The sequence below is a fragment of the Phocoena sinus genome, chromosome 5 (genome assembly GCF_008692025.1).
Source record: "Phocoena sinus isolate mPhoSin1 chromosome 5, mPhoSin1.pri, whole genome shotgun sequence".
NCBI lineage: Eukaryota > Metazoa > Chordata > Mammalia > Artiodactyla > Phocoenidae > Phocoena > Phocoena sinus.
Window position 1 is genome coordinate 194,381 of NC_045767.1, and position 70,239 is coordinate 264,619.

Consider the following 70,239-nt stretch of genomic DNA (forward strand, 5'->3'; position numbering starts at 1 on the left):
CTTCATGGAAGCCACATGGATTTCTAACACAGGCAGGTACGTGCAACGCATAGTAGTAACCCCGCATTTTGGGTAGGCGGTGGCAGAGGCTGAATACCCTTTTCTCCATCTTGCCCATCTTAGTGGTGTGCCCTGGACACCGTCCTGGAGGCGACCCCATGACGGCATGTACAGGCGTCTGGCCCTCCTTTTACAGCTGCAAGCCCCTGTGTAGAGGGCCAATGGTTTATTAAGGACTTGCACCTGATGCCATGTGGACCGTTCCAGTTTTTTCTATTACAAATTATGTTGCAATCAGTAGCCTTGTTCATGAATCTTTTGCCTTTTTGCCAGTGTATCTTTGGGATAAATTCCTACTTGGTGATTGCTGGGCCAAAGGATAAATGCCCACATCATTTTGCTGGATATGGTCCATCTCCCCTCTGTTCCCACCAACAATACTTGAGATGAGAGTCTCGCCAACAAGGTAGGTGGTCAAGCGCTGGGGTTTGTTGCCAGATTGGTCAAGAGAGGCCTCAGGAGATAGCTGAGCACAGGCCTGAGTGCGGGAGGAGCCATGTGGGCGGCCAGGGAGCGCCACCCAGGCCTGGGAGCAGCTCAGCCGTGGCCGTGAGGTGCGAGGGCCCGGCATGTCCGGGAGGGCCGTGGACGCCAGGCCAGAGCGGGGGCAGGGCCCAGGCCCGAGGCAGGACCTCAGGACGTGGAGCAGCTGCTGGGCTGCTGCACAGAGGCGTGCTGCACGCTGACCCAGGCGTTGAGGGGGTGGCCCACTGGCTGCCCTGTCCGCGAGAGACCGGGGGTCGGGGGCGGAGGCTGTGACACCAACCCAGACGGAACAGGTGGGCTCGGGCCGGGGCAGCAGCCGCTGCAGAGGCTGAGCGCCACGGTTGCATTAGGCAGGTTTGAAGATAGAGCTGAGAGGACTTCCCCATGAACTGGCTGTGGGAAAACAGAAAGAGAAGAATCAGGCATGAGTCCAAACGTCTGTGGCCCAGTAGCAGAAAAGATGGCACGCCGTGGGCTGAGACGGGCAAGTTCACCATCTGCAGTTCAGAGGGACACAGCGGTGCACAGACGCCAGTGAGAGCGCTGGCCAGGAGCGGCTGCAGGGAGAGGAGGGGAGGTCGGCTCGGGGGCAGAACACGGGGCAGTGGGCCAAGGGGAAAGTGTTTCCAGGAGAAGAGAGCAGCGCGGAGGGGCAGAGATGACGATGGATGCAGTCCACAAAACCTGGGGAGACCTGGACCAGAGCATTTTCCTGGGGGAAGGCAGAAGGCTGCAGGGTTAAGAGATGAAACAGGGAGGGAAATTGGGGCGGGCGAGTGTAGACAGCACTTCTGAGGAGTCGTGCTATATGCAAAGACGAGCAGAGCAGCTCTAGGTCAAGAGAGATCCTGTTTGTTCTGTTCTGTTGTTCAGATGGGCAGCCTCACCGGAATGGCCCACCAGAGGGGAAGGGGACACAGGTCCATCGGAGAGGGGCAGGGACGAGGCCCCCGGGGGTGGCTAGGAGGCAGAGGAGAGAGGACCGCTCGCCCTCTGGGGAAAGGGGAGGCGTGGGCGTGGTGGGGTGGGGTCACCTCTCACTGCTTCTGTCCTGGTTTCTGGCTCCTTCTTTTTGTTCCGCCCTATGGGGTATATCCACACAAGGTCACCTGTAGACTTCCGTGAGTTCTGACGCATATACACAGTCAGGAGCTTGTCACCACCATCAACACAACACACATTTCCATCATCCCAGGTGTCCTTGGGCCCCCGTCACCTCCACTCTTACGCTTTTGCTCTGAGCGAGGCCCCTGGACGGTTTCGGGCAGAGGAGGGACATTCCTTGGCTAATGTGTTATGAGAGTTACTCTTTCACGTTAAGAATAGATTTGGGGCCCAAGGACAGAAGCAGAAGGCCGGTGCTGAGCTGATTCTCCAGCTGGGGGAGGTGCTTGGCCTTGGGCCTGGGGGGTGGGGGTGGGGGTGCCGTGGCAGATTCTGAGGGGTCTACTGACAGCCCACGTCAGTAGAGCTTGGAGGCAAGGACCCCGGTGCCTCGGCTCAGCAGGCAGGAAGGAGCCCTGCCATGGGGCTGTGGGAAGGCCAGGGGTTGACCTTCTGACATCAGAGCCTGAGTTCCCTAAAGATATCCCAGCAGAGATGTGGCCAGGCAGCTGGACACCGGAGCCCAGAGTTCAGGGTCAAGGTCTGGGGTGTTGTCACCGATGAGGTCACCTAGGGAAACAGGCGGGCAGCGCAGATGTCTGGTGTGCATCCCCAGCAAGAGGCCCTAGGCCTGGAACGAATCTGGAACCGTTGCCACGCCTCACACACTTGCTCCTGGCTCTGCCCCATCTGCAGACAGGTGGCCACGGTGTCACAGGGTTGTCAGGTGACTTCCTGGGGCCACTTTGCCCTCAGCGTAGGGCTGCTCCCACTCTGCTGTCCCCTGGGCCTCCACTTCCGACCTGGGTCACCTGAGCTCCCATTGTACTGGAAAACAGAAGCAGCTAGAGGAGACCATGCATCAGGGTCTTCCCCTCCCCCCCAACGTGAAGGGCTACCAACTGCCCCCTGCATCCAGTCCCCAGTCCTAGGTGGGGACCTCAGCTCATGCAGCGTGGTCATTCTCCCCCTGTACCCAGTCAGCACCACTGAGGTCACCAGGGCTCCAGTCCAAATATCAAACTGTCTTCTCCTCCTGGCCTCCAAGCCCCATTTGTGGCTTCCATCTACAACCTTGAAAAGTTGTCTTATATTTGCCCTCCTCCTTTGAGCAATCTGTTTTCACCCCAACAATGCATCCACACTGCACTGGCCATGGCCCCGGAGGGGCCTCGCTACCCTCATCCCTCCAGCAGCCAAATGTACATCACTCACCCCTGGGGTCCTCTTCCCCAGTCTGCTCCATCTGGGTCTTTCTCACTGGCTCCTCCTGGACTCCTGGGTTTCTCCACTGGGAGGGCTGCAGGGGGCTTGGTCCCCCATCCCTCACTCGCTCCCTTGACCATCTCATCATCTCCAGACACTGCAAGCTCACACTGCACTCCTGCAGCCCCCAGCCTCACGGCAGTCCCAGCTGGGGGTCTAGCGACATCACCTCCCCAGGTGGTCAGCAGCTGCCCACCCCTGCCTCCTCTCAGCAGTCCCACCCTTCCCGCCCTCCAGGACACCACCAGGTGTAGCGCCCTGGCACCCCTGCGCTGCCTTCTGCTCCAGCCTCGCCCCCGCAGACACAAGGCAGCGGGACGCCAGTCCCGTGCCCACAGCCCTCTGCTCAGACAGCCCAGGCACCTCGCATCTGACCTCATCTCCAGCCTCTCTGTGCCCTCTAGCTTTGGGGCTGGTCTCTGGAAAGCATCCTCCACAACCCCCTCCTACTTCGGGGCCTGAGGCTGGCTGGACTTCCTGCCTGTGAACCGGCCCCATCCCCAGACACTTGCAGGGCTCGCTCCCTGCGGCCCTTCCGTGCCCATTCACTCTATGTAACCAACTCCGGACACCCACTGCCTACCCCACCCGGCTTGTTTCCCACAGGACACCGCATTCACGTTCTCCTCTGTTCTTCCCGCCCCTCCTCGCAGTGCGGACCCCACGAGGGCGTGGACATCACGGTCACTGCTTACAGCTCCAGGGCGGGGCCTGCGGAAAGCCGGAAACAGGGACGAGTTGTGGGGTCTGCCTTGTTGTCTACTGTCCGGGAGCCCGGGAGGCAGGTTCTCTGTCTGAGGCGCCCCCGCTCTTGCCTGGTGCTAGTTCCCAGGAAGAACAGGAATGCAAGAGCAAGACCGCCTCCCTCGGAGGAAACCCCTGGTCCCGGAGCGCCAGCTGCCTGCAGGTTCCAGGGTTCCGCAAGCCGCTCCCCCTCCTGGCGCAGCGCCAGCCGACCACGCCCCGTCCCCGCCTCGGCCCCGCCCCCAGGCCAGGGATCGCCCTACACCTCCTCGAGGCCCCGCCCCACCTCTGGCCCCGCCTCCCCGACCCCTCACGGGTGTCCGCGCAGAGCCCGGCCCCGGGGCTCTCTAGGTCCCTCTCCCTCTGACCCCGCCCCCTGTCCCCACCCACACCTTCTGACCACGCCCCCTCCTAGGTCCCGCCGCGGGCCCCCTCGCCTCTCCAGGTCCCAGGGCCCGGCCCAGCCCGGACGCGCCTGCGCCCTCTGACCACGCCCTGGGCCCCGCCCCGGGACCCACCGACTCCAGGCCCCGCCCCTGCCCCGGCGGCCGGGTGGGAGCCGGTCCGCGCAACGCGCATGCTCCAAGAGCGGCGCCCCCGACTCTGCGCTCGGCTCTGCTCGGGCATTTCCGCCTCTTTGTTTTAAACTCCGGACGGATTTTTTTCTCCTGCTCTTGGGGGGGACCCGGAGGGAGCGGCGCCCCCTCCCTCTCCCGGCGCGGCCCCCGCGTGCGCCCCGCTCGCCCGCAGCTGAGACGGCAGGTCAGTGAGTCCGCGCCCCGCCCGGCCTGGCCCGCGGCGCTCGCTACACAGGCCGCGGCCTCGGTCCGTGTCCGGGCCCGGAAGGCTCCGAACCCTGGTCCGCGCCCCTGCGCCCTCGTCGGCCCGGCCTGCGGATCCCCGACTCCGTTCGGCGGGGCCGGGACCCCGGGCAGGGCCCGACCCCGGGACCGGTCTTCGGGGAGGGACCAGGGAGGACTGGACCCCAGGACGGGTCACCGGGGAGGGACCAGAGAGGACCGGACCCCAGGACGGGGAGGGACCAGGGAGGACCGGACCTCAGGACGGGTCACCGCGGAGGGGCCAGGGAGGACCGGACCCCAGGACGGGCCACCGCGGAGTGACCAGGGAGGACCGGACCCCAGGAATGGCCACCGCGGAGGGACCATGGACCAGACCCCAGGACGGGTCACCGGGGAGGGCTGGACCTCGGGACCCAACAAGAAAAGGACTAGGAAGCACTCACTGTACACTGAGACAGATCACCTAGGAGAGTCCAACCCTGATACGGGTCATGGAGGAGGGTCCAGCCTCACTATGGGTCACGGAGGAGGGCTGGAACCTTAAGACTCAGCAGGAATCAGAGAGAGCTGGACCCGAGACAGGTCACCGAGCAGGGCCAGAACCCAGGAACAGCTGGGACACTGGGACAAGTCACTGAGGAGGCCTGGACGTTAGGATGGGTCACCTGGGGAGGTCTGGACCCCTGGACTGGCCCCCAGTGGGACCAGAATTCTGGAACCATCCTGTGAGCACCTCTGGGACCCTGGGACAGCCTCTCTTTCCCAGGAGGCCATGACCCTGGGACTGTGCCATGTGGAGGGCTCTTGCCTTGTGACAGGCTCCAGGGATGACCCAGGTAGGTCATGTAGGAGAGTCGGATGTTGGGGCAGCCGTGAAGAAGGCTGGCGGTCAGAGAGGGCCACGACCGTGATAAGAGCTGGAACTTGGAGTCAGGTCCCCAGGGAGGCCAAGGCTCTTGAATGAGTCCCTGAGAAGCACTCAGACCCCAAGGGTGGTATGTAAGGGGCGCCGGGACCTCAGGCTGGACCCCCAGGGGATTGGGCCCTGGGGCAGGTTCCAGAGGTGCCCAGAATCTACCCAGCCCACTCAGCTGGACCTGGCTTCTGTAAAGGCTCTGAAGCATCAGGGATCCTGGTCACCTGAGCCCCACAGGTGCAAACCAGCCCTCTCCGTGAGGCCCCTGAGCACCTGGGCCTCACAAACCTTCTGACCTTCAGCAGATGCTGCCTGGGCTGGGCCCTGGGGGTAGGCAGGGTTGAGGCCCATCCTCCCATCTCTGGGGACTCAAGCGGGGGTGGGGGTGGGGGCTCCTAGTCCCCACTGGCTCCATGCCCCAGGCCAGTGCTTTGCCCCTCCCCAGACCCAGAAAGCTGTCCCCTACCCTGTTCTCCCAGTCCCTGCTCCAGGGCTGCCATCCTTTCCTTACCTGGGCCCTGTGGTCAGTGTCAGGCACCTTCAACCACTCCTGTCCTCCCCTCCCTCCAGTGGTGTCACCAAAAGAGCCCCATTCTCAAGGTCTGGAGGTGTTTTCTGTGTCCAGGAATTTCCAGGAGGGGTGGGGTCCAAGCTGGGAGTGTGGGCTGCGGGAAGGGTTTGGAGCCAGACGGCCCAGTGCGTGTCAGGTGAGCCATCAGGCACCTCCTCCACTCCAGGAAAGGACCTTGGGATGGGAGCTTTGCTTCTCTGAAACCTTCGAAGCAGACTTCACTTAGATCTTGCCCGCGTTGTCCTTTAATTTGGAAGTGGGGATGGAGAAGTGCTGCCCTTCGGCTGGGGAAGGGCTCCAGAGTGTGTCCAGTAGGATAATGTTGGAGGAGTTTGAGAGGATGGAAAGCCCAGGCAGGCACTGGCTCCCTGGCATGGGGTGGGCGTGCAGCACATTCATTGCGTGGACGAAAGGCGGGAGTGCTTTCAGAAAGGTCGCCCTGTGTTAGGGTGAGGCACAAGTCTAAAATTCCCAAGGGAGATGCTTGAAGTGGTCAGTTCGGTATTTCATTTCGTGCCATAACTTCACTTCTTGATTACTTAGGAGAAAACCCCTTTGCGTTTTCAGTGTAACATTTCACTGTAACTAAGCTTAAGCGCATGGAAGCCCTGAATAGTCCAGCCTATTTTGATTTGTCAAATGTAACCACACTTGCGACCTTGTTACTCAGTGCTTGCTTTTTCTGTGTGTGTGTGTTTTTTGTTTGTTTGTTTTTTAAATTTACTTGGCTGCGTCGGGTCTTAGTTGCGGCACGCGGGATCTTTCGTTGCGGTGCGCGGGCTTCTGCCTAGTTGTGGCCCGCGGGCTCTTGGGCTCGCGTGGGCTTAGTTGCCCCGTGGCATGTGGGATCTTAGTTCCCCAACAGGGATCGAACCAGCGTCCCCTGCATTGGAAGGCAGATTCTTAACTACTGGACCACCAGGGAAGTCCCTGTGGGTTTTTTTTTTTAACATGTACTTTGCTTTTTAAAAAACTTAATTTGCTTTGTGAAGCTTTGGAAAAGACTTGTAAAACTGGGCATTCAGGTTTGGTTAGGCTCTTTATTTTCCCATTTTTGGATTTCTGAAGGTGTGCTAGTGCTGGATGGTTGTATTATTTATATATTACTGTCCCGCAAATTACCCCAAAATGTAGTGCCTTAAAACGATACCAATTATTATCTCACAGTGTCTGTGGGTCAGGAGTCCAGTCACAGCTTAGCTGGGCCCAGGGTCTCACAAGGCTGCCGTCAGGGTGCCCACCGGCGCTGTGGTCTTGTCTGGAGGTTCATCTGGGGAGGAGTTGCTTCCAGGCTGCTGGCTGGAGACATCTGTGGGGCAGCTCGAGGGCCAGCGACAGGACAAGGGAGCAAGCAGGAGGCCAGTCTTCATGACCTCATCTTGGCAGTGATATCCCATGCCTTTTGCCCTATCCTTTGTTAGAACCTAGTCATCAGGCCCAGCCCACGCTTAAGGAGGAGGAACTCCACAGGGGTGTGCTTCCTGGGCGGGGTGGGCCTGGGCCATCCTAATGCCTGGCATTGATCAGGTGGTGGTAGCTCCTGCAGGGCCTGTGCCTGAGAAGTGCCCTGCAGGTGAATGAACAGAATTGTGCAGAGCTGTGTGCTCAGCCCAAGGTTGCAGCAGCTCCGCTGTCTCTGTAGTTGCTCTGATGTCACCATTGTGATGATGGGATGACGCCGGGGCTTACGCATGACAGGAGAGAAATTACAAATAAGAAAGCTTTTTAGGAATTAACTTAGAACAGCTGTAGCAAGCCATAAGCTCCCCCGCTTCCCACATACAATTAAATTGTAGGTGTGTATGTGTCGGCGACACAGAGTTCTTGGAAGCTTCAAGTACAGCGATTTTAGTTGTTTCTAGAGCTTCATTTTATTCCTGCTAATTATTTTCCTCCAGAAATGATCAACTGACATTTGTAAGACGTTTTTAAGATGTGAGATCCCCAAATGTTTTTATTTGACCTTTGTAGGGAAGGATGCTCCAGGAACCTGTGTGCAAGGGCCTCTTGTGCTCAGCCCGGTGGCTTCTCCTCCCCGGTGCTTGGACTTTGTGGCGCTTGGGCTGGCGCTGCAGCACAGGGCTGTGAAGGGCACCCGTGCAGGGCCCGCACGGGAGGCTCCCTCGAGAGCTTGTCACCACGTGGAGGGAGGTGTCCCCTCTGCCACCCTGCTCTGTGGACCTGCCAGGTTTCCACCCTGCTGGGGTGAGGCAGGGCCCTTTGCCAGTGACTGGAATTATTTATTTGGGTTGTTTGCTTTGGATTATAAAGCGAGGTTTGTTTTGGTCTGTACTGTTACTCTTTAATCTATTAAGTGGCAGGATTTGTTACTTCATTGGAGCTTTATTTGGTTAATGGTCAGAATCGAATTTGAAAATGTAATCTTCTTCTCTATTGAAATATGTTGAGGTTTGGGGACAGTTTCTTACTACCTTTCTGATATTTGCCGTCACTATTGCAAAAACGCTGCACAGTTCATTGTGTGTCAAAAAATGGAACTGTTCTTCAGCTCTACAAGTTGATAGTTTTTCATTGAATTTTAAAAAGTGACGTTTTTAAAAATAACTAGAGGGACTCCCCTGGTGGCACAGTGGTTAAGAATCTGCCTGCCCATGCAGGGGATACGGGTTCGAGCCCTGGCCCGGAAAGATCCCACATGCTGTGGAGCAGCTAAGCCTGTGTGCCACAACTACTGAGACTGTGCTCTAGAGCCCGCGAGCCACAACTACTGAGCCCGCAGGCCACAACTACTGAAGCCCGCGTGCCTAGAGCCCGTGCTCTGCAACAAGAGAAACCATCGCAACGAGAAGCCCACGCACATCAATGAAGAGTAACCCCTGCTCGCCGCAACTAGAGAAAGCCTGCGTGCAGCAACAGAGACCCAACACAGCCAAAAATAAATAAATAAATTTATTTGTTTATTTAAAAAATAAAAATAGACTGTCTTTTCTAATCTGCATGTTTCTCCCTACAGCACTGAATTATATGAAGGCCCAGACGACAATAATGAAACACTTAACATGTGATGAGAGGGTTAAGGCGGGAGCATTGCTTCAGAATTGTCCATTAAATTAAGCAAAACCCTTCATTGAGAAGAACTAAAACTCACTAGAAAATATTGTCCTTAAAAACCAATTGTTAGGTTGACTGGGTTTTTTTTTTGAAGAGAACCTCTAATGCTTAGGTGAATTTAGAGAGTTGAGGTTAACTGGAATTTTTTTTGGGGGGGCAAATGCATCCATATTTGCTGGACTTTGCGACACTAACGGCAAATTCCAGTTGTTTAACACAAAATAAGCAAACAGTAGAAAGCTGTCCACAGACTTCTTGACCTGTGTGGGTCGTGTCAGCTGCTATATTTGCTGATTCTTAGCAGGGCCTGGCATGTAATAGGTGCTCAATGAAGAATACCTAAAAGCTGACCTTGTTGTTCCCTTTTGTGGCCCTGTTCTTAAGGTGTTCTGTGTATTAACACCTTCAGTCTTTTTTTTTTTTTTAATATTTATTCATTTATTTGGCTGTGCCGGGTCTTAATTGCGGCATGTGGGATCTTCTAGTTGTGGCATGTGGGATCTAGTTTCCTGACCAGGGGTTGAACCTGGGCCCTCTGCATTGGGAGCGCGGGGTCTTACCCACTGGGCCATCAGGGAAGTCCCAACACCTTCGACCTTAAAGTCACCCCAGGCTGCTCTCTGCTCACCCGCACGTGCGTGGCGAGGACATGCAGGCACAGGGCATGGTCACAGGTAGTGAGGAGCAGAGGAGGGTTAGCCTATTCTTTTCTTCTCAAGTAATTTACTCTTTTTTACTGAAGTGTTTGAGAAAAAAAACACAGTGGAGAAAAACCAGAAGAATTAGCCAACTCTTCTGCCCTCCCCTAGATCCAGCAGTTACTTATGTTTTGCTTATCTCTTTTTTAAATACATATTTATCCTTGAATCATCTGAAAGGAGCTGCAAACCAGCTGCCACGTTCCGTAGGTAATTCAGAGCACGGAGGTCCTTGTAAGAGGATGGTCTGCACACGACTGTAATGTCATGACCACACCTGAGAAGTAGACACTTATTCCACATACTGGCTAATTTCCTGTCTACTTTCAACTCTCCCCGGTTGTCTCAACAGTGTCTTCCAGGGCATTTTCCCTGAACCAGACGCAGTTCCCCGTGGGGCACTGGGGGTCATGCCCCCTGTAGTGTCTTTTATTTCAGGCTCCCCACTTTCCCCATACAGCATCGACTTTCCCAGGCCATCTGAGTTTTTCTGATTCTTCACTTATGGTGTCGCGCACCTTTGTCTGTTGTCCTGTTGACTCTGTGGACTACAGGGGGTGAGCCGGAGGCTGGGCCAGGCTCTGGGTTGAGCTGGCTTCTCAGGCACTGTTGTGCTTCGTGCCGTGCTGTCAGGTTGTGGCACCACTCGGCCAGCGCTACTGGTCACACTTCTCGTGCCTCGGTTCCCGGGGCCCTGTGGGCTGGGCTGAGTCTCCAGGGAGCAGAGACTGTTGGGGAGCCCAGGGGAGTCGTGCCTTCGTGCTGGAGAGCTGCCCTCGCTCTTGCAAGAGGGTGAATCCATCAGCCGCCTCCATCTGTGTCTGACGGGGAGGTGTCCTGGAGCCACTGCATCACTTCTTGCGGGCACATGGTGGTGAGTCCCACTCCAGTCAGCTTTGTTGCTTTTAGCAGACTTTATAAAAGGTTTAGGGCTTCCCTGGTGGCGCAGTGGTTAAGAATCCGCCTGCCAATGCAGAGGACATGCGTTCGAGCCCTGGTTCCGGAAAGTCCCACGTGCCGCAGAGCAACTAAGCCCGTGTGCCACAACTACAGAGCCTGCGCTCTAGAGCCCGCATGCCACAACTACTGAGCCTGTGCACCACAACTTCTGAGACTGTGTTCAAGAGCCCGCATGCCACAACTACTGAAGCCCGCGTGCCTAGAGCCCGTGCTCCGCAACAAGAGAAGCCACTGCAATGAGAAGCCTGCGCACCACAACAAAGAGTAGCCCCCGCTCACCACAACTAGAGAAAGCCCGCGCACAGCAATGAAGACCCAGCACAGCCAAACGTAAATAAATAAATTTATTTAAAAAAATATATATATATATGTAAAAGGTTTAGTGGGTAGAAATTTTTTGAACTTGTTACAGGAAATAGGGCTTCTGCTATCGCAGAGAAACTGCCTTCTGCATGCTGGAGCTGGGAGCTGCTGGAGGCAGACGGGTTTCCCTGGCGTTTCACTGAAGGGGCCCGGAGAGCATGCCTCAGCGTGGCTGCGGGACAGAGCGTTGCGGGCTGGTTTCTGTTGTTTTAATTAATTTATTTATTTATTTTTGACTGCATTGGCTCTTCGTTGCTATGCGCGGGCTTCAGTAGTTGTGGTGCATGGGCTCAGTAGTTGTGGCGCACGGGCTCTAGAGCGCAGGCTCAGTAGTTGTGGCGCACGGGCTCAGTAGTTGTGGCTCGCGGGCTCAGTAGTTGTGGCACACGGGCTCAGTAGTTGCGGCACACGGGCTCAGTAGTTGTGGCACGTGGGCTCTAGAGCGCAGGCTCAGTAGTCATGGCTCGTGGGCTCTAGAGCGCAGGCTCAGTAGTTGGCGGCGCACGGGCTTAGTTGCTCCGCGGAATGTGGGATCTTCTCAGACCAGGGCTCAAACCCATGTCCCCTGCATTGGCAGACAGATTCTTAACCACTGCGCCACCAGGGAAGCCCTTCACAGGGTGGTTTAAACAGCAGGCATTTATTTCTCACAGTCCTGGAGGCTGGGGTCCAAGCTCAGGCCACTACCAAGTGGGTTTGGTTCCTGGTGAGGACCCGCATCCTGGCCTGCAGACGCACCTTCTTGCTGTGTCCTCACAGGCACACAGGGAGCCTGCTGAGCCCTTCCTCTCAGGGCACCAATCCCATCCTGGCCCCACTGTCCTGAATCTCAACCTCCCAAAGGCCCCATGTTTGGAGATGGGGGTTAGGGCTTCAACACATGAATTTTGGGGGCACAATTCAGTCCATACCAGGGGACACAATTCAGTCCATACCAGGGGACACAATTCAGTCCATACCAGGGGACTCCCGCTGCTTCCATGTGCTTGTTAACCTGATCCTGGTCTCTAGAATTGGGAGAATACTTGCCTAGTGAGAATATTTCCAGAGTTGGTGGTGACTCTGTATTTTACATGCTTGGGACTTCTGCCAGCATCGTCCATTTCTCTAAACACTATTGTCTTCGTTTTCTATTGCTGGAAAGCAAATTGCCACAAACTTAGTGGCTTAAGAGGACACCCAGTTATTAGTCACAGTTCCACGGTCAGGAGTGCAGCCGGGTGTGGCTGACTCTTCTGCTCAGGGCCTCAGAGGCTGAAGTCAGTGTGTGGGCCAAGCTGCAGCTCTTGTCTGGGACTCACCGCTGGGGACTGCCCTCAGCTCCTAGAGGCACCCCCGTTTTTTGCCCAGGGGGCCATGGGCAGTTGACAGACCATGTTGCTTTCTGCCAGGTCAGCAGGGCTCATCCCTCTGACCTTCTTTTCTGCCACCAGCTAGAGAAAACTCTGCTTTGAAAGACCATGCAATTTGGTCAGGCCACTGGATACCCGCCCTGTGTTAAGGTCAGCTGATTTGAGACCTCAATTACATCTTCAAAAACCCCTTTACAGCAGTATGTGGGATAGTAAGGCCAGAGGTTTGTGTACACTGGGGCCCAGAATCCTGGGGCCTCTCAGAATTCTGCCTACCATAGTCTCCCCTCTGGCCCCCCTAAATTTCATATCCCCCAAATGCAAAACACACTTGCCCCTCCCTTCCAAGCTTCCGCAGAGTCTCATCCCCTGGATCACCTGTCTGGTGCAGCTATGAACCAGCGAGGTGGGCGCTGTGCCCGCCCCGTAGCACCACAGGGCAGACATGCCAGCAGGTGCAACTGTTATAGTTCAGACGCGGGAAGTGGGGGGGTGACAAGGAGTCGAGCTGCCACGCAGTTCTGAGACCCTGTGGGGATCCCGGCCCAGGTCTGTGGTTCCGCCCGTGGTTTTTTCATGAAGGGGCCCCATGTCTGCTGTGGAGTAGTGTCCGCAGCCAGCTGCCTGCCAGTGGAAACTTGGGGTCCCCCAGTCCTTTCGTGGCATTTTTCGTGGCTCTCCAAAGCTTGGATCTGAGTGGGAAATCGATGTGATTTTGCAAATACAGTCTGTTTCAGGCTACGTTCTAACTGCACCTTCCCTTTGGCCTCACTTTGTCTGACGTTACTGTCCTGGCCCAGGTTCTCAAGGGCTGGGCCTGATCCCCGCACCCTCCTTGGCCCCCTGTCTTCACCCCCGTCCTGTCTAGAGGGCTGGTGCTGGGCGTGCGGGGTCCCTCGCCCTGTCGCCCTGTCTGCACGGTGCCCTGCCCCCCAGGGTCAAAGTTGGGGCGTCCCTCCACGTGGTTGTACTCGGTCCCAGTCAGAGCGGCCCAGCCTGCTCATCACTGCACCTGTGCTGACACGTGAGCGCCTGTTGGCACGTAACACGTGCTCAAGGGCATTTTTTGTTTTGTTTTGTTTTGTTTTGTTTTTTTGTGGTACGTGGGCCTCTCACTGTTGTGGCCTCTCCCGTTGTGGAGCACAGGCTCCGGACACGCAGGCTCAGCGGTCATGGCTCACGGGCCCAGCCGCTCCGCAGCATGTGGGATCCTCCCGGACCGGGGCACGAACCCGTGTCCCCTGCATCGGCAGGCAGACTCTCAACCACTGCGCCACCAGGGAAGCCCTCAAGGGCATTTTTTGAAGCAGTGTTTGAGCGCGTTTCCTGAGACCTCTGAAAGTTCGCACTTGGTCGGTAGTTCGGCTGGATGTAGAATCTACCTTAAAGTTGTCTGTCTTTGGACCTTGGTAAGAGTCACCGCTTTGCCCCGTAGAGTTCGGTGTTGCAGGTGAAGAGTCTGGTGCTGGCTGACTCCTGCCCCGCGTGGGGCACCTCCTTTCCTCGGAACCTTTAGGATCCTTCCTGGTGCCCGTGACGGCTTCAGATGCGGGGACCTGGTTGGATATGGGTCGGCACTTGGTCCCTTGCCGTCTGATTCTTCCAGCTGGGGAAATACTTGAATCACTTTTTCCAAGTCATGAAATACTGCCTGTAAACGAGCATGGTGGATGACACAGGAATACACAGGTGCTCATTACCCAGCCTGAGAAGTAAAGCGTGAGACTGGACGTCAAGGCCCTTCTGTCTTCTTTTTCTGAAACACCTGTTAGTTGGATGTTGCATCTCCTCTCTTTCCTGTCTTTTCTACCCTTTGGAAAGATTTTCTCAACTTAAAAAAATATATTTATTTGGCTGTGCCGGCTCTTTGTTGCAGCACGTGGGATCTTTCATTGCAGCACGCAAACTCATAGTTGTGGTACGCGGGGTCTAGTTCCCTGACCAGGGATCGAACCCGGGCCCCCTGCATTGGGAGTGCGGAGTCGTACCCGCTGGACCACCAGGGAGATCCCAGGGTTTTCTCAACGTTATCATACAGTCCTTCTGTTGAATTTTCAGTGTTGCTGGTCACATGGCTGACTCTGTAGTCTAGGGAGGTGGGTGATACAGAATCAGTAAGTTACAGGTGTGGGGGTGGCAGCTCAGAGTCCTGTGCTGGTGGGCACAGACCTTAGACAGAGGGGCCTCAGAAAGCTCGCTAGGGAGGTGGCACTGGAGCAGAGGCTTGTTGGGGGTGACGGAGGGCCCACGAGGCCGTCGGAGAGAGAACGTCCCAGCAGAGAGTGCAGTAATGCGAGGACCCCGAGGAGGGACTGCACTTAGAATGTTCTAGACCCCAAGGGGGTCCACCGTGGCCGTCGTGGAGGAAGGTGGCCTTGGGGCCTCGTGGGCCACCGGAGGCCGAAGCTTTCCCTGAGCCTTTGCAGGATTTCACACTGGGGACCCCTCGAGCCGTGTTGGGGTCAGTGTGGCCCGGCGTGGACGGCCCGGGAGCGGGGCAGGTGTGAGCACAGAACCCTGCGGGGCCGTCCACCTTTCAGGCCTTGCTCAGACCCAGCGCTGCTACCAGAGTGTGAGTCCCGCAACCCACTGTGTGCCAGGCACTGTCATGGGTGTGGGCTCGCCTGGTGAGCAAGGCCGCCGGGGCCGCAGGGAGAGCAGTGAGGCCATGGGGCCGGGTCGGCCGGGCAAAGGGCCTCGGGGGGCCCGACAGAGCGGGGCTCCTCTCGTGCACCCGCCCGGGGCACCGGGGTGGCCTGTCCAGCTCGCCTGGGTGCAGTCGGGGGCGGAGCTGAGCACAGCCTCCGCGCGGAGTGGCTGGTCTTGAGAAGAGGGTGTCGGTGGGGAGCAGAGGCCGGCAGTTTGGTGAAAGGAGGAGGAGAAGGTTTCCCAGAGTGCTTGGGTGCCAGCTGACTGGACAGGTCTTACTTCCTGGGCACCGGCTCTGGGGCGGGCACCCTGCTGGACGTGGTGCCCCGTGGTGAGGACACGGCCTCGGCCCTGCCGGGGGCGCCAGCACAGACACCGAGGGTGATGACAGCGTGGGGACAGGACGGCGAGCGGGTTAGGACTGGGGCTTGGGTGGCCTCTCCGGGAGTCTTGGGGTCTCTGGTGGCCGCCCTGAGGATGCAGTGTCAGGCTGCCAGGGAGCAGCACGTACACAGCTGAGGGGTGGGCAAGGCCAAGGGGAATGGAGCCGACGTGGACGGGTGCCGTCGCGGACACTGACGTGGTCAGGGCGGAACGTGGAGGGAGGGCACCCCTTGTCAGCAGTCGGGTTCCTTCGGTTGGTTTATTCAGGGGTGTGTGTCTGGTTTGGCTGCTCAGGCTTCTCTGTGGAGAAGTGATCGGCGGTGCCGTGGTTGAGGGGGCCGTCCGGACAGGAGCCACGGCATCATCCAGGGCTGGGCCACGGGCGCAGAAGGCCGCGGAGGCTGTGGTGTTGGGGCGAGGCTGGGAGAACGGCCCTCCGGGCACAGGTGGCCTCCACAGTGGGCGTGTCCCCGGAACGGCCGCCCGCACAGAGCCGCGGCCACAGCGCCTCGCGGCAGCCTTGTCCCCACAGCCCCGAGGGATGCAGGCAGGTTGCCCGCTGTGGGCGAGGGGCCGGGCGTCAGGGCAGGCGTCGCTCAGACAGAAGGAGTGAGCCACCGTCCATGCGCCGTCCATGCGGCCGCTCGGCGAGGCTCAGGACGGCGGCCTGCCCCGTGCACACAGCTTCCAGAGTCAGGGCCCAGGCGGTCCTTTAAAGTACGTGCCGTTGTTATTTGTCAGGCGTTCCGCGGTGCAGCTGTTTAATGAGTTGACAGGCTGCTGTGAGCAATTCTTTGCCAATAAATTTGATGACCCGTTTCCTAGGAAAGTATAACTTAGCAACGCTAACCCCCAAATAAATAGAAAACGTTAAGGTTCTCATCAGATAGGTGAACGGCGGGAAGCATGACCGGGGTGGGCTTGTGTGGGGAGGCAGTTCTTTCTCCGGGGGTCCTGAGGGGAAGGGGATGGGACTGGCTGAGGCCAGCGCCTCTGGGTGGGGCCGAGGGGGCCCCCGGTCACATGTGGCCATGGCCGCGGTCGGAGACCGCGGACTGTGCCCAGTGCTGAGTGCTAGCGCATCCTCGCGTTTTGTTCGTGTGTCACAAGGGTCTGAGGATGCACTTGAGTGAGAATGCGGGTGTGCGTGTGTTCGAAGTATCGGAGGGAAGTGCACAGTTACGCTAGGAACAGCAGTAAATGTTGGGTGGTTAGGGTTGTAGGGCTTTCTCCTTAATTACGTTCAGTAAAGAATTCCAGGTTGTGATTAGTAAATGCGTTTATGCTGCAAAACAAACCCAGTGCATTTCCCTAGAGGACGAAAAGGGATAACGTAGGTGTAATACAAGGGCAGCGGTGCAGGGAAGACCCCTCAAACATGCTGTGGAGTCAGGGGCGGGGGCGGGAGCAGGGCAGACAGGGTGGGCAGTGATCCGAGGTGAGTGGACAGGAAGGCAGGGCCTCTTCTCGCAGGCGCAAATGCCCCTGGCACCCGGGGTGAGCCTGAGAGGTGTGGGGAGCGCGGCCTGGCCCTTCTGCAGTGTCGGGCTGGGGTCGGTCTCCATGACCTGCTGCTTCCCCCGTCTCAGGGGCCACATGAGAGGGGTCAGCTGGGCTGCAGAGTGGGCAGTGGCCTTGGAGATTGGGGGCGTTGGCGCGGTCCTTGTCACCGGAAACTTGTCGAGAGCAGATCTGTGGGGTAGGGGACGGAAGACGGGAGGGAGAGGTCTGAGCGGGTGGGTGGGTCCTGTCGAGGGGGTCCCGTCGGGAGGGAGGTATGGAAGTTTCTGGAATGAGAAGGGCTTGCTGGGACCGTCAGAGCCCTCGAGAAGCAGAGTGGGGACTGGATCAGCCTGGATACCAGAGAAGGGGGTGTGGAAGCTGATATTCTATCCCCAGGGAGGAGAGAGAAGGGTCCCCTTGGAAAGCGGGTGCTGCGGGGGTGCAGGGGGAGTGGGGAGGTGGGAAGAGGCCACCTGGCAGTGTCCGGGCCCCTCGGGGGAGGCCAGGCCTCCTGGAGCGTTGGTGTCCTGGAGCGTCTGGCCAGTCACGAGCCCCCCAGGGGTGCTGACTTCCTGCCGTAGACCGCGTCCAGAGGACTCGGGACGCTCAGCCGCGCTGCTCCCCGCGGCGGCTGCTGGGAAGAGAGCTGTGAACGTCAGGCATATCTAGTGGATATGTGTGTTGGTGGCCCTTAAATGGAGAGCTTTTATCAGGCGTGGACAGTCACGCTGAGGGCTGTGTGAAAATCAGGAACGGGTGATGAGTTTCGTCAGATGATTTCTGTGCGTCTTCGGGAGGACCTTATCATTTCCCTCCTTTAGCTTTTGTCATAAATTCCATGCGTTCCTTACACGAGTCCCTCGTATTCTGGGCTGGCCCTCCTGCACACCCCGGAGGAGGTGTCACGGTTGTCACTTGTCTGTCCCCCCGTTCCACTCCGGTGTAGGCCTCACGCAAGAGCCGGGAAACTGTCTCAAGGATTCTCTGGGTGGGTCTGTGTGGGAGGGGGCTCCCACAGGTTTGGTAGAACCGGCCTGGGTCAGCTTCCTTAGGACTAACTCTGCAGGTTCTGTTTCCACTTGCCTCAGTTCTGCTGAGTTGGTTTTCTAGGAATTTATCAGTTTCTCACGAACTTCCAACTCGACTGGCGTGGAGCTGTTCATAAAGTTACATTATTACTCAGACGTCACCTTCTCAGTGAAGTATTCCCGGCCACCCTGTTCTCCCGACCCCTTTCCCTGCTCTGGTTGGTCGTGTTTGTCACCTTTGACATCTAAATAATGTACCTGTTCGTGGCGTTTATTATTTATTGTCTGTCTTCCTCCGTGAGAATGTGGGCTCTAGGGATTTGTGTCTTTTTTGTTCACTGCTGTCTAAGAACTCATGTCAAGCATCTATAACTGTGAAGCTGGCCACACTGAGATTAAATCAAACTGAGTACACTGAGGCGCTGCGCTCACACTTGGCCAGAGTTCAAGGGCTCGGTGGCCGCCGTGTGGATGGCAGGTGGAGCAGTTTCCACCCTCACGGGCTCTGGTCTACACCCCACAGGGGCTCTGGTCTACACCTCCCGGGTTCTGGTCTACACCCCACAGGGGCTCTGGTCTACACCCCACAGGGACTCTGGTCTACACCCCACGGGGCTCTGGTCTACACCCCACAGGGGCTCTGGTCTACACCCCACAGGGGCTCTGGTCTACACCCCACAGGGACTCTGGTCTACACCCCACGGGGCTCTGGTCTACACCCCACAGGGGCTCTGGTCTACACCCCACAGGGACTCTGGTCTACACCCCACAGGGGCTCTGGTCTACACCTCCCGGGTTCTGGTCTACACCCCACAGGGACTCTGGTCTACACCCCACGGGGCTCTGGTCTACACCCCACAGGGGCTCTGGTCTACACCCCACAGGGACTCTGGTCTACACCCCACAGGGGCTCTGGTCTACACCTCCCGGGTTCTGGTCTACACCCCACAGGGACTCTGGTCTACACCCCACTGGTGTTCTGGTCTACACCCCACAGGGGCTCTGGTCTACACCCCACGGGGCTCTGGTCTACACCCCACAGGGGCTCTGGTCTACACCCCACAGGGGTTGTGGTCTACACCCACGTTCGGGTCTCCTCTTTGTTCTCTTGTAAGTGCCTTTTAATCTCCCTGAATAACTGACCCACTTCCTCCCTTTCTTCCTTTTTCTTGTAAAAGTTAATTGAGCTTTAAAGACTAGTTACTAAAGCATGCAGTTATGGGAAAACTTGGAGAGGAAAAGTGGTATAAGTTGGGTGTAATACGAATCACTTGAGTATCAGGCCTCTTGTCCCAGGTGCCTCTCGTGGTTTCGGGGCCCTGGTGCTTTCCACCCCTGCTTTTCAGCAGGGAGCAGCCCCCGGGCCCTGCCCCCTTCCCCCCTGATGGGTGGGGAGACCTCGGGCTTCCATGAGGAGGGGCGGCATGGGCAGACGAGGGGGGGTCCACCGAGCTTCTGGACGCCCAGCCACCCCACCCCTCAGACCTCTGAGAGCAGCTGGCGGCTCTCTGGTCCCGCAGCTCCCGTTGCCCCGAGTTGAGGCCAGGTCCTTCCGGGGGCCTTGTGCTACCGATTCAGCGCCGCCCTTCCGCTGCCCCTTGGTTGGTGCCGCCCGTCCTAGCCCCTCCCCCGTGCTTGCCTGTGCTCACCTGGCTGAGGCCTCAAGGCCCCACGCGAGCCTGCACGGGCCCGCTCCATCCCCACACGCTGCTGTATCTGTCGTCCGTGCGGCCCAGAGCCCGGCTCGAGCCTGTGGGCGTCCTCGTTCCGGGTCACTGAGTGAGCGGCCCGGGGGACACCTTCACAGGGCGTGAGATGCGAACAGCATCACAGAAGTTAAATAACACGGTTCGCTCTCCCCGGTGTCCCTGAGGCCCAGCCTCCCACTAGGTCACCCTGAAGCCCACCGTCTCCCCAGGAGCTTTCCGGGGCCCTTGTCCTGCTGTCTTGGTCCCCAGAGCACATGGTGCAGCCCCTGCATGCCCCCAGCTCCCAGCAGCCCCTGGGCCTCGGTGCCACCAGGCTGCCACCAAGACCTGCCCCTGTCTCCGTGGCCCGTGCCTTTACTGTCAGCCAGGCTTGTTTTTCTTTTGGTTGTTTTAAGCAGGTAAAGGAAGAGACCTGTTCACCTGAGCAGCCGAAGCTGCTGGTCCGGGGAGCCAGGCTCTGTGTGGACCGCACGTGTGGGTGACGCCTCGTCCCGTGTGTCTCCACAGGCTTCAAAATGTAGCGGAGGATCCGGCTGTGTGTACAGGTAAATGCGGTGTAAACTTTGATCTTCCTCTTCTTTCAGTGCATGTGAATTGATTAAATTTACCTTGAATTACACCTTATGAGTCTGTTGTAGCCATAGAAAAAGTCAGTGCCTTGTAACTCCTTTAAAATTTAACGTGTGACAGCTCCAGAGCAGATTAGGGCACAATTATTTATACATATTCAAGTTTTCTCTTGATTAACGTTTCTGATCGACTCTGTTCCACTGTTTGCTACGTGGGACTCATCTAAAACTTCTAGGGAGACTGTAATTACAGGGCTGTGTGCGTCACATAAATGACACGAAATTGAATAGCAGGTGCCGTTTCTGTGCTAGAAAATGGAAAGACAGCGAGAGACACAAGGCAGGCACAGACGTGACGAGCCAGAGCGCGGAGGGCACGGCGGACGAGGAGTGACCGCGTTGCACCCGTAGCCGGAAGCGTCCGATGCAGAGGCAGCAGGAGGGGACAGACGGCCTCGCAAGGAGGTGGGAGATGCGGCCTTCTCCAGGCGGGCCTGCTGTCCCAGGAAGTGTCCGAGCTACTGCCTGGGCCCCACAGTTGGCGGGGGAGCACGGGACCCAGAGCCTCGAGCCGCCATCCTTCTCTGTCTGGATGGGCGCCCACCTGGTGTCTGGTGTTGGGTGTCGGATGCTGTGCAGGGCGGCCTGGGGACCATACCGCGGCGGTGGTGACCGTGAGCGTTGGCCCCTCACGACGGCAGCTGCTTGTGCGCCTGAGGCCGGCATGGAGGCCCCGTGTGGGCACAGAGCTGGCTGCCCAGGCCCCTTGGCGGGCGCTGCGCCTGGACAGCCTGGCCCCCTGTCTGGCCTTAGCTTTTACGACCCTGATGGCATTGCAGAGTGACCTCTCCCCTGGGGACTCGGGGTGGGGGACCCTCTGGCAGGAGTCCTGCCAGGGGTGCTGTGTCCTTCTCCGTGTGATGGTTGGCCGGTCCTCACCTAGGTGTCACCTGGTCACCCAGTCAGGGACCTCTAGGGCTTTCTCCTCTGAGGGTCCCGCCCTCCCTTGGGGCTGATGAGTGTTTGGTGGGGAGAAGCTTGGAGCCTTTAGGAACCTTCACTTCCTTGGCGAAGTCTCGCTGCTGCTGACCACCCGCCGAGGATTCCTGAGCGAGTGGTCACTGCAGTTGTCCTGGGGTGGTGACCTTGCAGCCCTCCTTCCACTTATCAGCTCCCATTCTGTGAGGAAGGGCGTCCCTTGTCTGTCTGTCTGTCTGTGTAGCCTCATGGGCCTCTGTTATCCTGCCGTGGTAAGCAGTGATGGTAGTTGTTCCCCATCTGAGCACAGTGGGGCCCCAGGTCCTGCTATGCTCCTTGCCCAGCCCGGAGTTGGCTGCGTGTCCAGGCAGCGCTGGCCCCTTGCGGCACACGTGGTGTGGGCATGCCAGGTCCTAGGGCTGCCCAGGAGTGGTCACTTCCGGGCCCTCCCAGCAGACAGAACTGGGAGTGAGTGGGTGAGTCCACACTCGTGTGCGTACACGTGTACCTGTCTGCCTGGTTGCCACTAAACACGAATTCACACTGACCCCAAGCCCCGTCTGTGTGACTTTGGAGCTGGTTTTGGTTGTGATGTGGCTGTGGGTTGGTGACGTGTGTGAACAGCACCCAGTGAGCCGAGGGCACACTGCTGGGCTCGGTCGTGCCGGTGGTGGACGGCGCACCCTGGGCCTCGGCGTCCAGCGGGGACGTTGCCCAGTCAGTGCTCTCCCGTCTCTGCTTTGCTTCCCTTGGGAATGACTAGAGTTTCTCTCTTTTAGATTATTTCCCATTACTTCCTGCCCCACGAGGCGTGTGGGCCCTTCTTCACGGAGCCGGTCCGAGTGGGTGCGAGTGGTCAGGCCAGGCCTGGCACAGCACGTGGTGACCATGACACCAGAGCGAGTGGGCCTCGCAGACGTGGGCTCGTTTCCCGTGGGTCGGCCCGTGGGGCCCCTGTGAGAACCACCCCTTTTAGTCTCTCCTGACAGCTCAGAGCCCACTGCAGGGGCCGAGGGAGAGGTGTCTCTAGTGGGGACCACGCGTCGGCTCGCGCCTGTGATCGAGGGGAGAGGAGAGACTCGGGTGAGAACCGCGAGTGTCTGCCTCACGTCTTACTCTCTGTGAATAAAGTCGTAGGGCGTTCTTGCTGGTTTAGAGGCTCTCTCGCTTTATGGGTGAACTGAGCCCGGCAGCCTTGCTGGTTGCGTCAGTCTGCGCTGACAGTCGATTCCACTGGGTTTCAGTGCAGGTGACGATTTAGTCTCCAGGGGGCCCCGCCCGCCCAGCCTTTTCCTTCCCTCTGCCTTCGGGCAAACAGTGTTAAGCCACGGGAGCCCGTGCGCTGTGGCTGCTGGGCGAGGCGGCACTGTCCAGCCTGCCGCCCACGCGGATGCGGAGGCCCTCCATCTCCTGGAGTGTGGTCCTGTCTGTCTCTCTGCAGAGTTCTCTTGATGCTTGTCTTGAAAATTCCCTGCATCCTGCACGGCGTCAGCATCCGGCAAGTCTCCTACTTGTACTGCAGGGAATCCCCAGGAATCTAGTGGCTGCGGCCACATGGGTGTCTGACCTGCCAGCACTGCAGGCCAGAGTCCAGAACGGGTCTCACGGGGCTAAAATCCAGGTGTGGGCAGGGCTGCTCCTCTCGGAGAGGCTCCTTCCAGCTCCTAGAAGCCCCCTCCCTGTTCACAGCCCACAGGCAGCTTCTCCAGTCTCTTCCGAGCCTCGTGCCCTCGTACGGGCCCTGTGGTGACACGAGGTCCTGCTGGGGCTTCCAGGGCCGGCTCCCGCCTCAGGGGCCTTTTGCCATGTGAGGTGACACACAGGTGTTGGGTAGAACATGGTGTCTTCGGGACTGTTTCCCCTGCTGCACAGCATTGTACTGGGTCAGATGACAAGACCCTGCCCTCGTGAGCCTGCGGCCTGGCAGGAGAGCCAGTCAGAGCCACCACAGCTCTGGAGGGCACCCGCCCCTCGGCGCAGAGACGACGCGTCCACACTTCAGTGCACAGACGTTTGGACTTTTACGATGCCGTGTTGTGGGCTGTGCTTGCCAGGGTGGGGGGGCCTTAGCTGCTCCCATGTGGTCGGCTTTACGGAGGAACCAGAGCTCCAGAGAGACCACGTTTTCTTCTGCCTAGACCCAGACTCAGCTCGGCCCACCTGCTCCCTGGCCTCTCCGCCCACTGCTCCACAAACCTCCCCTGCTTTGCGCCACCTCACCAGCTGGCCTCGCGGGGTTCTGAGCAGGAAGAGAGGGCCCGGGGGCCCAGAAGGGGGAGAAGCGAGAAGCGGCAGCGTGTCTGCGGCCCAGCGCTGCCCTGGGGCCAGGATGACCCAGTCCTCCAGGGGCGGCCGGGTGGTTGCCTGTCTCATGGTGGAAGCAGGGCCGCAGGGCGGGAACCTGGCCTCAGCCCTGCTCACGCTGAGGTCCTCCTGGACACACAGACTGTAGCTTGATTTCCGCTGAACCCGAACCTTTGATGAAACATCACACCATTTCGTGTATTAGTTAATACGTGTTTTTTTCTTGCAGAAGCCAAAGATGTTGACCAGAAAGATTAAACTCTGGGACATAAACGCCCACATCACCTGCCGCCTGTGCAGCGGGTATCTCATCGACGCGACCACGGTGACCGAGTGTCTGCACACGTGTATGTGTGGAAAATTCTAGAACGTGGCCTTAGCCGGGGGTGGGGGTGGGGCGGCACGGTGACTGCACACATGTATGTGCAGAATATTCTAGAACGTGGCCTTAGACAGCCGTGGCGGGGAGCAGTGACTGAGTGCACACACGTATGTGCGGAATGTCCTGTGTGCTCTTTGATACTTTGGCTTTCTTTACCAAAAGCTTTTAGCTCAAGTACACAGCAGGACACGGCAGCAGGAATAAAGGAGATCTTGAAGATAAATGAGAAAAATTGTCTGAAGTTAAAACACTGTGGGTAATTTCAGTAGACATGTCACTTAAGAAAGCTGAATAAAAACAGGAAAATTTAGGTATTTCGATATAACAACTAAACCGTTACGTGTGGTACGACAGAATGTTCGTTTCTAGTGGGCAGAAATGCTTATTTTTGCCGTTTGCAAGTGACTTCCTTAAACTCTGTAGACAGAGGAGTCTGCTCGTCTGCCCCTCAGGCCGGTGGGTGTTTGGAGGTCTAGACTTCGAGCTGGCGCTGACCTTGGGCGCGCCTTACTTTAAGCCCTGCCGCCCCTGCCCCTGCCGAGCAGGCTGCAGCCTTCACCTGGAGGCTGGGTCCTCTTGTGAGGCCGGCCCAGGATGCCGAGGGGCAGGCACTTCCTAAAGTAAAACGAATCCTCTCACACTGACGAGTTTTGATCCTGTATTTTTCAGTTTAGAAAATAAAATATCTGCCAGTTTTGACAGAATTTTTATTTTAAAGTTAATTGTATTTTAAGATATTGGCTGGCAGTATTATATGTTATATTCAGCAAATTTTATCTCATTTTGTCCTACAAAGAAATCCGGTGATCTTTCAGGCTAACTTCTAGAATGTAACTGATCGCCCCTGTGGCGGAGCCCCTGTGGCGGAGCCCCTGTGACAGGACGTGAAGGCGCATCTGCGGCCCCCTCAGCTGCTCCTCCAGTTTCCCCTCCTGTTTCTGGGCCTCAGCTCTGTCCAGGGGCAGCTGATGCTCCTCCGTGGTGGTGGACCCGGGCGGCGGGCCTGTCACCAGTGTCCCGTTGTGGCCTCGGGGAGCCCTACCGGGAGGAGCGGAGACCCCTCCGACGCGCTCCCTGACGTGCGCGCTCCCGTTCCCTCTGATGCGCGCCCCGCCCCTCTGGCGTGCGCGCGCATCGCCCTGACGTGCGCGCTCCCTGCAGTCTGCCGGAGCTGCCTGGTGAAGTACCTGGAGGAGAACAACACGTGCCCCACGTGCAGGATCGTCATCCACCAGAGCCACCCCCTGCAGTACATCGGGTAAGCGGCCCGGGGCCTCGCCCCGAGCCTCGCGCCGCCCTGCTCGGCCGGCCGCCCGGCCATCCGCCCAGTCGGTGCAGTTTCCACCGAGGCGCTGGCCTGAGGCCCGGGGCAGATGGGGGCCGCCCTGCCAGGAGGGGCGGGGCTGAAGGAGGGGGCCGGCTGCACTTTGACCCCCGAGTTGGGGGTGTCGTGGGAGGGAGAGGCCGCTCCCAGGTCAGGACCTAGGAACCAGCCAGCCCGATGTCAAGCCGTGTGGCAGCGGTTCTGCCCAGCGTCCTGGTCTTGTGGGTCGGACGAGCTTTTTGAGAAGCTGGTGGCTTTAGTAGCAAATTCGGAGGGTGTCGTGTCTGCTGGAGGCCAGCTGTGTTTTATGCTTCTGTGTGTGCGCACGCCCCACGCGTTCAGGTACACGGGAGTGTGAAAGGTATTTCTTGGCGCGGACCCTGGTCAGGAAAGTGTGAGAAACTCCCTTTGGTCTGGCACAGCCCAGGCTGCCTGATACCTGTTAGGACTTGAGAAGCCCAGCGGGCAGAGGGAGCTGGTCACCGAAGGATCTTGCCTGTGTCCTCCTCCTTATTTGAAATGTTCACAAGCATATAGAGCCCAAATTGAACAACGGGTTCCTTCCGGCCATGTGTCACTTTTGCTAGCACAGACTTGTTCTGAAGTGCAAACTAGAAGCAAAATTCAACCAAAACTCCAAATTTGTGATTGTGGAGTTTATTATTGTTAAATGGAAAACGTTCGAGAATTAGAGAATTGACGCTTCTGGCTAACCCACCTGTTCTGTTCTTTTTGCCAGTCATGACAGAACCATGCAAGATATTGTTTACAAATTGGTCCCAGGCCTCCAAGAAGGTAAGTGTCAGAGCATCCACCTGGACTTCTGCGTCTGCAGCACGGCCTTTGAGGGGCTTTTCTCTCCGGGGTCCTGGCTTGGGACGTCTCGCTCGGCCGGCCGTCCAGTCGGTGCAGTTTCCGCCGAGCCGCTGGCCTGGGGCCCGGGGCAGGTGGGGGCCGTGTGCTGGCCGGCTTCATCCATCATCACACCTCCCACTTCGCTCAGGAGGCACAGGGTGGCCTCTCACTTGTGCCGCCTGGAGGTGAGGCCGGGAACCCTGTGTCAGTGAAGTTTAACTGTAGTTAAAGTCAAATCTATGAGAGTTGAGAAGAAATACTCTGTGGTACAAATATCCTGAAAGTGGAAACGGCTGTTCTTTTTAAAACTTTTCTGCAGTTCTGAACACTGAGACTGTCCTGCCCTTGTTGGGGGGGCGGGCGGGGACACAGGCCTCAGAAATCTGTTCAGTGTGGGCAGTGGCTGGTGAAGCAGTGCCAGCTAATAAAAGGTAGGCACAACTTTCTTTCAAAGATAAGATACGTTAGCAATTCATTTGGGCAGTGTTTTCTCACCACTGTGTTTCAGAAGAGGGTTATAATTTCAAGTACAGGCTTATTCGGTTAGGTCAGTGGATGTCACATCTGATCTTTAAGACACAACCTAGGGAGTGATATCGTTAAAGTCTTCTTTCATTGTTCGTAGAATTCATTCATAAAAAAGGAGTTCAAATTTCTTGAGTAAATGTAGATAAAAACAATCACATTCGGACATTTGAAGGGTTTTCTAGTGCTGGGGAAAGGCAAAGACTGCAGGAGAATAAAGTGCTGACACCGATCGAAATCGTTACAGGATATTTGCAGTGTGCAACACGCAAGATCCCGTAAAGAACTCGATGTATTTATGATCCAGGTCAGGAGTTGTCAGCTTGTGGTGAAACCTGTTCACCTCCTTCCCCCACCCTTCCTGTTGTTTCATCTGGAAACGTTGCCATTCATTCCCCAAAGAGAAGGATTTTTCTTAAAACTCGGAGCTACAGCACCTTTGTAAACCGAGATGACAGTACTGATTCCTTACTGCATCAGGTCCTAGTGGGTGAGGCGTTCCCGTCTCTCGGGGTTTAGTTGGTCTCAGTCAAGGTCCACGCGGGTCCCCCCCCTTGGCCCCTCCTGTCTCCACGTTCCTGTGTGTGGGTGGGATCAAGAGGCCCCGTCGGACTCTGGCGCCTTCCAGTGTCACTCTGCCCAGACGGGGCCCTCGCAGATGTGGTCCTGCCAGCCAGGCCCCTCAGAGCCCGTGAGGCCTGGAGGCAGCCAGACCGCGCCCCCTGTTCCGTCACCCGCCTCCACTGATGGCGGGGAGGCCTCCATAAAGACACGCTCCCTGGCTTGGTTTCCCGAGATCCACTCTGTACAGAACAGCAGAACAAACGTGTGAAGTTTTCCTTTATTTGTTTACAGAAAATGAGCTGGTTTCCCAGCCGCTCCAGCCCCGATCAGATGGCTTTGAGCATTTACTGTTCTCAGGTTATTGCAGTTACGTCCTTTTTGAAGTTCAAGGCCTCCTCGATCTGTGGCTGGCGGGCACTGCCCACTTGGCTCCCTGGAGCCGGTCTGCAGGGTCTCGGCTCACCCCCGGGGGCGGTGGTGTCTCAGGCCAGCAGTCGGCGCGTGGGGAGCACGGTGGCGCGTTCTCAGTGGAGCTTTGGCTTGTGAGGGAAGAGGGCGGGTGTAAGACTGCCGACTTCTGCCGAGCCTGTCCTGTGCACGCGTCCCCTCGTCGTCTCCACAGGCAGCCTGTAGCCGTGATCGCCACCCTGAAGTGGAAGAACCGGAGGGATTCCAGAATTCCCCAAGTTCACACTAATGCCCAGGGCAGCCTGAGCTCTGCCCTCAGTCCAGGGTGCTTTCTGGGTAGGCAAATAATCCATTCCTCTGTTTCCTCAAACTTTTGGTCCTTTGTTGCTCTTTAAAAGATTGCTGTAGTATCCAAGTCCGTAGCAGCGGGCTGTTTTCTGAACGTGGGCTGTCTGCAGTTTCTCTGGTTTTGGGCCAGCTTGTAAAGCTGGTTTCTGAGATGGGCCCTCTTCCGGGTCCTCCAGAGAGTCCGGAGCACATTTCACCCGAGACAGAGCAGTGACCCTGGGGGCCCGGGGTGTCTGGAGGATGCCCTCCTGCTCTGCAGCCCCTTCGAGCTGCCTACCCTGTGGCAGGGGGCTTCACTTCCGGCATGCATCCTCTCACGAATTTTGGGAAATAAAAAGTGGCTTGGCTTTCTGGATCCAGCCTGTGGCCGGTAGACTGTGTTTCTCTGTTCCCTTGTAGATGAAGCCTTTTAGGTGGAAAATGAGTTTTTTAGTTGTTTCTTGTTTCTTTTTGTTTTTATAATTTAGGAAAGCCCGTTTTCCCCGAGGCAGCATCTTTACCTGTAAACTTTATCCGTGACCTATTTTGTGTGACACACGCTCGCGCGGCTGCAGCTGCTCCTCTCCGGGGTCTCGACGGTGGCTGCTGGGGCCCCTCCCGTTCATCCAGGCTCCTCTCCTGACTGACACTTCACGTGTGTCATCTTTTGCTTTAACCTGGGGAGGGGCGCAGTGAATGTTCTGTTACAAACTTTGTGGACGTGGGTGAGTACGTCTGAGGGCTTTATTCTGGAGCAGGGCTGCTCCGCCAAGCAGCTGCACCTGCGTCTCTTTCTCTTGCCTCTTCGCGCTGGCTGAAGCAGGAGCCGGCAGACCCCTTGCCGACCAGACCTGGCCCTGCCTGTCGCGTGCAGCTCCTGAGCCAAGAGTGTTTTTCACTTTTTTCTTTTTTCTTTTTTTTCACTGTGCTGGGTCCTCGCTGTGTTTTGCTGTGCACGGGCTCTTTGTTACGGAGCGCAGGCTTAGTTTCCCTGCGGCACGTGGGATCTTAGTTCCCGGATCAGGGATCGAACCCGTGTCCCCTGCATTGGCAGGTGGATTCTTAACTACCGGACCACCAGGGAAGTCCCCACGTTTTTAAATAGTTGGAAAAAATCAAGAGAAAAAGAATATTTTGTGACGTGAAAGTTTTGTGTTGAGATGTCTCCGTCCACGGATAGTTTGCTGGAACACAGCCCCGCTCATTCAGGGACGCACGTTTGTCTCACACTCACTGGCGGCTGGAGCATCTGCAGCAGGTGGACCGGCCCCGTCGGCACAAACGCTGTGGAGGCTGTATTACCAGCACCCACCGCATCAAGACAAGGGGAGAAGCGTCCAGCTTTTCAGCCATGGTGACGGGTGGGTGGTCTTGTCCTTGGATTGTCATTGTCAGCGGGGAAGCATCTGTTTATCTTGTGGTGACACTACATCTGTGTTAAAACAGAAAGTCATAAGATGTGTTGGCATCAGACTAAGCACTCAGGAAAGCAACTTTTAGAAAGAACTGAAAATTTACAGTGGAATGTCTCATCACAGCAGGATTTCTTCACAAAAATAAGAATAACCTATAAGGCTGCACTCCGAGTAGGCTTCTGGTCGGCTCGTTTGTTGGCCACGCAAGGAAAATCACTTGCTGGTGATGAGTTGGTGAAATGTTGCTTGATTGCAGCAGCTGAGGAAGCCGGTCCAGAGGAAGCAAGCCTGTTGGAGAACAGGAGCCGTGGCAGGAACCGTCGCTCAGGGAGCTGACGGTTAGGGGCAACGCCAGCCCTCGGAAGCGAGGCGGGCAGCTTGAGTGGTTTTCCTCGGCTCCGGAGTCTCCGATCTGCGCAGTGTTTATTGGGTGCGTTTGACGTGACGGGCGAATGAGCCTCTGCGCAGAGTCCACGGGGCACAACTGCAGGAGAGAGGGTTTTCCAGGAAGTTGAGAAGATGCTAATTCAGTACAACCTGAAGTGGGTTCTGTTGAGATGTGTCACAGCCGTGTTGGTGAACGTGTGTGGGGGTCAGGGAAATACCTGGTTGAACAAATTGACTAAACTGTGAAGGCTCATCACGGTACTCATCAACCAGCAGGCACTTTGCAGAAGACACTCGGATCTTTCGTATGTCCTGAACCAGTGGTGTCCGTGGTGGAATCCATTCGCGCTTTGGGATGTGATCATTTGTGTGAATTTTTGTCAGAGTTAAAAGCTGAGTATCCCGACTTCCCTTGTCACAGCCGCACAATATTTTGATGCCTTGGCGGTGGTAGGTTTTTTGTTGTGTGTGTGTTTTTCTGTTTTTTTGAGCTAAGGGCAGATTGAAGTTTTTCTGAATGAAAAGAAACACCTTTAACAACATCACACCGAATGGCTGTGGAAATTTGCTTTTGTTAAAGACCTAATAATGTTTCTTGATGAATCCAGCCTAATGTCATAAGGAAGAGCAATACTGAAATGCAAAACCTACAACTTGGGAAGTTTTCAACAACTAACGTCTCTTGAATCGCAAGCCCCGTCCAGCTGCCGTGCGGACGCCCCGGGCTGTCGGCAGCTCAGGGGGAACGGAGACCATCCCCTAGACTCACAGCAGACCTGTTTGCTGAGCCCCAGCAAACAGCCCTGGTGGAGTCTGGGGCCTGGTGCAGGTGAAGCAGCTTCCGTGTTTCAGAATCCATTTAGCTGTGCAGTCGAGGGGCATCCACCTGACCTCCACTGGGAAGTGATCAGTCTGTGGAACAAAGGCAAATCCCAAGAGAAGAATCTAATAGAATTCCCTCAGCGCCTTCTGAGGGACGACTGATCTGGACTGAGGTCAGTATTTCTGTGTGCAAAGGCATTTTCAAGGTGAAGTATGTAAGGTCTCCTTGCAGATGGACATGGGCGGTCAGTTTTGGCGCTAAGCAGCACGCACTTTTTACCCCACTAAACAAACGTCATCCGCCACCCGACAGGCGTCCGTTCTCGTTAGTGGCCGCACTGCAAAGTTCACGCTCGGGTATTACTACTGTGTTTTTAACTTCGTGACTTCAGGTGGCTGGTGCCTCACCTAAGGAGCTTAGAAGTCTCCGCTCGTCCCGACGACAAGTAAGAGGCAGAACGCGCTGAACAATCGGCAGTTCTTAGACTGTAAGAGAGGAGGGTGCAGGGCCAGCCGCTGCCCCCGAGATGGGGCACTGACCACAGACGCGGGGGCGCACGGCTGCCTGCCGCAGACTCAGGACCAGAAACGCCCAGGAGCCAGAGCCTGGGCAGGAGAGACTGACCTGTGACTGAGGGGTCGCTGAGGCTCCTGGTAGACAAGTCCGAGAGTTGAGACCTGCCCGGGGGCTGGTCTCACAGCGAGCCCCGCGATGCTGTGAGGTTCGTCTCCAGGAACCCGACCAGGTTCCCCCAGCAGGGGAGGGGAAAGAAGTGCCCCAGGCCCCGGGTACGTCTGAAGAAGACCTGACCTCCGGGGACCCAGTTAACCACAACCTTGCCTGCTGGGCTATTATCGGAGCAAAACTGGCCTGGGGGCAGGAAAGACCCAACTTCAGCCACCTTGTCCCGCCCGAGTGGGGAGGAAAACCTGAGAAGCATGAGCGAGGTTCACAGTCCAGAGGCTCAAGCTCACCGAGGACAACCGTGGTCAAGGCTGTGGGGTGTCCTGTCCCCGCCACCCACCACCACAGCACTGAGGCCTATTCACAGCAGTGCCTTTTACCCAGTGTCATGTCCAGCTAACAAGAAAAAAACGACGAGTCATGCTAAAAGGCAAAAAACAGAATCTGAAGAGATGGAACACGCATCAGAACCAGACACGGCAGGGATGTTGGAATTATCAGACCGGGACTCAAGACAACTGTGGTCAGCGTGCTGAGGGCTCTAATGGATAAAGTAGACAGCACGCAGGACATAAGGGGAGTGTGAGCAGAGAGGTGGAAATCCTAAGGAAGAACCGAAAAGGAACACCAGAGATCGGAGCCCTGCAGCAGAAATGAAGGTTGCCTTTGATGGGCTGATTAGAGTGGACACGGCTGAGGAAGGAACCTCTGAGCGAAAGGACATCTCGACAGACTCCCTGAAAAGCCAAAAGCAAAGGGAAAAGGCTGAAAGAACAGAACATCTAAGGACTGTGGGGTGAAGGTGTGACATAATGGGAAATCCAGAAGGAAAAGACAGAGAAGAACAGAAGAAATACTGAAACATTTTAACTGAGAATTTCCCCAAATCAATGTCAGACACCAAACCACAGATCCAGGAAGCCCAGAGAACACCCAGCAGGACAAATGCCAGAGTAATTACACCTGGGCATGTCAGTTTCAATGTACAGAAAGTCAAAGATAAAGAAAAAAGTCCCGAAAGGAGCTGGAGGGGAGGGGTACACTTTACCTACAGGGGAACTGAGATAAGAATTACATCTGACCTCTCCTTAGAAACCTTGCAAGCAAAGAGTGGAGTGAGATATTTACAGTGTTGAGAGAAAAACCAGCAGCCCAGGATTCTGTACCCTGAGAAATTACCCTCCAGAAGTGAGGAGAAGTAAAGACTTTCTCAGACAAAGAGAAATTGGGGGAATTTGTTGCCAGTAAACCTGCCTTCTAGAGATGTTGTTAAAAGAAGTTCTTTAGAAAGAAGGAAAATGATAAAGGTCGGAAACTCAGACCTACTAAGGAAAGGAAGAGCATCAAAGAAGAAATAAGTGAAGGTAAAATAAAGACGCTTAATTTTCTTATTCTTCATTTATCTAATAGATAACAGTTTGTTCAAAATAATAATGGCAGCAGTGCACCCGATATGTATGCCTGTGTACATATGGTATTGAATATATATCTATTTCAGTTTCCTCAGTAAAAATTCCGTTCCCTCTTCTGTTGCGTAAGTACTGATGAAATGCCTCAGTTCTGATGTTCAGCATGCAGAGCCCCAGTTCACTGTCTGTGCTTCACAGCAGCGTCTGCCAGCCCCGGGCTAGAGCTCTGTGATGTGGGACCCGTCCTGTTCCTGACCCCGGGGAGGCGCTCAGTCTCCGACCCGCAGGCCTGAAGTCGGCTGCAGGCTCCCGCGTGCCCTTCACCAGGCGCGGCTGCTGTCTGTCAGGGGTGGGTGTTGGATTCCAGCAGACGGTGCTTCTGCATCTGTTGTGATGACCCCGAGGTTTGTGGTGCAGTGGCGTACGTGTGCCCAGGGTGGTGGTACTTTTTATAAGCCTTTCCTCCCTCCCCTGACCTCACAGCGTCCTAGTCTTACCACTATCATCACTTTCACCCCAAAATGAGGTCATACTCTGTCTGTAATGTTCTCATAACAGTTTGTTGTAGAGCTGCCCCGCATCCATAAATATGATCTGTGTCATCTTTTCTGTTGGCTGCAAAGTATCCACTGAATAAATGGCCCACTCTCTTACCCCAGCGTAGCAGATAAGTTAGATTTATCTTGCGTGTCAGCTGTCAGTAGTGGATGATAGTGGTATCTCCAGTGTGGTGTTGACAAGGGTTCTGAGGCTCTGTGGCCCTGTCTGGAAATGTCTTCTGGGACAGAATGAGTCTGGCGGGGAGTCAACTCTTCTTCTTTTTTAAAATAAATTTCATTTTATTTATTTAATTTTTGGCTGCATTGGGTCTTCATTGATGGGCGGGCTTTCTCTAGTTGTGGCGAGCGGGGGCTACTCTTCGTTGCGGTGCACGGGCTTCTCATCGCAGTGGCTTCTCTTGTTGTGGAGCACGGGCTCTAGGCGTACGGGCTTCAGTAGTTGTGGCTCGCGGGCTCAGTAGTTGTGGCTTGCGAGCTCTAGAGCACAGGCTCAGTAGTTGTGGCTTGCGAGCTCTAGAGCGCAGGCTCAGTAGTTGTGGCTTGCGAGCTCTAGAGCGCAGGCTCAGTAGTTGTGGCTTGCGAGCTCTAGAGCGCAGGCTCAGCAGTTGTGGCACTCGGGCTCCGTAGTTGTGGCTTGCGGGCTCTAGAGTGCAGGCTCAGTAGTTGTGGTGCATGGGCTTAGTTGCTCCGCGGCATGTGGGATCCTCCCGGACCAGGGCTCGAACCCAGTCCCCTGCATTAGCAGGCGGGTTCTTAACCACTGTGCCACCAGCGAAGCCCCGGGAGTCAGCTCTTCTGATTGGCCCAGCCCACGTTGTCAGACACTTAGCATTTAGGTTGTTTCTGATACTTCACTGTTGCAAATAAGGTTTTATCTTCTTATGCCCTTACCCGGTTATTTCCTTGGGATACATCACTAGCAGTAGGGACTTTTGGGTCAGCAGTTAAGTTTTAAAATATTTTTTATATATATGCTGAGGTACTTTCCTGAAAAGTTATCCCAGTTGACATTTCTACACCTGTGTATATCTGACATTGAGTATTGTTATTTTTCAATCCTTTTTCATTCTTATAGGTGAAAATTAAAGAAATGGAAATTAAAACCAGGTACAGGCAGACCTCGGAAATACCACAGGTTCGGTTTCAGACCGTCGCAGTAAAGCGAATGTTGCAATAAAGTGAATCACACAGATCATACACAAGTGCATATAAAAAAGTTACGTTTACACTATACTGCAGTCTGTTAAATGTGCGATAGCATTATGCCTAAAAAGCAGTATACATCTTTTAATTAAAACTACAAAACAAAAAAAAACAATTAAAATAGTAACATCAAAGATCACTGATCACAGAGACCATAACAAATAAAACAATAATGGAAAAGTTTGAAGTACTTCGAGAATTACCAAAACGGGACCCAAAGTGAGCAGATGCTGTTGGAAAAAGGTGCCAACAGACTCGCTTGACGCGGGGCGGCCGCAGACCCTCACTGCGCTCCAAGTGCAGTGTCTGCCCGTGTGTGAAGCGGCATCCTGTCCACCTGTCAGGTGAGGAGTCCCTCTTCGCGTTGATCAGGGGGGCTGTTACCTGCAGACCCTGCCCTCCCTGAAGGACAGATAGGAACGGGCTCCCACCACCAGCAGTGCGTTTCAGGGCTTCATTGCTCTGCCGGCATTTATGTGACTGTTTAAGGGAAACGTTTCCTTTCAAGCTGATCCCAGACTTCACAGACTCGTGGTTTCGCCGTCTTTGGTTCCAACGCCCCGGCTCTGGGCCGGCCTGCGCTCAGTGCAGTCCGGAGAGGCCTCCCTCTTTCCGTCCGGGTCCGCTGCCTCACGCTTTTATTTTTTCCTGCACAATCAGGTATTTTGGAGTGTCTGTGTGGGTCCAGGAAGCAACCAAGGCATGTTCCTGGCCCTTGCGGAGCTCGTGGTGTTTAGGCGAGACAAACGTGCAGGCGAAAAGTGCCACCGAGCTTTCCTTGGTCACCTGCACATAAATATTTTTCACAGCATGATTTATACGTTATTGCTTTGAGCAGCTTGGGTTTAAATTTCCTTTGCTACCTCCCGTGTGGCCCTGGGCGTTGACTGTTGCTTCATTACGTGCGTGTGAACTGTACATCAGTAGCCACCTTGTGTCACGGAGTCGGCCCTTCCCAGGAACGTACGAGGGTGCAGCCTGGACCAGCTGTCCTCTCGCCGCCCGGCCCAGTCCCCACTCAGCGGTTGGAGGCCGACGGCCAGGGCAGGAGGCCGCGTGGTGCCCGTCGCCCCCGTTCAGTAGGGACCCTTCCCCTGTGGTGGGCGGCTCCGTGCCTCCAGGACTCAGCGAGCTGTGACCGCCAGCCACAGACGCCAGGGAGTACTGGTTCCCCCCCGTCGGGCACGCCTAGGGGCGGCCACAGCAGCGGTGGGGACGGCAGCCCTGCCTAGGAGGGGCCTGCGGGGCTGTGAACGCACATCCAGAGAACCGGCAGCACCCCCACTTGGGGGGCTCAGGCCCCGACCCGGGACGCGCCCCACGGCCCACAGCTGGTAGCTGCTCCAAAATTTGAGGGGGCACAGTCCAAAGTTGTCATTTTCTCATGAGTAGAAGCCTTCAGACTTTTAATCCAAATCTTCAGTTTTCTTCATGTGATACTTGTGAGCAGAATTTTAATGTGATCCGTTGCCTACCTAAGATTAAGGATTATATATTAATTTTTAATAGCGGAAATGAGAAAACAGAGGGAATTCTACCACAAATTAGGCCTGGAAGTGCCTGGAGACATCAAGGGGGAGACCTGTTCTGCAAAACAGCACCTAGATTCCCATCGAAATGGTGAGTGAGCTGGGTTTTATTTGCTAGACCTTTTGCTAAGAATCCCTTGTGTCCCTCCACTCCCCACACAGGTCCTTGACAGAGGTGCGGGCAGTCGTCAGTGTCACTTAGGTGGTGCTGAGAAATGGGGTCTCCAACTGAGGGGTTACGTGGTGGGCCAGTGAGAGGAAGCCTGAGGGGGTACCCGAAGGTGCCTGGAGGTGGGGTGTGGAGGGCGCACGGGCATTCAGACGGCGGGCCTCCCAGGGCTCTTCTCCCGGCTTTGTCTGTTTTCTCACAGAATGGCCAAACTCCACTTTGGCTGTGACGTAAAATTAATGGTGCTTTAGAATCTGTACGTATCATAACAACTTATTTGAATCTTTGACGCCATGGACCACACAGATTCCGAAACCCCTTTAGTCCGCCGTGTGCTTTTCTAGCAGTGTGAGCAGCAGGGAGAGGCTTGGCTGTCGGCCTGGGAAGCGGGGGCTGCAGACTGTGCGAGCTCGGGCCCCCCGGGGAGGCGAGGCCAAGAGGCAGCTAGGGAGCCAGGAATCCCGCCTTTCCCTAAGTGGGGTCTTAACATTTAAAGCCGTGCCGGAACAGTGAGAGTTCGGGGATGGCTCGCTGCCTGGCGTAGTTGAGGCGTGAGGCGTCGGTGCTGCTGGGCTGGTGGGGCACCTCTGCCCGGACACGTGCCACTAGCCCCGAGGGCGCAGCGCGTAAAGCACCGTGGAGAGCAGCGCTTCCCCAGCTCTCACGTGTGCAAACTCTTAATACAGTGGGTTTTTATAGCGTTCAAGTGTACGGTAGAGTTAAAAAACAACGGTTTAACACTTTGGATTCATGACCCAGTATTTTCTGTTTTTGCTAAAAGGAGAAACCAAAGCAGATGACAGTTCGAACAAAGAAGCGGCAGAAGAGAAGCAGGAGGAGGACGGCGACTACCACAGGAGCGACGAGCAGGTGGGCGCTGCCTCGGCCCCCGCCCTCCCAGGGGCGCTTCTCCTTTAACAAAGAAGGAGGCCGAGGGCGACAGACAGTACAGACGCTAAAACGTCAGCAACTTTCTTAGTTTTTCCTTCCAATTCCTTCCGTTACTTACCTTTCTTTCCTTTTTTTTGGCCGTGCGGCGTGGCTTGTGGGATCTTAGTTCCCCGACCAGGCCAGAGATCGAACCAGGGCCTTCGGCAGGGAGAGCACCAAATCCTAACCACTGGACTACCAGGGAATTCCCATTCCCTTCTTTTTTTAATTGCCAAAGTAATGCATACTCACTGTGGAACATTTTAGGTATAAAAAGTTTTAAAGTTCGGCCTCCACCCGCCGTGGGTGTCTTCAGCTCCCCCCGACCCCAACCCCGGGTTGTCCTGTGGAGAATGTGGGGCAGGCATCGTCCATGCAAAATAAAGTGAGAATGTAACCTTGAGGGCGCTATTCATCTGTCACTTACTACATTATCAGATTAAAAAAGGAAAACTAAATCATCAGAGTGATGCTACAAAAGTTTGATAAAATCCCGTATCCATGTCTATGGATCTTTTTATTAGGGTACCTTGACTCGACAGCTACAGCAGTCGTCACACTTCATGATGGAACAGAGTTGTCTCATGAGTGTCAGAACAAGAAAATGTCCCTTCTCAGCTGTCACTCAGCATGAGTTGGGGGATCCAGCCCAAATAGTTAGGAGACGGGAGAAGGTGAGCTGGGCGCGCCGTGGCTCTCAGATTACACGTCTTGTGACGTGGCACCTCAGACAGCGCAGGGAAACTGCTCGTTCGGGTGATGGGACCAGTGTGTCATTGTCAGACGCTGTGGGCGGCCTTGTTCACATAACTAATAAAAACGCTGAGGCCGCCTAACGAGAAATGTGTGAGGCTGAAACAAAGACACGCTCTTCTTATGGGAGAACGTAAGAGAAAACCGAATAGTTGGATGTTTCTGGATGGAAGGTTGGTGTTGAGATGTGAGTTCTCCCCAAATTAATCTCCGTGGTTGTGACTTTAACCGTTTATTATAAATAGGAATTTAACCAGTGGCTTCTGAGCCTCATCTGGGAGAGGAAAAGCTCGGGAATAGCCACGAAAACTTAGGGGCATTGGCTGTATCAGGGTATATATGTAGCATAGCTACCCACACACATATTTACACAGACGGACACCTCGGGAGACACTGCGGTTCGGTGCCAGACCACTATGTAAAACAAGTTGTGAATTTTGGGCGTTTCCCAGCGCATGTAAGTTATGTTTCCACCGTGCGGTACTGTGTTTAGTGTGTAGTTTCGTCATGTCTAAAAATCAACGTGCATTGCTGAATTAAAAGATATTTTATTGCTAAAAATTGGTCATCATCTGGCAACACGGGCTGCCACAAATCTTCAGTTCATAAAAAACACAGTACCTGCAAAGCACAATAAAGCAAGGTCTGCTTATAGCCACCTTTCTACATATATATACGTATTCTAATCACTGCATGTATGTTTAATAAGTAAAACGTGAGGATGTGTACGCTTATATTTATTAAAGACATAATTAAATAGTGTGGTTTAGGTATAAGAATGGAAAAACGGAACCTTAATTTTCCAGTTTATATGCTTGTGTTGCTAAAACATTTCCACAAGCATCACAGGAGTAGAAGTGCATCTGTGTGGAATGCTGGGTGTGCTCAGATGCGTTTCACGTGAATGGAGAGAAGAATAAACATTGGGGTGAAGGGCGCCCCTCTGGGGCCCGCATGTCCCCTCTCCTGGGCTCTGCTGGGTTACCTCTTGTTGGACTTGGAGGCCCCGCCGGGATCTGGGGTCGGAGCTGCCGGCCCGGCCCCTCCAGGCACAGGGAGGGCCCTCTCGCTTAACCCCTGCTCCGTCAGCGTTCAATCTCCAGTGTTCGTGTTTATCGTTACCAATATTTCCCTTTTCTTTTCTACCCCAAACGTGCCGAAGATTTGTCTATTTGATCGGTTGCTTTCAAGAGCCAGCAGCCTGCCCGGGGGGTGGGCCCCGCTGCATCCCTGTGGGGCGAGAGTCAGTGCCAGGCTGAGCGCCGCGCACCTGGTCTGTCACTGCTCTGAGCCGTGTGCTCTCGCCAGATGGCTTCCAGTAACCGGGACGTTCGTTTCCTCAGACGTTCCCCTTCCTCAGGAGCGCACTGTTTCCCCCGTTCGGAACTTGGCAGGATCCCTGTCCCGGGGAGGTCAGGGCTTTGGGAGCCCGTCTCTGCTACCATCCTGTGTCTGGCGTCCCACCTTCTCCTCCCACTCGGGTGGTCTGGCGTCCCACCTTCTCCTCCCCTGCTCTCCACGCTGCCTCCTGGGACCCTGAGCCCCCGGGCTTCAACTTCAGACCCCTTCACAGCTGTTCTTCCCTTTTTCAAATAAGTTGTTCTGTTGTTACTTGAGTTCCAGGCCGCTCATCCCGAGAGCCTGCACCCTCCGTCCCGCCGGGCAGGGCCAGCTCCTTCCTCCTCAGCCTGTGCCGGGGGTGGGCGGTTTCGAGCGTGGGGTTGACCCCCCCACCTGCTGCCGTCCCCCCGCCTCCTCTCCGGCATCGGGACCCTGGCGGCCTATCTGCTCCTGGCTGTCTCGGGCCTGTTCCTTGCAGGACACTCTGTCCTTCCGGTGGCTTCGTCCACGGCAGGGCTCAAAGGGCCCGTGCTTGGGAGTCTGTTCAGCCGCCTGTTCGGCAGCGTCCCTGCCGCCCGCATCGTGGCTCCCTTGGGAATCAGGTGTCCTGCCGCTGGCAGGGGGGCGCCCGGTCGGTTGGCACCTGGCCTGCCTTTCCCCAGGATGCGCCACGTGCTGCCCGTGAGGGCCCCCGCCCTGTGGGGCTGAGGCGCCCTGGGGTCGGGGCGCTCGGAGCCACGGGGCGGGGACGCATCAGGGGCTCCAGGCGTGGGGCGCGGGAGGAGGGGAGAGGGTGGGCTGGGCCTGGAGCAGGGCCTGCCAGGCGGGGAAGGGCCCGGAGCGTGGGCAGCGCGCGGTACAGGGCGTCAAGCGCTCAGCCCAGGAAGGGTTAGAAAGCAGCCGCGGGACTTGCTGGGCTCTCCAGAGACTGTTTACCGAGCGGGTATCCCAGCTGGGTGGTATGATGTAGCCACAAACCGCAGAGCCCAGAGAACAGGTGTCTTTGTGCAGCTCCCTTTTCTCAGGTAAAATTATACTTTTGAGTTTTCTTGAGGTGCGTCCTGTAGCTGCTTCCTGTAGGTGCCGTGTGACGCGGAACAGCTGTAGGACCGGCAGTGTGTCCCGTGTCGCGTGCATAGCACACGCCGCGGGGTGAGGATTTCACTGTTTTCTGTCTGATGCTCTGATTATTCCAGCCCTCGCGGACTCCTGGGTGCTGGCCCCAGCCTCCCCGGGCACGTCCTCCACACGCTGCCCATCCCAGACTCCCTGGGTTCCGCGGGCCGTTTCCTTTCCATCTCCAGCTCCCGGGGAGGGGGGTGTGGCTCTCTCAGTTCCTTTACATGCAGATTGCTTTCTGTGTTCGTGGACCTGTGTGTTGGGTCTTTTGACATTTTCTCAGTCATTTTGCGGGAGTTGGCCTACACCTTTTTCATAGGCATTTGTTTAGTTTTGGTATCGGGGTCGTAAGTCTCAGAGCTGGGGATAGGCTCTCTTTTCCCATTTTTATTCTCTAGGAGAGTTTGTATGAGATTAAGAGCATCAGTTTTGTTGACTGTTTTGGTTAAACTTCCTGTATAAAGCCATCAGATCTTGGTTAATTCTTTTGGAGAGGAGTAGGAAGATTTTTAACTATCAATACAAATTAAATTTCCTTAATGATTTCAGTCCTACTCAAATCCTCTGTTTCTTTTTTAGTTCATTTGATCAGTTATATATTTTCTAGGGAACTTTCTGTTTGCACTTAGGTTTTCAGTGCTTGGGGCATGGAGCGGCCCCTAGAATTCTGCGCTTGTCTTCGGGCCTTGCCGCCTGTGCACCTGTTCCTCCGCCTCTCTTCCTGGTATCACAGCATGCCTCCCGCTTTCTGGTTGTCGTTGCCAGAGGCTGAACCGCTTTCTTTTCCGCCAGTCGCTCCTTCCTTCTGCTCTTTCTACGTTCCCTCTTGTACTTTCTCTTAATTTCTTGAGTTGAATTTTCATATAGTTTCCATTATACTGTTTGGTTCTAAATATTTTGAAATGTTCATTGTGATTTCTTTTTGACCCACTACTTTTTAAAGTATGCATTGAAAAATGTGAACATCAAACCTTACTAAAAAGCCACAGTAATCAAGACGTTTGTTTTAGGTGTTAAGGTAGACTTTTAAGTCAATGGAACCAGTTCTGGAGCCTAGAAATAAGCCCGTAAGATTTAGGGTCATTTGGTTTTCAGCACAGGTGCAATGGCCCTTCACTGGGGAAAGGATAGTGTCTTCTTCGAGTGGTGCTGGGACAGTTGGACGGACATCCACGTGCAGAAAGGTTCATTTGTGCCTTGCCTCACACCACATACGAAAGTTAACTCAAAATATAAGAGCTGGGGCTTCCCTGGTGGCACAGTGGTTAGGAATCTGCCTGCCAATGCAGGGCACATGGGTTCGAGCCCTAGTCCGGGAGAATCCCAGATGCCACAGAGCAGCTGGGCCCGTGCGCCACGACTGCTGAGCCTGCGCTCTAGAGCCTGCGAGCCACAGCTGCTGAGGCCCTGTGCCATGGCCGCTGAAGCCCGCGCGCCTGGAGCCCATGCTCTGCAACAGGGGAAGCTGCCGCAATGAGAAGCCCGCGCACTGCAGCAAGGACCCAATGCAGCCAAAGATGAAATAAATAAAATAAATAAATTGATTAAAATATATATATAAGAGCTAAAAGTTGAAAACCTTTATAGGAAAACATGAGAGAAACTGTTTAGGGCCTTGGGTTAGGCCTGCAGTTCTCAGATCCAAAATGAAGAACACAACTCAGGAAATAAAATTGACAAAATGACTTCATGAAATTAAGAACTGCTGCTCCTGGGACTTGCCTGGCGGTCCAGTGGTTAGGACTCCACACTTCCACTGCAGGGGGTGTGGGTTTGATCCCTGATCGGGGAGCTAACATCCTGCGTGCCGCATGGTGGGGCCAGAAAATAAGACAAATTAAACATAAAGCAAGCAGCACTTTGAGAAAAGAAAGAAAAGAACTGCTGCGCTTTGGGACCTCCCTGCTGGTCCGACGGATCGGACTCTGCTCTCTCACTGCCGAGGGCCCATGTTCAGTCCCTGGTCAGGGGCCTAACGACAGTGCAGCCCAAAAAAAAAAAAAAAAAAATTGCTGCTCTTCAAAGGACTCTATTAAGAAAATTTTAAAAGGCCACAGACTGGGAGAAAATACTGGCAAATCACATTTCTGAAAAGGACTTGTATCTATAATATATAACTCTTAAACTCAAGAAGATAAACAATCCAATTAAGAAATTGGCAAAAGATTTCAGTAGACGTTTCACCAGAGAAGAATTACAAATGGTTAATAGTCCCGTGAAATGATGTTCAACAACTTTACTCATTAGGGAAATGCCGATTAAAACCAAAATGAAGTAGCATTTTACACTCACCAGGAGGGCTACAATCAAAAAGACAGGCGCTGACGGGGATGTTGACAAGTGGGAACTGGTCAGCGGTGCAAGGTGCTGCCGTGTACCTGAGTCTCACACCGCTTTACTGTGCGAGAGAAGTCCGACGGGAAGACTGCGTCTTGTATGATCCCATCTATAGCCCGTCCAGGAGAGGCCGGTCCACAGACACAGGCCGAGGGGTGGCCGCCTGGGGTGGGGCGGGGTTGACCGCCAAGGCTCCGAGAGTCTTTATGAGCTGATGGGACTGACCTCAGACTGGATGGTGGTGATGGCTGCCCACCTCTCTAAATTTACTAAAAATTCCTGAATGGTATACTTAAAACAGATGCATGTACATTATACTGCAGTGGAGCGGTTAACAAGTTACAAACATGCTTTATCTTGGTGCGTTTAAACAGGTAATACATTCATACGGTCCAGAGGTTAACATTGTGTGAAAGGTTTAAACGTGTTACCGTCCTGAGTTCCTCCACGTAGGTCATACTCCATGGTCACCCCTGCGTTCACACAAACTGAGCCTCCTCGTCGGGTGACACGCCCGTAGTTGGGGAGCCTGTGCCCTCTCTACCTGGTCAGCACCTCTGACGGGCACGAGGCCTCTCCGGCTGGGGTACAGGAGTGCAGCCGGCGGCCCTGCCCGTGCCCGCGTGGCTACCGGTGGTGGGTTGAGGGTTCTGTGTGCGGCTGGTTCCTGCCGGGGTCTTGGGCCTGTTGCTTTGGCCCTGGACACAGACGCCCATCTGGCCCGTGTGCCTGAGGCCGGCAGAATTCAGCATCCCTGACAGAGACTCTGAAACCCCCACTGCGTTGGGGACTTCTACTTCTCATCATTCTTAAGTTTGCTACTAGGTGCATTCAGCTTTAGAAATGCTTCCCATCCTTAGGGAGATTTTTCTTATTAAGAAATCTGTTTTATGTAATAACACAACTGTCTGTTTTATTTTTGCCTGGTATTTCAGTTTTTTTAACATCTTTCTTAAATGTGACACTTTCTACAGCAGAGAGCTGGGGGTTTTTTAAAAATCGAATCAAAATTTATTTAACTGGCAAGTTATTTTACATTTACCACGATTGCTAGTAAAGTTGGGTTTATTTCTGCTTTAGTTTGTGCTTTCCATTTGTATTTTTTGTGCCCCCTCCCTTGAGTCCCTTCTGTAGAATTAATAAATTTTATTTAATCTCTTTTTTGCCTCTGATTAGCAGGCTATATGTCCTATTTTTATTATTTTAGTGCTAATGAAATTCTAAAATGAATGCATTTTTTAAAAGTCCAGAATTAACATGAGTCTCTTTCTGTCCCTCCTAAACGACACCAGAGCTTGCCTGCTGCCTGGGCACCTCCTAAACCCCAGCCAGTCCATCCACTTCAGACTTTTTCTTCCTGAGCTACATCTTCTTCTGCTTACGTTCTCTTTCCGTTTGCAGATGACTTTATTCATTTCCACCCTGAATGATAATTTTGCTCTTCCTTCCTGTCGGCTCACGGTCTGGGCTCAGTGGCCTGAGCGCCAGCCCTGCCTGTGGGCCCACCTCTGTGGCTGCCCTGGGCCTTGGCCCGCTGTGTTCTGAGGGGTCGCCATGTCTGTCTGGGTGCAGGTTTCCTCTTACTTCCTTTGTTTTGGGTTCTTTTGCTTCCTGAATTTGAGGACTTATGTCTTTGATATTTCTCAAATTTTGCCTTTCCCTTATTTTCCCTTCTTTCCTCTGGAACTCTTGTGGTGTGTTCGTTAGACTCTTTGATCTGTCTGCACGTCTCTTACCTTTCTTTTGTTTTCTTATTTTAATTGATATCTTCGTCTCTGTGCTTCTTTTGGATAATTTGCTCAAATTGATCTTTCAGAAACTTGATCTGCCTTCAGCTGAGACTAATCTGTGATTTGACCATCCATTGCATTTTTAATTTATGTGAATAGGTTTTTTATTTTTAGAAGTTACATTTGGTTATCTTTTATACCTGCCTGTTCTTTATTCTTAGTGTGTTATGTTTTTAATTCCTTCTTTCATGCCTCTAGTAGTTTTAGACATACATGTTTCAGTTAACTCCTTTGTTAATTCTTTTGTCTGAATTTTGGGGGTCTGCTTGTGCCATTTTTTGTGGCTGTTGCTAGAGAATTACTTGCCTGTGAGTGAGGAGAGGTGAGGTATCCAAGGTGGGACTTTCTCACCTGTGGCCAGGGCTCTCCCTCCTCAGCACATTCCCTTCTGCGTCTGCCAGGCACCACCTGATCCGAGAGTCACTTTTCCTTGGTTTGTTGTCTGGAAGTTCCTGCCACACACCGAGTACTCTAATCCCACTGAACGCGGTCTTCCAGGATGGAGCTGTGAGCTTCAGACTTTGTGCCTTTGCTCAGAGGGCGCTGTTCTCTAGTGAGTTCGCTGTCTTCCTCAACCTCCTCTGGAGACCTTCCTCGATGAAGGGTCCGTGCGCCTGCCGTGTGTGTGCCGCGTCGTTCCTTGTCGTTATGCCGAGCACTTAGCACAGCCTCTGGGGAGATGCGTGTGTGTCCCACCGGCCAGGAGCTTTTAGAACAGGATTCCAGTCCTTGTCGGCTTAACTCTGAGGCCAGCACACACTGCCACAATCAATAAATAATTCTCGGGTTACTTTAAAGTACTATGCTAATAAGACAGAATAAATAGTGTTAGATTTTTATTTCACAAAATGGCAAACAGTAAACAGATTTTTAAGACAGTGTAAAAAGATGAAAGTGAAATTCTTTTTCTGCGGTGTTTAGGTCAAAACAGATTTATGATTTCAAAAAAGTCAGCGTTCTTAGATTTAATGGAATCAGTAGATATCTAAGAAAGCCTCCAGTGAGTAGCCCAGTAGGGTCCCCCTTGATGAGCCTGCCCAGCTGTGTCCTTTCTCTTGAAGGTGAGCATCTGTCTGGAATGCAACAGCAGCAAACTGCGGGGCTTGAAACGGAAATGGATCCGCTGCTCAGCCCAGGCCACAGTCCTGCACCTAAAGAAGTTCATTGCCAAAAAACTCAACCTCTCGTCTTTCAACGAGGTAAATAGAAGCTATAACGAGTCGCTTCTTATTTGTAAAAGTGATACTTCTGAAGTTCTTCAGGTTTGTTTGCTTTTTACAGTCCTGTTTGGACATTTTCAATCAGAAAAAAAATCTGCATTTGTTTTGCCTACCCCCAGATAGTGTGATAGTAAATAGCGGTGAAGACAGTGGAGGCCCAGAGCCCACAAACACAGGAAGCCACTGTTGAGAGAAGAGGAAATGCCAAGGGGGCTGCAACAAGATATGTTAAATGTTTTCTTTTTTTTTTTAATTAACTAGTTTGTTTATCTTTGGCTGTGTCGGGTCTTCGTTGCGGCGCGCGGGCTTCTCACCGCGGTGACTTCTCTTGTGGCGGAACACGGGCTCTAGGCGCGTAGGCTTCAGTAGTCGTGGCGCACAGGCTTAGTTGCTCTGCGGCATGTGGGATCTTCCCGGACCAGGGCTCGAACCCGTGTTTCCTGCATTGGCAGGCGGATTCTTAATCACTGCGCCACTAGGGAAGCCCAGGATATGTTAAATATTTTCACCACAAAGAGAAGTTCTGTTCTTCAGTTTCGCAAACAGATGGATGGGTGGATGGGGATGGATAGGACGGGTGGGTAGATAGAGAAGATACTTCCCAGTTCCGATAAATGCCGAGAATAAAGTAAAACGTGTCCCCTAGTGGTGCAGAGCAGGGCGGTGCACAGAGGGGTGAGAGCACATCAGCTTAGGTGTCGTTGGGGAACCCTCCCGAGGGCGTTCACTTCTGCTCAGACATAAACTGTCAGCAGGAGCTGGCTGTGTACCAGCAAGTGTCAAGAGGAGGCACTGCGGGGCCTTAAGCCGGGGCTTGTGATGAGAACAGCCCTGAGGCTGTGAGGCAAGTGGGCTGCTGGGGTTCCGAGACGGAACCAGTTGAGGGGAGTCTGTGGCAGAAGTCCCAGGAGAGACAGGCCAGGGTAGTGCGGTAAGGATGGAGAAACGAGGCCGACTTCTGAGGTGGGCTGTAGAGAACAGTGGGTAGGACGTGGCCCCGCAAAGGCATGTGTCCACAGCCAACCCCGCAACCTGTAAGCGTGGTCTTTGCCAGGAAAAGGGTGTTTTCAGATATACTGAAGTTAAGGATCTTGAGATAATCCTGGATTATCTGGGCTGCCCCTAAATTCAGTGATGTGTGCCCTCACAAAAGTGAGGCAGAGGGAAATTTGAGACACGCACAGAGGAGAAGATGGTGTGAGGACAGAGACGAGAGGTTGGGGTGATGCGGCCACAAGCCAGTGGATGCCTGGAGCCCCCAGAAGCTGGAAGAGGCAGGAAGGATCTTCCCCTGGAGCCTCCAGACTGAGCACAGCCCAGCCGGCACCTTGATTTTGAACTTCTGGCCTCCACATCTGTGAGAAAATAAGTACCTGTTTTAGGCCACCAGGTTTGTGGTACGTTGTCATACCTGCCATGGGAAACCAAAACATTTCAATACCAGGAAGTGGAGTGCTGCTGTAACAAATACCTAAAAATGTGGCGGTGCCTTCGGATTTGGGTGAGAGGTACAGGTTGGAAGAATTTTGAGAAACATGATTTTTAAAAACCCGAATTGCCTTGAAGAGACTATCGGTATGAATGTGGCCATTAAAGGTGACTCTGGGGACGGCCGAGAGGGAAGCACGGAGCGTGGTGGAGAAAGCGCCCGTCACCTTTGAAGGCGCGTGTTGCACAAACAGAGTGTTGGTGGAAATAGGAGTATTAAAGATGCTACTGGCGAGAGCTCAGAAGGGATAAAGGAGCATAGTATTGGAAATGGGGGAGAAAAGTTGATTCTAGCTACACAGTGGCAGAAAACTGGCTGAGTTGTGTTCTGCGGTGTGTGGAAAACAGAACTTGGAAGTGGTGAACACGGATATTTAGCTGAGCACATTTTCAAGCAGAGTGCTGAAGACGTGGTCTGGTTTCTTCTTGCTGCCTGTAATAAAATGTCAGAGGAGAGAGATGAATTCGGGAAGGAACTGCCAAGCAAAAAGGAACCAGCTCTTGATGATTTTGAAAAGCCACAGCCTATCCAGGTTGCAAAAAGACGGTAATATTAGGAGTCTGACTGTTAGAAAAACGTGCTCCGGAGAGGAGGCCAAGTGTGTAGCTGTTCAGCCTTTTGCTAAAGGGACTAGTTGTTTGACTCATGGTGGCTCAGCCATCTCATGGGCGGAATAGAGAGGAGTTACCCAGGAAAGATCTGCAGAGCCTGGACCTCTGACACACATGGGAGACTCACAAGGTTTCTAAGAATGTGCTATCAGCAGAAACACCACCAACTCGTACTGAAGGGGACAGAGACAGGAAGAAATGAGAGACGGCTATCAGACTTCCAAAATTCTGCACGCGGGAAATAGGCTGATGGAGCTGCTCAGCTGCCCAGGTGAGCTACCCCTAAAGAAAAAGGAAGAATGACTCCAAGGCAGAGCCTGGGGCCCAGTGGGTGAGGCCATCATGGGCCCAGAGGGCAGAACCTTGACCCACAGTGAGGTGTTCTCAGGTCTTGAAGCCTCATGGAACTCACCCTGCTGGATTTCAAACTTTACTGAGACCAGTGATCCCTTATGCCTTCTAACGTGTCCCCCTTTTGGACTAGGAATATCTATCCTGCCCCAGCCTTGTATTTGGAAAGCAGATAGTGTGTTTTCTAGTTTCGCAGATCCACAGCTGGAAAGGAATTTGCCCCAGGAGGCATCGTACCCAGAGTCTCACCCGTACCTGATTCCTGTGATTTAGAAGATAAGATCTGGGACTTTGAGCTGATGGTGTGTAGATGAGATTTGGGGATTTGGAGTTGATGCTGGAGTAGATTGGGTCTCTTGGAGATGTTGGGGTTCGGTGAATGTGTTTTGCATGTGGGATGGATGTGGATTTTGTTGGGTCAGAAGGCAGACTGTAGTATGTTAAGTGGTGACGCAGCCAAAAGATATGTCTACTTCTAACCCCCAGAGCACGTGAATATGACTTTATTTGAAAAAAAAGATTTTTGCAGACATGTAAAGAATCTTGGGATGAAGAGACCATCGTGTATTATCCAGGTGGGCCCTACATTCAATAACAAGTGTCCTTATAAGAGAAGGGCAGACACAAATTGTCTCCGTAGATTTAAAAAGATAGATGTTATACAAAGTATCTTCTCAGACCACAGTGGCATGAAGTTAGAAATCAATAACCAAGGGAAAACTGGAAAATGCACAGAATTGTGGAAGTGAAACGGCACAGCTTTAAACAACCAATGGATCAAAGATTAGAAAATACTTAGAGAAGAATGAGAACAAAAACACAACGTACCAAAACTAATGGGATACAGTGAAAGCAGTGCTAAGGGGGAGATTTATAGCTATAAACACTTACCTTAAAGACAAGGAAGATCTCAAATCAACAATGTAAATTTACAACTTAAGGAACTAGAAAAAGAAGAGTAAGCTAAACCCAAAGCTAGCGGAAGGAAGAGAATAATAAAGATTAGAACAGAAATAGACCAAATAGGGAATAGGAAAACGATAGAGGAGATCAGTGGTTCTGCAGAAAGGTCAGCAACGTTGACAGACTTGTAGCTGGATGAACTAAGAGAAGACTCAGATTCTGTAATCTGAAATGGAAGCAGGGACGTCACTACTGACTCTTCAGAAATAGGTTGTAAGAGATCACTATGAACAGTTGTATGCCAACAAATTGGATAACCCACGAGATGGACAAGTTCCCAGACACACAAAGCCATCAAGACCGAATCACAAAGACGTGGAGAGTCTGAATAGACCTGTAACTCATAAGGAGATTGAATCACTAATCAAAAATCTCCCAACAAAGAAAAGCCCTGGACCTGACGGCTTCACTGAATTCTACCAAACATTTAAAGAATTAATACCCATCCTTCTCAAACTTTTCCAAAAGGTCGAAGAGGAGGGAGCACTTCCCAGCTCATTTCATGAGGCCAGCATAACCCTGATAACAAAGCCAAATAAAGACACTACAAGAAAAGAAAACTACAGACCGATAGCCCATATGCACACTGATGCAAAAATCCTCAACAAAGCGCTAACAAACAGAATTCAGTATGTTAAAAGGTTTTACACACCATGCCCAGGTGGGATTTATTTCTGGAATGCAAGGATGGTTCAGCATATGAAAATTGATTAATATAATTATGCCACATCAACAGAGTGAAGGAAAAACCACACGATCATCTCAGTTGATGCAGAAAAAGCACTTGACAAAATTCAATACCCTTTCATGATAAACACGCTGAACAAACTAGAAAGAGTAGCCATATATGAAAGTAAAATAAAATCCATACATGAAAAAACCGTTACGAATATCACACTCAGTGGTGAAAAAGTAAAAGCTTTTTCTCTAAGATAAGGAACAAGCCAAGGAGGCCCACTTTTACCCTTTCTAGTCAACATAACACTGGGAATCCTAGCCAGAAAAATTAGACAAGAAAAAGAAATAAAACACATCCAAATTGGAAAAGAAGAATTTAAAACATTATCTCTGTTTGCAGATGATATGATTTTATATGTAGAAAACCCTAAAAATGCCACACACACAGACATGAAAAAGAACCTGTCAGAACTAATAAATTAATTCAGCAAGGTAGCAGAATAGAAAGTCAACGGAAAAATCATATGCATTAGCTCAGTATCAAAAAAACAAACAACCCAATCCAGAAATGAGCAGAAGACCTAAATAGACATTTCTCCAAAGAAGATACACAGATTGCCAACAAACACATGAAAGGATGCTCAACATCATTAATCATTAGAGAAATGCAAATCAAAACTACAATGAGCTATCACCTCTCACCGGTCAGAATGGCCATCATCAAAAAATCTAGAAACAATAAATGCTGGAGAGGGTGTGGAGAAAAGGGAACCCTCCTGCGCTGTTGGTGGGAATGTAAATTGATACAACCACTATGGAGAACAGTATGGAGGTTCCTTATAGAACTAAAAATAGAACTGCCATATGACCCAGCAGTCCCACTACTGGGCATACACGCTGAGAAAACCATAATTCAAAAAGAGACATGTACCACAGTGTTCACTGCAGCACTATTTACGATAGCCAGGACATGGAAGCAACCTAAGTGTCCATCGACAGATGAATGGATAAAGATGATTGGCACATATATACAATGGAATATTACTCAGCCATAAAGAGAAACGAAATTGAGTTATTTGTAGTGAGGTGGATGGACCTAGACATGTATGTCTATGACCTGTCATACAGAGGGAAGTAAGTCAGAAAGAGAAAAACAAATACCATATGCTAACACATATATATGGAATCTTAGGGAAAAAATGGTTCTGATGAACCTAAGGGCAGGACAGGAATAAAGACACAGACGTGGAGAATGGACTTGAGGACACAGGGAGGGAGAAGGGTAAGCTGGCACAAAGTGAGAGAGTGGCATGGATATATATACACTACCAAATGTAGAATAGATAGCTAGTGGGAAGCAGCCGCATAGCACAGGGAGATCAGCTCGGTGCTTTGTGGCCACCTAGAGGGGTGGGGTAGGGAGGGTGGGAGGGAGACGCAAGAGGGAGGAGATATGGGAATATATGTATATGTATAGCTGATTCACTTTGTTATACAGCAGAAACTAACACACCATTGTAAAGCAATTATACTCCAATAAAGATGTTAAAAAAATCAGATGCATTTTTTCACATGAGCAATGAACAACCTGAAAAGGAAATTACAGAACTCATTTCATTTATAGTAGCATCATAAAGAATAAAATACTTATGAATTAACCAAGGAGGTGAAAGACTTGTACAATGAAAGTTACGAAAATTGCTGAAAGACAGACAAGCACGTGGAAACACATCCCACATTCATGGATTGGAAGACTTAAAATTGTTAAAATGTCAGTATTACTCAAGTAATCTACAGATTCAGTGCAATTCCTATCAAAATCCCAAAGATGTTTCTTGCAGAAAAAAAAAAAAGAAATCCACCCTAAATTTTTTATGGACTCTCAAGGGACCCAAATAGCCAAAACAGTCTTGAAAAAGAGCCAAACTGGAGGACTTGAACTTACTCCAAAGGTAACACGAATCAAAACAGTGTGGCGTTGGCATAAAGACAGACAGACTAATGGAGCAGAATAGAGAGCTCAAAAATAAACCCTCACATATGTGGTCAACTGACTTTTGACAAGGGTGCCAGGACCCTTCAATAGTCTTTTCAACAAATGGTGCTGAGAAAACTGGATATCCACATGCAAAATAATGGAGTTTGACCCTTACCTAATACGATATACAAAAATTAATTCAAGGGACTTCTCTGGTGGTCCAGTGGTTAAGACTCCGTGCTCCCAATGCAGGGGGCCCGGGTTCAATCCCTCGTCAGGGAACTAGGTCTCACATGCCACAACTAAAGATCCTTGCGTGCCGCAACGAAGATCCCACATGCCTCAACTAAGACCCAGCGCAGCCAAATGAGTAAATAAATTTTTTTTTAAATGTATCACCTACATCATAGGTGTAAAACCTAAAACAATAAAACTCTTAAAAGAAAACATAGGACAAAAACTTAATGACATTGGATTTGGCAGTGATTGCTTAGATAGAATACCCAAGGCACAGGCAACAAAAGAAAAAATAGACAATTTGGACTTCCTTGAAATTAAAAAAAAAAAAATTGTACAGAATGGAAGAAAGTATTTGCAAGTCATATTTCTGACAAGGAATTACTATCCAGAATATATAGACAGTTCCTAAAATTCAACACAAACTCAAACAACTTGAGTAGACATTTCTCCAAAGAAGGTATATGAGTGGCTGACAAGCACATGAAAACATGCTCGGCTTCCCTGGTGGCGCAGTGGTTGAGAGTCCGCCTGCCGATGCAGGGGACACGGGTTCGTGCCCCGGTCCGGGAGGATCCCACGTGCCGCGGAGCGGCTGGGCCCGTGAGCCATGGCCGCTGAGCCTGCGTGTCCGGAGCCTGTGCTCCGCAACGGGAGAGGCCACGGCAGTGAGAGGCCCGCATACCGCAAAAAAAAAAACATGCTCAACATCACTAATCATAGGGGAAATGCAAATCTGAACTGTAGTGAGACCCAGCGCATGCCCAGCAGGGTGGCTACTGTAAAAGATAAGTAAGCAAGTGCTGGTGAGGAAACGGAGAGGTTGTCACCTTGTGCATTGTTGGTGGATGTAAAATGCTGCAGCCGCTCTGGAAAACAGTACGGGGCTTTCTCAAAAAACTAAACATAGAACTACCACGAACACCAACAATTCCACCTCTGGGTAAAAATACCCAAAAGAATTGAAAACAGGATCCCAAGGAGGTATTTGTACCCCCACGTTCATAGCAGCATTATTGACAGTAGGCAAAAGGTGATACATGAACAAAATGTGGTCCGTCCATACAATAGAATATTCAGCCCCAAACAGGAAGGAAATTCTGACACCTGCTACGACGTGGGTGAACCTTGAGGACACGACGCCGAGTGAAATGAGCTGGGCACAAAGGGGCAAATACTGTCTGATTCCACTGTACAAGGTCCCTAGAGTCATAAAGACAGAAGGTAGAATCAGGGTTTCCAGGGGCTGGGGACAGGGGGATGGGAAGTTATAATGGGGACAGAGTTACAGTTTTACAAGATGAGAAGTCTGTGGACGGATGTGGTGACAGTTGCACGTGATGAATGTGTTTAATACCACTGAGCTGTGCACTTAAAAATGGTTAAGATGGTAAATTTTATGTGTATTTTACCACAATTTTTTTTAACAATATAAAGGAATGAACTATTGATACCCGCAGAGAAAAGAGTAGAGAGAGTTTTGAGACACAGAGTGGAAGGGCCACCTGAGGATGGAAGCAGAGGTTGGAGGGATGCAGCCACAGGTCAGGGAACCCTGTAGACTCCAGAGGGTGCGAGCCCGCGGACTCCCAGACAGAACTCTGAGGCTGCGTTTCTGGAGTTACACGTCCCAAAGTTATGGTGTTTCCATGGCAGCCACGGGAGACACAGGTGCCCGACCCTTCTTCCCTTGCCCTGAGAGAGAAGTTTAGAAGACCATCTGGGGGCTTCCCTGGCGGTCCGGTGGTTAGGACGCAGCAGTTTCACTGAGGTGGCCCGGGGTCAGTCCCTGGTCGGGAACTAAGATCCTGCAAGCCGTGCGGTGCTGCCAAAAAAACCTAGAAAATATAAAAATAAAAGACCATCTGGGTCAACAGCATTTGTCATCAGGGAAATGCAAATTACAACAACAAGATCCACTCCACACCTGTCAGAGTGGCCGAAATCCAGAGCACTGGCGACGCCGGATGCTGAGCAGCAGGGACCCTCATCCCTGCCGCTGGGAACGCAGAACGGTGCAGCCGCTCTGAAGGCAGCTGGGTGCTTTCTCACAAAACTAAACCCACTCTCACCATACGATTCAGCCGTCAAGCCCCTTGGTACTTACCCAGAGGAGCTGAAAACTTACGTCCACACAGAAACCTGCACGCAGATGTTTATAGCAGCTTTAATTATAGTTGTCAGAACTTGGAAACAGCTAAGGTGTCCTTCAGAAAGTGAATGGATACGTAAACAGTGGCCCATCCAGACAGAAATATTACTCAGCACTAAAAAGAAAGGAGCTATCAAACCATGAAAAGACACGGAGGAGCCTTCAGTGCATACGGCTGAGAGAAAGAAGCACCCACTGTGTGCTCCAGTTCTATGACATTCTGGAAAAGGTAAAACTGTGGAGACAGTGAAAGGGTCACTGGTTGCTGGGGGTTGACGGTGAGGGATGAACAGGCAGAGCGAGGATTTTTAGGGCAGGGAAACTACTCTGTGTGATGCTGTCATGGAGGACGTTTGTCCATACGTTTGTCCAGACCCCCAGAAGGCACAACACGGAGCGTGAACCCTCATGTGAACCACAGGCTGTGGGTGGTGATGGGGGTCATAGGTTGTAACGAACGTTTTCATCAGGGCTGTTGATGGTGGAGGAGGCTGTGAGGTGGGGGCAGGAGATACATGAGAACTCTACCTTCTGTGAAATTTTGCGCAAACCTAAAACCGCTCTCAAAAGTCTTTTAAAACTAAAGAGGGAGAAGCTGTCTGTGGAGCCCATTACCTTTTTCCACTGAGGTGAAGGGGACAAACTTGGCCAAGAGGGGACTGATGTTGGGGGACAGCGTGCTCTCTAGTGAAGGCAGTCTGGGCGCCAGAGCCCCGTGACGGGGGCGCTGCCTTGTTGTGTGCGGACGGAGGCCCCCCGGTGCTCTGGGCCCTCTGGGGGGCGGGGGGGATTGGGCCTTCCAGGCGCTACTTCCCACCTGTGCTGCCCCAGAAAGAGGGCAGGTGGCCCTTCAGCGACTGGCGTGACTGCTGCGGCACCAGAGACCATGTGTCCTGAGCGCCGAGCCCTTGGCCCCGCTGACCGAGGTCTTGTTCTCCCGCCAGCTGGACATTTTATGCAACGAGGAGATCCTTGGCAAGGACCACACGCTCAAATTCGTCGTCGTCACAAGGTGGAGATTCAAGGTGAGACTTTGACATGATACGTTGTATGTGATTTTCAGAGTCTGCTCGGAACAGCAGCTGCTTTTGTGGGCACATCTGTTTCCTGGAGTTTAGGAATAACGACCAGACCAGGCACGGGGTTGTCAGGAATGCAGCCGTTCTGAAGCTGCATCGGCCTCAGAGTTGTGTGGTCGGGGAAGGCATGGTCTCCAGGCCCTGCCTCGCCCCACCCGTCCTGGTTGAGGTGACCGACGTCCTGGGAGGGAGTGGCCGCTGCAGTCAGAGGACACGTCCCCTCGAGCCGCAGCGCCTCTCTCTGGAACAGGAGGCAGATGAGTGGGACCCCATCTTCGGGGGCTGCCTGGGAGCAGGGTAGAGACAGCCTGGCCGACACCCCCAGCTGGAGCCGAGGTCTGAGGGCGAGTGGGGCAGAGAGAAAAGGCAGGAGCAGGTGTGGGGACCGGGCGTGGGGCTCACCTTCGGCAGCTGACGAGCGTGGGACCGTCGCCAGCCTGTCCCCTTGGGGTCACCGGTGCCGTTCCCTCGCCCCCTTGTCTTGCAGAAAGCACCGCTCCTGCTGCACTACAGACCCAAGATGGACCTGCTGTGAGCCGCGGCACAGCAGAGACTCAGCTGCCGGGCGCCCCGCGAGTACGCAGCCAGGCGGGGCCGCCGCCGCGTGGGATGCTGCCCTGGGCACCGTTTGGACTGGGTCCCGAAAGAGAATATTTATCACTTTTGTATGCGAATCACACTCGCGAGGCGCCGCGCCACGGGTTACGGACGCGCCTCGCGTCGCCTCGCCTGCCTCGCGGCCGGGCCGCCTCTGCCCCAGCGGGAGGGTGTGGCGATGGCCTTCGTCCCGACCCGGGACCTTTGCTTGCTTTCCAGGTCTTGAAAATCTCGGTCACTTCCGTTCAGTTTATGAATTAGGTTTCACGATAAGCCCCCAACATACTTGTACGTTTACTGAATCCTTCCTAAGTTATTGACAAAATGTCTTTTCACGTGAATGACGATATTTATGTGGCCTTTAGCTTCCTGAAGATTTAGAAGATATATAAAAATTTAATTTAAAAGCATACCAAAAGAGGCTTCCATGAGTATCGTGAGTTAACCATGGTATTTCATTTTCCACGTCAGGGAACGTGAAGCCGAGGGCCGCCCTGACTCCCGGGGGCCCGCAGCCCAGCTGGGGGGCTGCACCCTGACCCCGACGCGGCTCCCCCCCCCCCCCCCCCGCCCGGTCAGCAGGGCGGACCGGAAGACGACAGTTCGCAGAACGATTCTTGCTCTCAAACATTGTTTCTCTTAAATAGGGCGCAAGTTGTTCGGCGCCGTCGTCTAACTTCCCGCTTATTCTTTCCCGTTTTTGTTTTGCTGAACAGATTGATGGTGGTGGCGGGGCGCCTTTCCTGAGACGGCGCCCCCGTCCGGGGCGGGGCTGGTGCCCAGGGGGCGTGTCTCCACCAAAGCCCCAGGTGTGCAGACCCCGGGTCCCACCATGCCCGCCTTCAGAGGTGGGCGCGTCACCGTGCTCTCGTGGAGCAGCTGGCACGCTCCGGCCGCTGTTGGCGGGCACGCTAGAGCCACAGAGGGCGGGCGCGTGGGCCCCTGTGCGGCTGAAGCGGCTTTTCCAGTGACTTAATGACCTACAGCGCGGGCAGACGCAGCACACCCTCTGTTAGCCCTTTCTCCTCCCAAATGTTAGTATTTTTGTGGAATTGGAGAATAAACTCTTTGCCAGCACATCCATTTTTGTTCCTTTAAGATAGTAACTTGGAATGTGTAAAGACAGGAGCAAGGAGACGGGCCTTCTCCGGGTGGTAAGCTGGTCCCCGCTCCGTGGCCGTCCCTCTCCGCGTCCGGTGGCTTCTGCCTGACCTTTGGGCTCCTCCCCCTCTGTCACCTCCTGCATCACCGGGGCCCTGGGGTCCTGGGGCCGCCTCACTTGGTAGGTGGTCCTGACGGTGGCTTGAGAGCCGGGTTTTCCATGAAGAACTTCACCTTGGTGACTAGAGTTTTTCTCGAACTTGCTTTGGAAGTGGTGGTTGGGCTCATCGACATTCAAGTTTGTTTGGTTTTTTTCTGCTTCCTGTTTCATACTTACAAATGTCAGAAGCAGCTCCCTTAGTGATGGGAAAAACAAATTAACTCAGTCCAAGTGGATTTAATATAAGGCCTTTCAGAAATATAAAACCAAGTTTTTCTTAGGAATTGGTCAAAGTTCATCTCTCTCTTTGCGCCCGTCACTCCCGGGACCGTTTGAATGATTCATTTACCCGCGCTTGCTGTTCACCCCGATCATTTGTTAGGGTCGCTATTCAAGGGTTCAGTGAGTAGCTGTGTATGACTAAGTATTACCTGTCTACCTCAAATACACATTCTGCTGAAGCATTCTGTAAAACCGTGTGTTCTCAATGCAGTTGAAGTGTACCGTTAGAATTTAGGTATTTTCCTGTGTGATGAAAGGAAGGAAGGATTAAACAGTGTGAGCGTCCAAATTCAAATAAAATTAATTCACAGGTCAGATTAAAATGAACCTGGCTGTATAATCGCATAGTATATATTTGTAACTTTGCAGCTATCTTTGCAATCACTTGAATTTGCTATGGTGCTAAGTCGATGCACTTAATACACAGAGAGGTGGAGATGAGTCAGAGCTGGCGTCACCGTCCCCACTGGGCCCGGCCACCTGCTGATCCCGCGTTTGTGTCCGTGTTACCCTGATGAAACCTCAGCAGCAGAAGTACCCATTTTTCTAAGATGTCCTCGTGCAGACCGTCTTCACTGCAGGAGATCCCTGTTCCCGCCACCTCCGGTCTGACCGCAGCCTTACGGGGATGGAGCTGGGGGCCTCGCCGTCAGAGGGAAACGTTCACTTTTCTCTCGTGTCCGTTTAACATCAACGGCAGAATTTTGTATTTTCCAGCATGAAAGCCAGGATCAGTTAGTGGTTGGATCCTATTAAGTTTGTTTTTTGTTCTTAACGGATGGAGTTACTGTGAAGTAGTTTTCACAACTCTTCATGCTGGTAAAACAAACACTGTCAGTTACCGAACGGCGCCCTCGTCGGCAGCGTGGGCTCGTCAGCCGCACAGGGTCTCACTAGGTACAGGTGTCATGAAAATAGAAGATTCAGATAGAATATATAATATTGAATTTAAGATTTGGGGGGTTAAAAAGAAGAAAACTTAACTTTATAAAATTATTTATTCTATTTTAAGCCTTCTATCATATTTTCCCATCCAGTTGTTTGGTTTCAGTGGTCCAGCTTTATTTACAGGCATATAAGATGAAATTGTGAGGCGTTCTGCAAGCTTCTTCTTTTTGCTTTGAGTAGCTTCTGACTCGTGTGCTTTGTGTTACCTGGATGAGAAGCAGTTGGTGCTTCTGTGCGATAGGCTCCAGCGGGCGGCGCCACACGTACGTGGATTGTCCGTGGCATCTGCTCCACTGAATGGAGGCCGTGTAGGCGGACTCTCAGAACGTGTGCGTTCAGCTCTTTGGTTTTCCTCTTCCGTCGTCGTTCTCATGAAAACGCTGTTGCTGGGAATGTGCGTGGGCCTGTGCAAGGGGCTCGGCCATCGGTGAGAGTGAGTGACCGGCCAGCGGCCGCGAGTTGACGTGTGGCCTAGGCTGGCCTCGTGCCTCAGGCCCCGCGCGCTGGTGGCCCAGGACGCGCCCCCGTGTCGACCACAGATGTGACGGTGCTACTTTCCCAGGCTCCTGAGCCCGCCGGCGCGTGCGGCCTAGATGCCTCCTCATGGCATTTGAGGTCTTTAGAAATTCGTTTGATTTTTCTTCAAAGCCCACAGGATGGATTTTACAGTGATTTTGAAGTGTGTCATTGGGTTGGATATCGTAGGAACAAGCCAGCTGGTTTCCACTTTGTACGTGGATATCTGATGTGCTCTCAAAACATTGAAAACACACTTAGTGCAGATAAATCACGAAAAGTTCAGTGTCTCTGTTCCCTCAGGAAATCATTTACACCCCAGCACATCACATGTGACCTTAGCTGATAAACCAACGTGTTTCTCTGCCTTGGTGTTTAAACAAACTAAATAGGTTGGGATAAGTCGGTTAGAAAACAATTCAAGCGACACCACAATCATCACTGAGATTCTGTCCCTTCCTGGGGACCGCCGGGCCCCTCACCGGCTCACGTGTTCTCTGCGTCCGTGGGTGCACCTGAAGGGGGCCTGAAGTTTACGTGTCCCCTAGAACGTGTGTAGCATTAGCGTAAATGTCTAGTTCAACAGCTTCATTGGGTGCAAGAAAACCATTTTTCCCGTATGATGCAGCGTTCAGGGGCGAGAGCCCTTGCCGACCCTGGCATCCCGCGTGGAGATCGGGGGCTCTGGGGGATTGTGGAGGTGACGCTGCAGACACGTTTTTGACTGTTTAGTTTGGAAGTTTACATTTTTTATGCTTTGTGTTGGTGTGTAATTTTTTGTACTCTTGGTGGCTAGTTTTTATCTAAAATCTTTTTTGGAATATTGCTTAACCGTTTTGATTTTATGATAGTGAAGCTTGTATTCAGTGTTTTGCCAATTGATATTATATGCTTGTAATAAAAGCAAAAGGAAAACCTACCTAGTTCTCTGAGGCTGGACATTTGTTACCTAAGATGTTTGTAAGAGCGTGAGATAGGTGCCCTGTTAGGGTGACACAGTGTAACGAAGAGTGCCGTGGCGCATACACGCCACACCGGGCCCTCCCCTCCCACCCCCAGCCTGGACCCTCCCAGGTTAATGACTCTGCCCCACATGGCGTTTGTGACTGTGACCGTGGATGCAGCACTTCACGAAGCTGGTCCGGTGTTGGCGCCAGAGGTTCGATGGGAACTCTGGGAGCCCACACGCATCTGTTTGCTTGGAGAGAGAACTGTCTTTGGTTGGCAGCTGTGTGTGCCAGGGAACCTGTGTGAAAGAAAACCTCTGGTTCCCCAGAGCGGTGGACCGCAGGTTGGAGTTTCACCCTCTCTTGGCGTGTTGGGACACGTGTGCATACACATTTCTCGTGAGGGTGCCCTCTGCCTCCCTTTTGTTCTGTCCAGGCCCTGGTGGGGGGCGGTGAGTGATGCCCTCCCACACGGGAGGCTCTAAGACTCATCTCTTCCGGGAACACCCTCACACACACACCAGAATAATTTTAATCTCGGCACTGGGCCCCGCCAGGTTGACACATGCGATCAGCTATCGCAGACAATTTACTGTATCCCTAACTTTTAATTTTTAAAGGTTAAGCAGTTTACAGCAATCTTGAAAATCTGAGGAAACCAGAACTGAAAAAAAGGGAGAATATGTTGACCAAAATTACGCTCTCGTGGGTTTCAGATCATTAAACTTTAATGGTAAATTTAGTCTTAAGAAACTAATTTCACCTGTTTTACTTATTTTTGGTAAATCGTTTACTCCACCTAACGAATGTCAAGGTGCCGAAGCCACGTGTAAATGTCCACGTTCACCGAGGCGCTGGGTGGGCTGCAGGGACGGCAGGAAGCAGGCTTCATCAGGGCCCATGACTCCAGGAAAGAGTGAGAAGGAGATTAGCCAGGCCCAGGTCTCCCCTGCCCCCCAGCCCCTGAGCCTGGGAGGAGGGGCTGCAAGGGACTAAGGGGAGGCTGCGCCCGCCTGTAGCTCGCACGGGAGATTTGCTTCTCCAGCGAGACTCCATTTGCGTGAAACATGCAAGTCCCGCTTTAACCGGCAGCGCTGTTACAGATGTGATCCTGCATGCCCTGCCATGAGACAGAGGCTTTGGAGGCCGCAGGAAGGGAGCACACAGCACGCACAGCCAGGGGCCTCTGCCATACCTGCTGCCTGGCTGAGGATAAATGTCTCCCTTTGACTTTTGGTTCTTACGGATAAAACCCCCAGTGGGGCCAGCAGCCCTCGTTGGGGCAGCTGTGGCCAGGCCCGGGGCATGGGGCCCTCTTGCTAGGTCGGTAACCTCGCGGCGCCCACTCCCAGTTGCGCTGGAGTACGGCCGTGCTCCTGTAAGTAACAGGCCCCTGCAGGGTGCACAGGCAGCCCCTCCGTCCAGGTGGCAGGCAACACCCCATGCGTTTGGTGTGTTTTGCCTTTACGTGGCAGGTGGCCGTGGGATGCTTCCCCAGTGCCTGAGGCCTGTCAGTCTCAACCCCCAGCAGGCTGACGCGTCCGTCAGACTCTTGTTGCAGCCTGATTGTCCCTGGATTTTATTTGAATGTGAAAATATAAATCATTTGACAATGAATCCTGTGGGGTTTTTTGTTTGTCTTTTTTTAATGTGTATTGGGTACTATAATAACCAAGTTGCTTCTTTAGGAACATTTTTAGTCAAAAATCTTTTGAGGCATAAACAGATCTGGCCCTTATAACAAACAGACCAAGTATGAAAAGGCACCAACTAAGTACGTATTCTTGTTGGTGGGAAATGGCTTTTTCCACTAACATCTCAGGAAGCACAAAGCAGGCATTAATTCCAGCTCGGTCCTGGGAGGCGTTTCTGGTGATTCTACTGTTTACAGGCTGTTCTACTGTTTACAGGCTGTTGTCTGTAGGACCCCAGGGCTTGGGCGGGGAGGTCCTGCGACCCCAGAGCTCTGGAGAGATATGGGGAATGGTCCCAGGACAGCCAGGGCTCCTGAGGGTCAGGGGTCCCCGGGATCCACACTTCTCTTCCTGGCCCCGCGTGGTGCTTTGGCTGTGCAGGTGTTACAGGTGTTACTCCCCCTGCCCCTCGGCTGTCTCTGACCCCACAGCCAGGGCGGCGGGAGGGGCCCGGAGCCCCATCTCCCGCGAACGCAGCCAACATGGATCGAAATACTGCCTGATGGAGCTGCGGCTGGTCTGGGCCGCCTGCTCCCTCAACGCCCGGGTTGGCCCCTGTGACGGTTCCTTTTGGGGGCTTGCTCAGTGACGCTCCCAAGGGTGAAGTGGGGCCCCCGGGGGCCTGCCAGAATCGCAGGGTATGTGTTCTGTTTGTCGTCCAGCATGGAGAGCGCTTCCTCGCACTGGGTCAGTGTTGCCTTTTCACCCATGACACTCATGCGCTCAGACCCCCTTCAGGGTCTCGCAAAGGGGCTTCCGGGTTTTCCTCCCACAGGGCTCACATATTTCTAGTTTGGCTTATTTCTTGTATTTCCTCAGGGAGGCGGGGCACCTGCTTATATGGAATGGAGAAGACACTGGTGTTTGTACCCAATCTGCTGGTTCCGAGAGTGGCGGGGTGGGTGTCCTGGACGCCCACCCAGGCGGCAGTGTCACAGCAAACACACGGACTCCTTTGCTCCCCTGCGGGCTGCATGTGCACGGCTGCATCTCGAAGAATATTGGCGGTGAAGGAAGCTTGCTGTGCGTTCAGACTTGAGTGGGAAGACTCTTGACGTCTCCATCTAAGCACAGTTGTGGAGTTTTGATAAATACCGTTGACTAAGTCGAGAAATTTCCTTCTGTTAAAGCTCACTGGATATTTTAGTCTAGAATGTGTAATTTCCATTTTTTAAATTACAAATTTTAAGTAAAAAAAATTTTTTTAAGTAACCTTTCTGTTTTGTTTTTGGATTTTTAACACATACACAGATTCATGCAACCACCACTACAATCAGGACACAGAGCAGCTCCATCGTCCCAAAGGCCTCCTGAGTGCTGGTCCTTTCCTGCCATCACCCCCCATAATTCCTGGCGGCCACTGATCTCCGGCATTGTAATCTTGCCTTTACCAAGGCCAAGGCGGCTCCAGCTCCCACTCAGGTCCCCACAAAGGCTCCCAAGTAGAGACCTTTATCTGCCCATGTGAGGACAGAAGGACTAGTGTGACCCCTGGGCTGCTGTCTGCATGGGGCTGGTGTCCTGTGCTCTCTGTATAAATAAGCCTGAGGCAGGATCTGTCAGAAGAAAATGCCGTGTAAGTAGAATTGTGCGCGTCACCTTTGAGACTGGATTCCCTGACTCAGCGTACTGCCTTTGAGATCCATCCGAGTTGCCAAATGGCTCACGTCCTGTGACGTGGATGGACCACGGTTTGCCGGTTCACCTGATGAAAGACTTTTGCATTTTCAATTTTTGATGATTGTGAACCTCATGTACAGGTTTGCATGTGGACGTAAGCTTTGTTTCTCTACAAAGTAGGATTTCTGGGTCGTATGGTGAGTGTATGTTTAAGAAACTGCTGAACAGGATTTCCCTGGTGGTCCAGTGGTTAGAATCCGCCTTCCAATGCAGCGGGCGCGGGGTCTATCCCTGGTTGGAGAACTAAGATCCCACATGCCGTGTGTTGTGGCCAAAAAAACAGAAAAAGAGAAAAGAAATCTCCGAGCGACAGTTTCCAGGCTGGCTGCCCGACTTTGCCTTTCCAACTGCAAGGCCTGAGCCATTCCAGCACCCCACATCCCAAAGTTCCAGTGTTCTCTTTGATTTTAGACGTTTTTGTTGGTGTGTAGTGGTGTGTCATTGTGGTTTGAATTTGCATTTCCCTAATGGCTTTGATGTTGATCATCTTTTCACGTGCTTATCTGTCATTACATCATCTTTGGTGCAGTGTCTATTCATGTCTTTTGCCTACTTTTTAACTGAGTTATTTTCTTACTGAGTTTTGAGAGTTTTTATATATTCTGGATACAAGTCCTAAGTTTGATATGTGATTTGCAAATATTTCTCCCAGTATTTATCTTGTGTCTTCATTTTCTTTACACTGTCTTTGGCAGAGCAAATGTTTTTAATTTTGATGAAGTCCAATTGATTTCTTCGTTTATGAATTATTTTATGGATTATGCTTTTGATATCATGTCTAAGAACTCTTTGACAAAGGCCAGGTCATGAAGGTATTTTTCTGTTTTCTTCCAAACATTTCATAGCTTTGTGTTTTACACTGCTGTGTGATTCATTTTGAATTAATTGTGAGATGTGAGGCTTCGGTTGAGGTTCGATTATTTGCATGTGGATGATCAACCGATCCACTTTTCAGCACTGTTGAACAGGCTGTCCTTTCTCCACCGGATTCACTTGCACTGTTGTCAAAGGTCAAATGGCCATATTTATGTGAATCTGTTTCTGGACTTCTTATCATTAATTTCTGATCATTGACTGTGTATTTGTCCTTTGCTGATACCATACTGTTTGGATAGTTGTTGCTTTATGGAAAGCATTCAAATTGGGTAGAGTGATTTATCCAACTTTGTTCTTCTTTGTAAAAATTGTTTTAGCTGCCCTGGCTCATTTACCTGCCATATAAATTTTACACTCTTCTTATCTATATCTAAAAAATGTTCTGCTGGGAGTTTTGGAATTGTGTTAATTCTATAGATCACTTTGGGGGAGATTGACATCTCGACTATGTTGGTAACTGGGCAGGACCCTGGGCAGCCTTCCCGGGACAAACATCCCCCACCGTGTCCTCTGCCTGCCTCTTGTTCATAGAAAACCTTTAGCCTCCTAGGCCTTCCCTGAGTTCCAAAGAATACATTTAATCAGAGAAGTGAGAAAATGCAGAAACAAAGGAAAACAGCCAAGCAAGACAAAATAATAATAGTTTAGCCATTAAATAGTCAAGGACCTCGAGGGCAATAGATACTATTCTGAGCCATATTCTTGAGCTGTGTTGCAGATTCTGAAACCCCCACCAGGTGGAAGAAGTTAACTGTGTGCTGCCCACAGACACATAGACTCGAGACCGGCTGAAACCAGAAGGTTGACGATGTTGACTCCTAATGACCTCACCACCAACCAATCAGGAGAACGTCCACAAGCTGATCACACACCCCACGACCCCCCTCCCTCACCCTGTCTTTAAAACCCTTGCCCTGAAAGCCATCGGGGAGTTTGGGTCTTTTGAGCACCAGCTGCCTGGACTCCTTGCTTGATGCCTGCAATAAATGCTGCACTTTCCTTCACCACAACCCAGTGTCAGAAGATTGGCTTTACTGTGTGCTGGTGAGTGGACCCAAGTTTGGTTCAATAACATGTTGAGTCTTTCAGTCTATGAGCATGTTATGTCTCTTCACTTATGTAGGTCTTCTTTCGTGTCTTTCGTCAGGATTTTGTGCATACAGATCCTGTGCATGTTTGGTTAGATTTATACCTAAGTCTCTCTGTCTGCTTTTCTCTCTCTCTCTCTCTTTCTGTCTCTTTCTCTCTCTCCCTCACACATGCATTCTTTCTTTCAAGGCTGCTGTTGTTTTCAATTGCAATTTTCAATATTGCTTTTTATTGCTTGTACATAGTAATAGGATTGGTTTTTGTGTGTTATCCTATGACCGTATTGTTTTAGATTAGTCTGGGATTTTCTACATAGACAGTCATGTAGTCTGTGAATAGGAAAAGTTTTGTATCTCCTTTTCCAATCTATATTACCTTTATTTCCTTTTCTTGCCTTATTGCACTGGCTGGATCCTCCAACACTGAGTAGGAGTGGTGAGAGAGGACATCTTCACCTTGTTTCTTATCTTAGGGGGAAAGCATTCAGTATTTCACCCTTTAGTGTTACACAATTACACAATTCTATACATCACAATTCATAGAATTGTACACTAAAGGAAAAAGGTCTTAGTGTATCATAATTTAAAAAATAAATTTAAAAAACAACAACTACCATCAGTAAACAATTGGAATTTGAAATTAAAAACACAACACCATTTACATTAGTACCAAAAAGAAATACATAGGTATAAATCTAACTAAATATGTATAAGATCTGCATGAGGAACTATAAAGTTCTGATGTAAGAAATCAAAGATCTAAATAGATGGAGACAGATTCCATGTTCATGGGTAGGAAGACTTAATACTGTCAAAGTGTCAGTTCTTCCCAAATGGATGTATAGGTTCCATGTAGTCCCAGTTAAAATCCCAGCAAGTTATCTTGCTGATATTGACAAACTCATTCTGGGGTTTATATGGAGAGGCAAAGACCCACAGAAGTCAACACAATATTGAAAGAAAAGAAAAGAACATAGTTGGAGGATTCACACTACCCTACTTCAAGACTCACTATAAAGCTACAATAACCAAGACAGTGTGGTATCAGTGAAAAAGAGACAAACAGACCAGTGAAACAGAATAGAGAGACCAGAAACAGACCCATGCAAATATAGTCAACTGTTGACAAAGGAGCAAAGGCTATTCAATGGAGGAAAGGTAGTCTTTCCAACAAATGGTGCTGGAGCAACTGGACACTGATATGCCAAAAAAAAAAAAAAAAAAAGCGAGAGAAAGAAAAAAGAAACTAAACACAGAATTTAAGCCCTTCACAGTAATTAACTTGAAATGCATCATAACCCTACATGTAAAATTAAAAACTATAAAATTCCTAAAAAATAACATAGGAGAAGATCTAGATAATCCTGGGTTTGGCAGTAGCTCCTTAGATACAACACCAAAAAGCATGAAAGAAAAAACTCGTAAGTTGGTCTTCATTAAAGTCAACAACTTATGCTCTGTGAAAGATACCATTAAAAGAATAAAAAGAGGAGCCTCAGACTGGCAGAAAATCTTTGCAGAGCACAAAACACAACACATCTGATAAAGGACTGTTATCTAAAATATACAAGGAACTCTTAAAACTCAACAATAAGAAAACAACTCAAAAAATTGGCAAAAGTCCTAACAGACACATCACAAAAAAGATATACAAGTGGCAAATAAGCATATGAATAGACACTCAAAATCATATGTCGTTTGAGAATTGCAAATTAAAATAATAATGAGACACCTGTTAGAATGTCCAAAATCCAGGACACTGACAACACCGAATGCTGGCGAGGTTGTGGAGCAACAGGACGTCTCATCACTGCCGGTGGGAACGCCGAATGGTGCAGCCACGTGGGCAGATAGTTTGGTGGTTTCTCACAAAACTAAACATACTCTCACCATACAACCCAGCAGTCGTGCTCCTTGGTATTTACCCAGATGAGCTGAAAACTCATCCACACAAACTCTTCACAAACGTTTATAGCAGCTTTATTCATAGGTACCAAAACACAGAAACAACCAAGGTGTCCTTCAGCAGGTGAATGGATAACTAAAGTGTGGTCCATCCAGACGGTGGAATATTATTCAGTGCTATAAAGAAATGAGCTTTCGGGCTTCCCTGGTGGCGCAGTGGTTGGGAGTCCGCCTGCCGATGCAGGGGACACGGGTTCGTGCCCCGGTCCGGGAAGATCCCACATGCCGCGGAGCGGCTGGGCACGTGAGCCACGGCCGCTCAGCCTGCGCGTCCGGAGCCTGTGCTCCGCAACGGGAGAGGCCACAACGGTGAGAGGCCCACGTACCGCAAAAAAAAAAAAAAAAAAAAAGAAATGAGCTTTCAACCCATGAAAAGACATAGAGGAACCTTAAATGCATATGACTGAGTGAAAGAAGCCAATCTGAAAATGCTACCTACTGTATGATTCCAGCTATATGAAACTCTAGAAAAGGCGACACTGTGGATGCAGTAAAAAAGATCAGTGACTGGAAGGATCTGGAAGGAGGGATGAATGGGGGGGGCACAGAGGAATTTTAGGGCAGTGAAACTATCTTATATGCTAATAGCGCATATATGTCACTATGCGTTTGTCAAAACCTGTAGAATGTACAACACAAAGAATGAACCCTGATGTAAACTGCGGACTTCAGTTAATAACAGTGTATCCACATAGGTTCACTGTTGTAACAAATGTGCCATGCTAACACAAGCTAAAAATAATAGGGGAGACTGGAGGGGACGGGAGGGGACGTGTGGAAATTCTCTGTACTTGCCACTCAATTTTTTTGTAACTCTAAAACTGCTCCAAAAAATAAAGTCTGTTAAGTTTTTAAATAGACGGCAACTGAATTTTTATTGAAATATAGTTAATTTACAATGTTGTGTTAGTTTCAAGTGTACAGCAAAGCGATTCAGATATATAGGTATATCCCTTTTCAGATTCTTTTCCATTACGGATTATTACAAGATACTGAATATAGTTCCCTGTGCTATCCAGTAGGTCCTTGCTGGTTGTCTGTTTTATATGTAGTGTGTGTATCTGTGAGTCCTAAACCCGTCATTTATCCCTCCCCCCCTTCCCCCTTCGGTAAGCATGCGTCTGTTTTCTGTGTCTGAGAGTCTGTTTTGTAAATGAGTTCATCTGTATCCGTTTTTTCGATTCCACATATAAGTGATATCATAGGATATTTGTTTCTCTGTCTGACTTCCCTCACCTAGTATGATAATCTCTAGGTCCATCCATGTTTCCGAAAATGACATTATTTTATTTTATCTTATGGCTGAGTACACTATATTGTGTGTGTGTGTGTGTACCACATCTTCTTTATCCATTCCTCTGTCGATGGACACTTAGGTTGCCTCCATGCCTTGGCTATTGTCGATAGTGCTGCAGTGAACATTAGGGCGCATGAACCTTTCCAATTTTTTTTAATCTTTACTGGAGTATAATTGCTTCACAACGCTGTGTTAGTTTCTGTTGTACACCAAAGCGAATCAGCCATGTGCCTACACATGTCCCCATATCTGCTCCCTCTTTAGCCTCCCTCCCACCCTCCCTATCCCACCCCTCTAGGTGGTCACAAAGCACCGAGGTGATCTCCCTGTGCTGTGCGGCTGCTTCCCACTAGCTATCTGTTTTACGTTTGGTAGTGTGTATATATGTCCACGCCACTCTCTCACGTTGCCCCAGCTTCCCCCTCCCACCCTGTGTCCTCCAGTCCATTCTCTATGTCTGCTTTATTCCTGCCCTGCAACTGGGTCCATCAGTACCATTTTTTTTAGAGAGGCACGTGAAAAGATGTTCAACGTCACTAATTAGTAGAGAAACGCAAATCAAAACTACAATGAAGTATCCCCTCACGCCAGTCAGAATGGCTATTGTCAAAAAATCTAGAAACAATAAATGCTGGAGAGGGTGTGGAGAAAAGGGAACCCTCTTGCACTGCTGGTGGGAATGTAAATTGATACAGCCACTATGGAGAACAGTATGGAGGTTCCTTACAAAAAACTAAAAATAGAACTACCATATGACCGAATTTTTTTTAATGGACAAAAGATTTGATCAGAGACTTCTCAAAGGAAGATAGACAATGGCCAACAGGCACATGAAGAAGTGTTCACCGTGAGCTTCAGGCAAGCAAGTTAAAGCCAAGATGAGACACCATTACAAACCCACCGAAACGACTAAAACTTTAGACTGTTACAGACTGTTTGTGTGTCCCCCTCAGATTCATGAGTTGAAGTCCTAAACACCGGTGTGATGATGTTAGGAGGTGGGGCCTTTCGGAGGCGATTCAATTATGGATGGGATTAGTGTCCTTTTAGAAGAGCCCCCGAGGGCTCTGTCCACCCTTCTGTCACGTGAGGACACAGCGAGAAGTTGCCCTCACCAGACACCGAATCTGCTGGCACCTTGATCTCGGAATTCCAGCCTCCAGAACCGTGAGAAGTAACTGTGTTGTTAAAGCCCCCGGTCTGCAGTGCTTTTTGAAAGCAGCCCAAACGGATTGAGAGGCTGACAGGCCAATTGACGAAGATGTGGGACTGGTTCTCCAGGCATCGCTGGCTCCGCTGACGCCCCCAGAACAGCTCTGGTGTTTCTTCTCAGTTGGGCTGGACCTGCCCACAGCCCAGCACTGCCACTCGTAGGAATTTACCAAAGAGAAGCAGAGGCGGAAGTCGCTGCAGCTCTTTACGACTGAAGTACACACGACCCCATGGTCATCTGTGGGGACACAGCGAGCGTGGGGCCTCCACACGCCCGGCTCCACCAGGTGGGCACAGCCACCTCCAAGACACGCGGAAGTGCTGGGCACAAAAGGGAATCTACCACACGACCCCGCTCACGCCCGGGAGAGGAGCAGACAGACCAGGAGCTGGAGGTGGGAAGAAGCCCAGCAGTTGCTTCTGTCGGGGAGGATTGCGGCTGCGCGGGAAGGGGCATGGGGGAGCTTTCTGGGGTGACGGGCAGATCCTGCATCTTGACCAGAGGAACAGGTAACCTAGAGTTTGTCAAAAATCATCAAACTGTGCACTTAAGGTCTGTGCATATTTCTGTGTAAATTCTTCCACGATTTAAAGAGAGAACACAAAAGGAGACTTTGGTGTCGGCGGCCCCTGGATCTCTGGGGCTTTCTCCACCCTCTCAAGCTTCCGTGCCCCGTTCTGCCCGCCTTGTTGCCACGGGCCAGTGGGATGTCCTGCAGGGTGTCCACCAGGAGGAGGGTCCGCGCTGAGCGCACACTGCTGCCT

General features: G+C 52.2%; 1 protein-coding gene across 7 annotated transcripts; it reads left to right on the forward strand.

Annotated features, from left to right (window-relative positions):
• Positions 1-4,209: 4,209 nt before the first annotated feature.
• Positions 4,210-59,634, forward strand: PCGF3 (polycomb group ring finger 3). 7 transcript variants are annotated; one of them, XM_032632276.1, is made up of 11 exons: positions 4,216-4,422; positions 20,067-20,213; positions 20,529-20,702; positions 23,749-23,866; positions 25,063-25,159; positions 25,965-26,020; positions 35,895-36,005; positions 36,865-36,953; positions 45,415-45,552; positions 54,977-55,057; positions 55,599-59,634. In XM_032632276.1, the coding sequence occupies exons 4-11, from the start codon at positions 23,758-23,760 to the stop codon at positions 55,644-55,646; spliced, it is 729 nt and encodes a 242-aa protein (XP_032488167.1). In that variant the 5' UTR covers positions 4,216-4,422; positions 20,067-20,213; positions 20,529-20,702; positions 23,749-23,757; the 3' UTR covers positions 55,647-59,634. The 7 variants fall into 7 exon arrangements, with proteins under 7 accessions (XP_032488170.1, XP_032488169.1, XP_032488167.1 ...); XM_032632275.1 differs by having other exon boundaries at positions 20,532-20,702; XM_032632274.1 differs by having other exon boundaries at positions 20,550-20,702.
• Positions 59,635-70,239: the final 10,605 nt, after the last annotated feature.

Coding starts and splice junctions, on each gene's coding strand:
- PCGF3 (XM_032632278.1), top strand. CDS start 23,758: ATGTTGACCAGAAAGATTAAACTCTGGGACATAAACGCCCACATCACC. Junction 25,160..25,964: donor CACCCCCTGCAGTACATCGG/GTAAGCGGCCCG, acceptor TCTTTTTGCCAG/TCATGACAGAACCATGCAAG. Junction 36,006..36,864: donor CCTAGATTCCCATCGAAATG/GTGAGTGAGCTG, acceptor TTTTGCTAAAAG/GAGAAACCAAAGCAGATGAC.